The 72089-nt window shown below is 34.9% G+C and overlaps 1 protein-coding gene across 3 annotated transcripts; it reads right to left on the bottom strand.

Annotated features, from left to right (window-relative positions):
* Positions 1 to 13578: 13578 nt before the first annotated feature.
* On the bottom strand, positions 13579 to 66202 carry LOC117722690 (uncharacterized). Of its 3 annotated transcripts, XM_076914653.1 has the most exons (6): positions 66018 to 66180; positions 58662 to 58842; positions 55082 to 55256; positions 27871 to 27953; positions 23897 to 24005; positions 13581 to 17652 (listed from the first exon to the last, which is right to left on the bottom strand). In XM_076914653.1, the coding sequence occupies exon 6, from the start codon at positions 17545 to 17547 to the stop codon at positions 13759 to 13761; it is 3789 nt and encodes a 1262-aa protein (XP_076770768.1). In that variant the 5' UTR covers positions 17548 to 17652; positions 23897 to 24005; positions 27871 to 27953; positions 55082 to 55256; positions 58662 to 58842; positions 66018 to 66180; the 3' UTR covers positions 13581 to 13758. The 3 variants fall into 3 exon arrangements, with proteins under 3 accessions (XP_076770769.1, XP_034377843.1, XP_076770768.1); XM_076914654.1 differs by lacking the exon at positions 58662 to 58842 and having other exon boundaries at positions 13579 to 17652; positions 66018 to 66202; XM_034521952.2 differs by lacking the exons at positions 23897 to 24005; positions 27871 to 27953; positions 55082 to 55256; positions 58662 to 58842; positions 66018 to 66180 and adding an exon at positions 18817 to 19028 and having other exon boundaries at positions 13579 to 17652.
* Positions 66203 to 72089: the final 5887 nt, after the last annotated feature.

Here is a 72089-nt window from a genome sequence, read left to right as displayed (position 1 = left end):
GTATTATTCAAAAGTTCCTGACCTTGGTTTCTGGACAAATATTCTAGCTCTCATTAAAAAACTTTCAGGCAATTTCTTAGAGATCTTTTAGAATAAGTTGTGTTACTGGTACAATAAAAATATAATATTAATATTTATCTGAATACTTTTCATTGTTGTTGCTATATTTGGTTTAGAATATAAAGATTCTGAAGCCCAGTTTATTATATCACAAATAATATATTCATTCACTATAAACAGACTGGGAGTTATTAGTTACATTTGATCATAAGGTTGATACTTTGGGTGTCTATGTATGTGCAAGTTGTATAAATTTATGTGTTCATGTTTAATCATGTTTGTTTCAAGACCATATGTTGATGTAAGGTGTCTGCCTTCATTGGTGGCCACCTTGTGTGTATAGTAATTGTTCCTGTTTATGTATATATGCACATGTATACATGTGCACCTGTTTGTGTGTGTGTGTGTTGGTTGACTCTGATTGTCCTTTCATTGGCTTTCTACTTTAATTTTTAAGGTAGATCATTTTATTGTGAATATATTTGCAAGACGCTCTCAAAAACATGTTTGTTTCTACTGTGCACAGCCACTTATCCTGCACTGAGTTACAGGCTCATGCTAGAGTTACACATATGCCCTACATCATTAAGGAACTTGGAAATATGAACGCAAATGCTCAAGTTTGTCTCATAGGCATCATAATGAGTAATATTATTTATAATTAATGTTAAAATGGATCAAATTGTATGTTTAAATGATATTTTCATAGTAGTCTAATTTTGTTATTTGTTTACGTTATTATGATTTTTTATTTTTGTAAATAAAAACAAAACACTTAAATTATGGGAAATGTTAATTTCAAATTTTCTTACATTTAAAATTATTTTAAAAGTATACCAAATTATATTATAAGATACCTGTATGTTCTATATAAATTAATAATTGAAGCGTAAAATTATAAAATATACATTTATTGATTTATTTCCAAGTATTGAGAAAAGAACATTCTATGTAGAATAGAATAACATTAAATTTGTGTTCTTCCATCCTCTGCAATTTAAATACTAGAATTATAGGTACTTATCAAAAGGCTGGGCTAAAAACCATTAAACTTTCTCATTTATCTTAAAATATTTTACATAATAAAGTAATAAAATTAAAAACTAATATATATGAAAGATTATATGAAAACTTTCTATATGATCAGAATATAGAATTCTATATGTTGTATGATTTTTTGAAAGGAATAATGAGTAATCTATAAGTTTCAACTTATAAGTGTCGACTTTCACTTCAATACCTGTTCAAAGTGGGACTGGTCAGGAACTCAAAGGGCACAGAAACAGTGGAGCAGCTGGGGACAAGATTCTTCCAGTCTATCATTTGTACCCTGGAGTTAAGGCTGTCCCACAGCCCTCCACACCCATATCCCTCCAGCAGAGAGGTGGTCTACTGGGAGTGCTCTCACTCCTAAACCCAGTGGTGAGATCACCGCTTTCACTTCAATAACTATTCTTAAAAATAAGAGAACTTCTGAGGAAATCACCATCCTTGACCTTAAGCTGTGCTACAGAGCAATAGTGATAAAAACTGAATGGTGTTGGTACAGAGACAGACAGGTAGATTAATGGTACTAGAATTGAAGACCCAGAAATAAACCCACACACCTATGGTAACCTGATCTTTGACAAAGAAGCCAAAAATATACAATGGAAAAAGAAAGCATCTTCAATAAATGCTGCTGGTCTAATTGGCTGCCTTTATGTAGAAAAAAGGATATTTGACCAATATTTGTTATCTTGTACAAAGCTCGAGTCCAAGTGGATCTAGGACTTACATAAAACCAGTTATACTCAATCTAATAGAAGAGAAAGTGGAGAAGAGCCTCAAACACATGGGCATAGGGGAAAATTTCCTGAACAGAATACCAAAGGCTTATGCTCTAGTATCAACAATCAACAAATGGGACCTCATAAAATTGTAAACAACAGATTGGGAAAAGATCTTTACCAACCCTATATCCATTAGAGGGCTAATATCCAATATATACAAAAACTAAAAAAGTTAGACTCCTGAGAATCAAAAAATCCTATTAAAACCCTATTACAAATGGGGTAGAGTGTTAAACAAAGAATTCTCAACTGAGGTATACTAAGTGGCTGAGAAGCACCTAAAGAAATGTTCAACACCCTTAATCATCAGGAAAATGTAAATCAAAACAATTCTGAGATTACACTTCATACCAGTTAGAATGGCTAAGATCAAAAACTCAGGTGACAGCAGATGCTGGCGAAGATGTGGAGAAAGAAGAACACTCCTTCATTGTTGATGTGATTGCAAGCTGGTACAACCACTCTGAAAATCAGTCCAGCGGTTCCTTAGAACATTGTACATAGTACTACCTGAAGACGCAGGTATACCACTCCTGGGCATATACCCAAAAGATGTTCCAACATATAACAAGAATACATGCTCTACTATGTTCATCACAACCTTATTTATAATAATTTCCAGCCAGAAGCGTGAAAGAACCCAGATGTCCTTCAACAGAGAAATGGATACAGAAAATATGGTACATTTACACAATGGAGTATTACTCAGTTATTAAAAACAATGAATTCATGAAACTCTTAGGCAAATGGATGGAATTAGAAAGTACCATCCTGAGTCACATCCAGTCACAAAAGAACACACATGGTATGCACTCAAAGATAAGTGGATATTAGACCAAAAGCTCAGAATATACAAGATACAATATACAAGAAGATGGAAGACCAAAGTGTGGGTGCTTCAGTCCTTATAAGGGGTACAAAATACTGAATGGAGGAAATATGGAGACAAAGAGTGAAACATATATTGAAGGAAGACTGTCCCACTTGGGGATCCATCCCATATATAGACACCAATCCAAGACACTATTGCAGATTCTAAGAGTGCTTGCTGACAGAAGCCTGATATAGCTATCTCCCGAGAGGCTCTGACAGATTCTGAAAATACAGAGCCAGATGCTCACAACCAACTATTGGACTCCTCCCAATGTAGGAGTTAAAGAAAGGACTGAAGGAGCTGAATGGGTTTGCTACACATAGGAAGAACAACAATACCAACCAACCAGACTCGCCAGACTCTCATAGACTAAACCACCAACCAAAGAGCATAAGTGGAGAGACCCATGGCTGCAGCCACACGTGTAGCAGAGGATGGCCTTGTAGGATATTAATGGGAGGAGAGAGCCTTGATCCTGGAAAAGTTCAATGCCCTAGTGTAGAGGAATTCCAGGGTAGTGAGACAGAACTTGCTGGGTGGGTGTATGAGCACACTCATAGAATCAAGGGGAAGGAGGATAGGATAGAGAGTTTCTGGAGAGGTAACTGGGAAAAAGATAACATTTGAAATGTTAATAAATAAAATATCCAATAAAAAATAAATAATAAAAAACAACTTGTTATCTCTTATTGGCCTGCTGTTTTGTGAAGAGATAAAGGGTTGGGGGTTGGGTGGATGTAAAGGAGGGAGGAGAAAGCTACCTGGGTATTGGGTTGTATTACATAAGAGAAGAATCTATTTTCTTCTGGTTTTTTTCTTTTTATTTATTCTTCTCTCATATAATATAGTATGACGGAATTCTCCATTTCCCCAGCTCTGTTGCACACTCTGTCTTTTCCCTAGATCTACAGCTTCTCCACTTTTCAGAAAAGAGCAGGCCTCCTTATGATACCAACCTCCATGGCATAAAAAGATGCAATAAAATTAAAAATAAATCCATATATCATGTCTGGATGAGGCAACCCTACAAGAGGAAAAAGGTCAAAGAGCAGGCAAAGAAATCAGATATACCCCAATGTCATTGTTAAGAGTGCACAAAAACTATGCAAGAACAAGGGGATATATACACAGGACTTAGTGTAGTTCTATATATATTCCATTTCTGTGAGACCCTATAAGCCCTGTTATGTTTGATTTTGTGAGATATTTTGTCCTGGTATACTCAACCCCTTGGCTCCTACAATTTTTCCTCCCCGTCTTCTGCAAGGTTTCCTGAGCTCTGCCTATTGCTTAGGTGTTGGTATCTGTATCTGACCCATTGACTTCTTGAGTAAGCCTCTTTGATTACAGCTGAAGTAGACACTAATCTATAAGTATAGCAGACTATAATCAGAAATAATTTTGTTGTTTTTATTATTTTTTCAGTTGTTCTTGACTTGACCTTTTGTTTCTGGAACATCAAGCTTCAGGTTTTTAATCATCCAGGAAGTGTCAAGCCTCACCTCCCTTTTAAGGTATGGCCTTCTAATTAGACCAGTTATCAGTTTCCCAGTCTTATAAGCTCTGCATCATTATAACATCATTGCCCCAATCTATATTCAATAAAAACAAAAATATAAGTCTCTCTCTCTCTCTCTCTCTCTCTCTCTCTCTCTCTCTCTCTCTCTCTCTCTCTCCCTCTCCCTCTCCCTCTCCCTCTCCCTCTCCCTCTCCCTCTCTCTCTCTCTCTCTGTCTTCTCTCTCAGGCACACAAACACACACACACACACACACACACACACACACACACTCACACATATCCTTGCACATATACTCAACATATACTTTTTTTTTTTTTTTGGTTTTTTTGAGACAGGATTTTTCTGTATAGCCCTGGCTGTCCTGGAACTCACTCTTTAGACCAGATTGGCCTTGAACTCAGAAATCCACCTGCCTCTGCCTCCCAAGTGCTGGGATTAAAGGTGTGTGCCACCATCGCCCGGCTTCAACATATACTCTTATTCATATATACACACTCATATACACACACACATACACAGAGACACATACAAATGAAGACACGTTGAATTTTAAATTTGGTATGCATGGAAGTCCATGTAATCATAATAAATGTGGAAAAGTTCTGATAACTAAGATGTACAACCAGTGAATTAAATAGTATCAACATGAATGAGAAATTGATGAAAGTTATTGAGGAGAAAAAATATTCATAATATATCAGATATGTGTGTGAAATTGTTTAAGAATAAAACTGATCAATAAATGTATATCTTTAGCCTCTTTGCTGTAGAATTGTAATGATGAACAATCTTTAATAATTAAAGTGGTAAAGGTACAAATACAGTGCTCAGAGTATATTATTTTATTACTAATAGCTGCTTCTTGATGTTCCGTCAACTTTTTAAAAACTCCCTTTTATAAGCTAATGTGTGTCTCCCATCAAGGTGACCTTTACAGTAAATTTTCATAATAGATTTTTTTGTAATGTACATACGATCATCAAGAATTAGGTGACCCACAAGGGTAAGAGCTGGTATTCCAATTGTACAGGTAGTTTCTTACAGACAGATCTGACATTAATCATCTGTCAATTTTCCTTACTAATCTCACAAGAATTCACTATAAACCACATAATTAAATGTTTTCAAGTGCACGAAGGAAACACACAGTACTGCAGTTTTTTTTTTTTTTTTTCTGGGATAAGCTTTTTTTCAATCAAGTTTAAAAATAGATGGAAAAAACAACAATCATTTCCTCCTTATGAATTATCACTGGATGATTATATGTTCGACCTTCAGAATTTAAAGGCAACTAATCAAAATGGAGGGAAAGCTTGGCTTGTGATGTAATGAAATTAAGCCCTGAATCTGACAGCAAGTGTGTATCAATGGAGACGCGAAGTCTCCCTGTCATTTCATCTATCCTAGTCACAACCTTCCAGTGTGCTCAGTGCATAATAAACTGGACCCTAGATGAAGCTCATAAGGAAAGGAAACACATTGCAGAAACTGCTGATCGAGGAGGTATGTGGCATTTCACAATGGCTACAGTAGCACTGTAGAGTTATAGCTAGAAAAGTTAACATGTATAACATAAAGCCCTACAATGAACCACATGAGGAATTACAGTAATAAGTGTTTCCTATCACAACATGTGACAGGGTGTAGTATAGGTCACTACATGTCCAAAGGGTCATAGTATTTTATCAATATGGCTGAATAATTTCTATTTCCCTGGCAAAAGTATCATTATACATAAAGAATGGTTGCTTCTTAAAAATGATAAAGAGTAACATTTGTCTCCTGTATAGAGGCAGGTGATTCACATTCACATGTTTGAATTCTTCTGCTCCTTTAAATAGAAAAAAAAACATGTGCATACTAACAATGAGTGTGTAGATTAAAAAGGGTACTTGTCACAATAGAGTAAATATCTATGTAAAATTTGTAAAGAAAGCCTCTAATAACCAACTGAAAATATTTCATAGTCCAATGCAATGAACATATTTAAAAGACAAACAAAATTCAATACAAATTTTGTGCCAGGAGTATGTAAAATTTTTCTCCCAATTGCAAACCCATAGGAGAGAAAACTAATGATAAGGATCTCCATTTACCTAGATATTTTAAGAATCATTACATGTATTAGAATTAAAAGTCATGACATTGCAAGATGAGGAAGCAATCTTTCTGAGTCTTTCCCCACATTTCTCAAGTGAATGTATTGTTTTCATGAGTTTCTATGAACCAACTGTATCCACTTATTTGGTCCTCTAAAACACGTGCCATTCTGCAAGTGTATCTGGAAGCTAACATTTATGTTTTTATATGCATCATCTTCAAGGAGCACTATGTCACATTCTCAGAAGAATATATTTTTCCAATAAATTTTACAAGTTCTTTGTTTTATTAATATTTTTCAGACAAAATATTAAAGATAGATTATTTCACAATAAATATATAATTGTCTTCTCTACAACATTCAGAATGCACTTTCTTCTTAAAAATCCCAAAGTCCAAGCTCATGAATCAATATATAATGTATTTATCTATACAATCAAGTAAAGAAAAGAACTTCCTTCCCCTTGTGCATCATAACTTTAATATACTATCCATGGATTAAATTAACTTTCAAAATTAATATTGCAATTCAATTTTTCTCTTCTGCTTGTCAGCATAAATTGTGGCACTTCATATGAGGTAGAAAATGATTATAATTTATTGTTTTTAGCTTGAATTCTTATTTACTTGATCTCATGCCAAATTTTGTTGTTGTATATTGCTTTCTGGAATAGAATAATATAATAATTTAGATGCCTTTACTGGCTCAATAGAAGTTGACATTTTACATAATTTTGATCATTTCATAGTTTTTACCTTGTTGTAATTTCTAAAAGTAGGCTTTTAATAATTTTGCTATTTATTTTTTATTCTGAATATGTTTATTTTGACTAAATATAATTTATTTAACTGAATATATAAATTTAAATGTACATGAAGGCAAATTCATGAATATGCATTTTCATACATAATCATGTGCATGTATCCTCTATTTCTGAAAAAATTATTTAACAAATCAACTCATATTATCTACCATACTAAGTACTGGATATTTCAAACAACAAAGTCTTCCGGTTGTGAGCCTAGTCTTTAGTAGCTGAGCCATGTCTGTGATCTAAGTTCAAACTTGCATAACCCCTATAGAAATCAATATGATGATTCCTCAGAAACCTTGGTATTTGTCTACCTCAAGACTCAGCCATACTACTCTTGGGCATATGCCCAAAAGACATTTCATTTCTATCCGAAAGACTCTTACACAGCTATGTTCTTAGAAGCTTTACACAGAGAATCATAAAGAGAAGTTATAATGACTATTTTTTTTCTTAAATGTGACCAGTTATTCAGACTCAATCATGTACTTGTCTAGAAATCAATCTAATATTGGAAACAACAGTCTTCATTTGGAAGGCTGAATCTGGACATTTTCAAAGACATATTTGGAAGTTAGCTGCAGTTCTCTATGATGTTATGTTAACAAGAGTTAAAGTTGTGACAGAATCTGGATTTCAAACAATGTTAGTACATGTGTTAAGGCTCTTTTAATTGTCAAGTTAAAATTACATTTGTTTCTTCTACAGTATTTATTGTAAGTTGCATAGATTATTCACTTTCTAGTTGTGTTAGTGTGTTGAAATCTGGCATGTCTGTTACTGGGGTGTATCAACCAGCTTTTGTCTTATTGCCCTGAGTATTACAGAACCTTGGTTTTCTGAAAAAAGCTTGCAAGTTCTGAAAGAAGTGAGTTAGGCTTTAAGCAGAAATAAAAGGAGTGGTGAGCATGATTATTGCTGGTATAACAGCTCTAATTACATTAATTGCTAGCACCACTGCTTCTCCAATTGTTTTGACACTAAAAGTTAAGACAGCTACTTTTATTAATCATTTAGAAAAAAAATGTTACTAATGTGTTGAGTATACAAGCATATTTAGATAGGCATTTGGAAGAATGGATTGATGCTCTTTATCCTATTCAGTTTATTGGAAGGAGGTTTAGAATTTAAGAGTAAGGAGCTATCTTGAATGTCATGCCAAATACCAATGGAGTTGTGCTACTTCTAAAATTTACAATGATAGTCGTTATAATTAGGAAAAACATTAAAGACACTTGTAGGGTATTTGGCATAATTATAACACCTCTCTGGATCTTTTAACTTTGTATTGTGAGATTATAAATTAAAGAATACTGCTCTGCTGAACTTTGATGCTTCAGATAGTGCTGATAAAATTATCCATGGCTTGAGTTATTTCCATTTTGGTCAAGCATCAACAATGGCATAAATACCTTGATCACACTAGCCTTTTTTATTCTGGGAATAATTTTATTCCTGCTCATCATGTGAAACATTGTCTTTAACAACATCAACATGTTGGTGGCCAAAGTACATGGCTTGAAACTGAAAATGGACCCCCAGACAGAGTAATTAATTTAACAGGCTGGTAAGCCAAGGAAGTGTAAGATTCTGCACAGAGCTTTTTCAACCTAAGACCGAAGTGCATTGCTTTGAATAATGCATATTCCAAGATGGTTAAGAAAGGCATTTTTGGCAGAATGACCTAAAACAGGATGTTTATGAAATAAAAAGGGGGAGATCTGGAGTGCTTTTGAGGCTTCTTGGCAGAAATCTGACAATAATCTAGAACAAAGAAGTGACTTCAAGCAGGAATCTAAATCTTAGGCTAGAACAACAAAGTAGGGTTCCGGTATGAAAATGACTTTAGGCTAGGACAGGAAAGTAGGCTCAGATACTTTGGTCTTCCTAATAAGAGTTTAGAAATAAGAGTGATCACTGAACTTTTTATTGCCTTATTGTTATTTGACTATTTGTGTTTATTGTCTTGCTTGTTCCTTTACTATTTGCATCTATTGTATTGCTAGTTCCTTCACCTAGAACTGACCTTAATACTTGCATGTAATTAAATTAGTATAAAAGCAAAAAGATGGAGAGACAGGATAGGGAGTTTATGGAGGGGAAATGGGGAAAGGGGATAACATCTGAAATGTAAATAAATAAAATATCCAATTAAAAAAAAAAAAGAAACTGGAAACAACCTAAATCTCCCTCAACCAAAAAATAGATAAAGAAAATTTGGCTCACCCTACAGCTTTTCCTACATTCCAGGATGCATGCTCTAACTGGGAACATAGGTCTGCTTCCCTCCTGAGAGACATATTACAACCCAGCAAAAAACAAGAACAACCAACACCAGATAAAAACCAGATGGTGAAAAGTAAGTGAAAGAACATAATCAACAGAAATGTATACAACATGATAACATTTAAACCCAGCTCTACTTCTACCACAAGACCTAGTTATCCTAACACACATGAAGAGCAAGACTATGACTTTAAATCCCACCTCATGAAGAAGACAGAGGCCTTTAAAGAGGATATAACTAATTTCCTTAAAGAAATACATAAAAACATAAAGAGCTGAACAAAATAAGTAAAACATTCTAAGACCTAAAAGTGGAAATAGAAGCAACAAAGAAAACACAAATGGAGGCAATACTTGAGATAGAAAACCTAGCAAAGAGAACAGGCAATTATAGATACAAGCATCACCAACACAATACAAGAGATGGAAGAGAGAATCTTAGGTGTAGAAGATAGCATAGAAGAAATTGAAACAACAGTCAATGAAAATGCCAAATGTAATCAGTTTCTAACTGGACATATTCATGAAATTTGGGACACTATGAAAAGACCAAAACTAAGATTAATGGGAAGAGAAGACAGTAAAGATTCTGAATTTAAATGGCTGGAAAACATCTCAACAATATCATAGAAGAAAACTTCTCCAACATAAAAAAAAGAGGTGTGTATAATCATACAAAAGCTTGCAGAATATGAAATAGATTGGACCACAAAAGTAAATCCTCATGCCAAATCAAAACACTAAATGTATAGGACATCGAAAAATATTAAAAGCTTCAAGGGAAAAAGGCCAAGACACATATAAAGGCCAACCTATCAGAATTATACCTGATTTCTCAACAGAGAATCTAAAAGCCAGAAATATTGGACAGATGTCATCCAGACCCTAATAGACCACTAATGCCAGCCCAAAATATTATACCCAGCAAAAGTCTCAATCACCATAGATAAAAAAAAAAGCAAGATATTCCATGACAAAACCAAACCTGAACAGAATCATTCTACTAATCCAGCCCTACAGATGATACTAGAAGGAAAACACAAAGATAAGGAAAGTAGTTACACCCAAGAACACACAAGAAATTAATTTTGCAACAAATTTCAAAGAAGAAATTCACATACATACTAACATTTCCAACATCAAAATACCAGAAACTACATATAATTGGTCATTAATATCTCTCGAGTCAATGGACTCAATTCACCAATAAAGAGACACAGGCTAACAGACTGGTTAGGTAAATAGGATCCATCATTTTGTTGCATACAAGAAACATACTTCAACAACAAATAAAAACACTACTACAAGTAAAGGGCTGGAAGATTTTCCATGCAAATGAACTTATGTACAAAACTGGAGTAGTCATTTTAATATCTAATAAAATAGACTTTCTACCAATCATTATCAAAGAGATTGGGGAGAACACTTCTTATTCACTAAATGAAAAATCCACCAACATGACATCTCAATTCTGAGCCTGAATGACACAAATGCAAGGGTGAACAAATCTGTAAAAGAAACATTACTAAAGCTCAAACCCCACACAATAATAGTGGGAGACTTCAGCACCCCACTGTCACCAATGGACATTAAAATAAAAACTAAACAAAGAAACAATGATACTTACAGACATTATTGACCAATTTAATGGACATCTACAGAATATTTGAATATGTATGCATGTATATACATACAGATACATATGCAAACATATACCTATACTTGTGTATGTACACACCCCACACACGCACACACATATACACACACACATATATACACACACACTTATACACACACACATATACACACACACATACACACACACATATATACACACACACATACACACACATATATACACACACACATACACATACACACACATACACACACACACACACACACACACACACACCATTTAATCAGGCACAAAACCAAGCCTCAACAAATACCAGAAGATTGAAATAACTGTATTCTATAAAATCACTGTGGATTAAGGATGGACTTCAACACAACAGAAACAACAGAAAGCCCATACACTCATAGAAATTGAACAGTTCTCTACTCAATGACAAATTGGTAAGAGAAGGAAGAAAGAAAAAAGTTGAATGACTTCCTAGAATTCAATGAAAAGAAAGGCACAACATACCCATTGTGTCATGGGACACAATGAAAGCAGTGTTAAGAGAAAAATTCATAGCACTAACTGCCCTCATAAATTTGAGAGATCTTATACTAGTAATTTACTAGCACACCTGAAAGCTCTAGAACAAAAAGAGGCAAACATACCCAAGAGGAATAGAAGGGAAATAGACTCAGGGCTTTCAAAAAGTCAAACTAGAGCATTAGCCAAACTAAAAGCACAAAGACAGTATCCAAATTAACAAAATCAGAAATGGAAAGGGAGCTCTAATAATAGAAACTGAGGAAATACAAAAAATCATTAGGTCTTACTACAGAAGCCCATACTCCAAAGTAAATGGAAAATCTAAATGAAAGAAAGGACATTCTAGGCAGTTGCCATGTATCAAATCAAGATCAAGTAACTATCGAAACAGCCTCATAACCCCTAAGAAAATAGAAGCTGTCATTAAAAGTTTTCCAACCAAAATTAGTCCAGGGCCAGATGGTTTCCAAGCAGAGTTCTACCAGACTTTTAAAGAAGACCTACCAGCAAGAATCTTCAATTTATTACACAAAATAGAAACAGAAAGAACACTACCTAATTATTTCTGTGAAGCTACAGTTACTCTGATAAAAATAAAATCACACAAATACCCAACAAAGAAAGAGAAATTCAGACCAATTTCACATCTGTGGAAAAATTCAATAAAATCATCACAAACTGAATGCAAGAACACATCAAAAACATCATTCACCAGCATCAAGTAGGCTTTGTCCTAGGGATGCAGATATGGTTCAATATGTGAAAATTCATCAACTTAATCTACTACATAAACAAACTGATACAAAAAGAAAACACACATGATCATCTCCTTACATGCAGAAAAACCATTTGACAAAATACAATACCACTTCATGCTAAAAGACTTAGAGAGATCAGGGATTCAAGGCACATACCTGAACAGAATAAAAGCAATATACACAAAGCCAACAGACATCAGATTAGATGGAGATAAACGGAAAGCAATCCCACTAAAATCAGGGACAAGACGAGGCTGCCTACTTTCCCTGTATCTTCAATATAGTACTCAGAGTTCCAGCTAGAGTGATAAGACAATGAAAGGAGAACAAGGGGATACAAATTGGAAAGGAAGAAATCAAGGTAACACTATTTGCAGATGATATGATAGTATACATAAATGACCCCCAAAATTCTACCAGAGAACTTTTTACACCTGCCAACTTCAACAGAGTGGCTGGATATAAAAGTAATTCCAACAAATCAGCAGCCTTCCTCTATACAAAGTCAACGAAATTAGGGAAACACCACCCTTTAAAATAGTCACAAATAATATAAAATATCTTGGTGTAACTCTAACCAAGCAAATGAAAGACCTTGTGTCTTTATGACAGTGTTATTTCTTCATGCATGTCATCCACTTTATGTTCTTTTTGCCCTCTTTACTTTCCCCATTCATCTCTCTTTTCCTCTACCTATCATTCTTTAGACCTCTTCCTACTCTATATAGTTTTTTCTGCTTTTATGTTCTATATTATATAGTATATATTGTAGAATATATATTCTATTATCAAATATGTAGAAAATGTGAAATTTGTCTTTCTGAATCTGGCTTATTTCTTATAACATAGTTACCCATGTGTGTGTGTGTACCCATGTATATCAATGTGTGTGTATCAATGTGTGTGTGTATGACATTTTCTTTATCTCATCATCTGTGGACGTACATCAAAGATGATTCCTTTTATTGGACATTACAAATAGAGCAGATATAAGCATGAATATGCAAGATTCTCTGGTGGGCTGACTTAGAATCCTTTGATTCTATACCTAGGAGTGGCACAGCTCTATTGTCCAACAGTTTTGCATGTAGTTTTCTAAGACCTCCTTATATTGTTTTCCAAAATTACTACAAGTACCTTCCCACCAGAGTGAATAAGGGTTCCATTTTGTCTGCATTCTTGTCAGTATTTATTGTAATTTATTTTTAGGAAAAATGCCAACATTTATTGCCAAGAAACCAAAAGGGAAAACAAAGGCTAGGCAGATGGGACATCTTCTGGAAGGCTTTTTGTTGTGGGAAGGCAAAGATGTTCTGAGGTGCCTGCTCTTTGGCCTTTGCTTGTAAGATCTACCTCAGGTCAAAGGCTCCCTGGGCAGCAACACCTGAATGGTCCTGGCCTCCAATTCTTTTGTCCTTGACAGAATAGTTCTCTTCAGGACTCATAGGTTGACCACGGCCTATTCCTTCTTTTGTACATTGATGTGGGTCACAGGCTCTATGGACAATGAGTGGCTCCTGTTTGTTTTCAGTTACTCCATATCTGAATAAAAAGTTGTACCCCTCAGGAAATTTAAATGTATAGGTCCCCATTCCATCCTTTTTTTTAATTTGACTGGGGTCACAGGCTCTCTGGTCAGTAAGATTTGACTGTTGCTTATTTCCAGTTACTTTGTAACTGTGTGGATGGCTTTTCCCCTTGCGAGTGGGGAGTTGCTCAAAGCCTTTTCTCTTCACACTGCTTGGACGTTGGTCACAGATTCTCTGGGAGTTACCACAGGGCAGCACTTTTTCTCCAATATCTCTGTTTCTGAATGAAACGTTTTGCCCCTTGGGGCTTCTTTGTAAACAGGAGCCCATTCCACTCTTAATTTGTCCTCTATCCCAGTCTCTCTGTTCAACATGACCCGAAGGCTGCCTGTCTCTAATTATCCGGTGCCAAAGTGGATGGTTCTTTTCCTTAGGAGTGAGGGGATTGCCAAAGCCCATTCTTATCTTCAGGCTGTTTGGATGTTTGTCATAGGCTCTCTGGGCATTAACACTGGACTGTTGCTTGTCTCTAGTTTCGCAGTATCTGAGTAAATGATTATGCTCCTGAGGGCTTCTATGTGGAGAACACTCCCTTTCACTCTTTGTTTTAATTTCATCTGGGTCAGAGGTTCCCTGGGCAGCAATAGATGACTGCTCCTGGTCTCCAATTCCCCTGTGCTTGACTGGATGGTTCTCTTTGGGACTCATAGGTTGAACATGGCCCATTCCTTTCTTTACATTTTGATATGGGTCTAAGGCTTTATGGTCAATATCTGGTTCCTGTTTGTCTCTAATTTCTGTGATTCTGAATGAATGGTTGTGACCATTGGGGATTCCATATTGAAAACCTCCAATTTTAATCTCTGTTCCAATTTGACCTGGGTCACCAGCTCCCTTGACAACAAGACCCAACTCCTGCTTGTCTCCAACTCCCATGAAACCACATGGATGGTCATTTCCCATGGGAGTGGAGAGCTGGTCAAAACCAATTTCTATCTTTGATTTGTTTGGATCTTCATCACAGGCTTTCTGTGAATCAACAGCTGATTGCAGTTTGTCTTCAGTTCTGCCAAATGTGAAAGAATGGCTGTGCTCCTTGGAGCTGGTGTGGCTACCGCTCATTCTTCTTGCTGGTTTGCTATGGTTTGGGTCATGGAGGCCCTTATAAGCGTGAGAAGAGTCACCCAGCTGGAATGTCAATGATTCCTCTTTATAGTCTGATACCTGGGTTATAGGCTCTTTAGTCAGCTTTGATGGGTCACCTACATCATTATCAAAGTTCTGGACCAGAGAATTCATGAGGGATTGTAGTTCAGCTGCTGTACTGTAGATAAGGTTAACTCTTTCTACTACCTCCTGTGTCTGCTCAGTAGCTGGTGGGGGGCTTTCATTTTTTAAAGAATCCCCCTGCCCCATGTATTTTGTGCATATGTTTTCATATTGTGCATAGTTTCTGGTAATGTTCTTCATGTTGTTTTTAGAAGGAGCCTCACTTTTTTCTGCTATATTAAGAGAGGACTGATTATTCTGAGTCTTAGCTGTATACTTGTGCTGGGTAGAGCTCAGGGAGGAAGACCTTCCTCTCCCAAGCCTTTCTCCCTGGTTTACGACTCCAGATTTCAAAATGCTCTCTTTATGGGGATGAAATACACCGTCATTCTTTGCTTCAATCTTATTCTTGTAGACTCTGTACTTCTGAGTCTCAACTGTCTGATAACTACTCATGATGAGATCACCTAAGCCCTGTGAAGTCTTGGTATATTTGGATACATTCTGGAAACTGGGCAGTGAGTCCTGTGAAGGCAAGCTCATCTTGGCAGGATATACTATATTTGGGCCACCTGGATGATGGTTCACAGACCAAGCCTGTGACTGCTTGTTTGCTCTCATGTCAATCTTATTATTCTTTGTTTTAAAATCCAAGTCCCCTAAGTTTGGTGGGGTAGGTGTTTGGAAATTGCCTAGGCTTCTTTTGGCCTCTATAGATCCAAAGTCCTTGAGACTGAAGTTCATGGCTTGCCCATTGGGAATCTTACCTGATCCCAGAATCACTCTCGATGAATGAGGTGGCTCTTGTTTTACCTTCAATGTGTTCATTTCGTTGACCACTGTTGTTGCACTCCAGCTGGGATGTCCTGAGGCCACATCCTCAGACATCTTCCAAGGTGTATGCATGGACATTTCTAGGCTCTTATTTGGTTTCAGGATGCCTTTCCCAGTTCCTCGGATAGTGTTGCTCTGCTGGGAGATAGTATGAGGCTGAAAATTCTGGTTTCTCTCCTGTTGACCTGGATGAGATCTTGAGGGCCCATGACTGGTAGCGGGTGGAGGGGCTCTTTGGGTCTCCTTAACCTCTGGAGGTGAGTGTTGAAACATAGGATTTCGCAGTCTGGCTAATGATACAGTTTCTACCCTTTTCCCCCCAGGATCTTGGTGATGCAATTTTTCCAGGATCATGGCAGCCTTGGAATAGTACTCAGCCTTGGAAACAGAGGGAAGCTGCATATTTGAGTCCAGCTTCATTTGAGTCTTGGGATCAAGGCAGGAAATGTCCTCAGTTGTGTTCAAAAAGGACAGCTTGTCTGTCCTCAGTGGAGTGTTCTTTGGTTCCAGACCCTTCCCAGGAGTGCTGCTTGAAGTGCAAGGCAGGTCTTTGAACTTAACACTAAGGTCCTTCTTGATGGTGTTAGGTATGCCATACTTTGATATGGCCTTCTTTAAGAGTATTCCTATGGGTATGGACCCAACCATCTGGCTGCACTTGTAGCTTTCTGAGTTGAGGTTGGAGGGCTTGGCAGGCTGGTTGAGTTCAGGCAGGTTCTTGCAGTAACCATCACTGTTTGGTTGGAAATCTCCGTGAAGCTCTGTCAGTTCCCTAGATGGGGGTAATCTGACATGGGTTCCTTGTTGTTCTCCAACATTAATTTCCCTCTCTTCATGCTGTGGCTCCTCATGATGGTGGACCATTTGATAATGCTCAGGAAGGATGGAGGCTGACCTGATAACTTTAGTGGGCAGGGTGCCCCTGGACAAATTGTCAGTTGACTGGCTAATGTCTGTTTGACATTTTTGGACATTACAGCCTGTAATGTCTTTCCAATTTAGTTCCTGTTGACAGGGCTCATTTAAAGTTGGAAGGGATACCTGTATCCCTATCTCAGTGGAGGGACATGTTCTATGGGACCTACTCTGGAATGAAGGTGTTTGGTTTGGTGTGGCGTTTGGGAGGTTTTCTATATTTTGGCCCCCAGTTACATCTACCAGGCTTGGTGTCACAAGTTGGTTGGGCACTGACTGGTCCTGGCAAAGCTGTGGAGGTCCTTTAGCTAGAGACAGAGCTTGGGCAGGACCACGTGTGTCACGAAACCTCACGGTTTTACCTTCTCCGGGGGAGGATTTTCTGGAGACCCAGGCAGTAGCCACAACTGACTCAGAGAGCACAGAGGATATGCCCCATAAAAGTTGGTTAAATTTATGTTGTATAAGATCCTCTAAGACCTTGAGATAAGAAAACAGCTGAGGTAGGGAAAGCTGATTCAGTTTCTCCTTAGAGTTCCAAAAGGAGTGGGAGGAGGAGTGCTTTAAAGGATGTGCAGTGGGGCTTTCCATAGGCTGTGATGCATTCTGGATATCCCGCGCATTCCTTTGACTGTTTGTGAAAGGTTTTACGGTAGCAGTTTTTTTCCCGTCTGTGCTCTGCTCCCTCTTCAACACCTGCCAGTTAGAAACAACACAAATGAGCTGGGGTTCCTTTTTCTCTCTTGTAGACAAGATGTCTCCTCTCTGTGCTCATGGACAACATGAAATCCACATTCCCCACTTTCATCTATGACTCATTCATACTGTTCATAAACACATTTCCCTTTGGCCTTGTTGGGAAAACAGCAGAAAGGGATGTCTATGCCACATTTACCAAGGATGTGCTCAGTCACTCAGTCGGTGTTCCTCAGACAGGGTCCTCACCAAGACTGCGCTCTGCAGCTGCTTCTGGATTCTCAGGTGATACCTACTTCCTTAGAGCAAAAGGGACTCAATTCTCAGCTCAACACAAACAAAATCAAATTCCTGAGCAGAGGGCAGATAACCTTTATCAGAGCTTGTCCTGTGTCCCCACCAACTCAGAAATGCAGTCTGTCCATAGAGCCATGGTCATCCTTAGTGGCCTCTCTGCCACCCCATACATACGGTCTGAGAGCTTCATGCAGACATCTCAGGCCACTATCACCTCTGTCCTGCCTGCAGACTGATGTGCTGCTACTCCTAGAGATTTTTGCCTCCCTGTCTGTAGCTAGACTTTAGGTCCTTCTTTCTTCCATCCTTCTCCACCCATTTTCTTCCACCCTTTTGTTCCCCTAACACTAGATAGGAGAGAAAAAAGGAAAGAGGAAGATATTATCGTTAGACATTTTCTGCTGATTATGGAGGCTAAGTTCCTTTGGGGCACATTTAATCTTTACCATCAGGATATCTAATTTCTTCTTCCTTCTTCGCACATGTCTACTTAACAAACCACAAACAGCAACAACCGATAATAAACAGCCAACAACTCAACACAAGTCTCACAGCTCTAGCATTTAAATACCCCATGAAAAGTCCCCAGAATTCCAATCATCACACAAATTGGGAAACTATCAACTGCTGGCAGAAACACACCCCTGCTAGAACATAAGACAAATCAATGTCAGCTACTCTTGACAATCTGAAACAACCCATATCCCACACTAGAAATTAAAACAAAACATATTCTTATATTTCTGTTTTTTTTTAAAAAACGCCAATTTTTTTTTTCACGAAATCTGCCTGTCTAGGAAATGTGAAAGTAAAAATCAAGAACAAAAGTCTGCCTCTCCATTGTGTGTCAACCAAGGCTTTCCTCACCTTTTGGATGTTCTTTTCGCTCTCAGGCGGTGGTGACTCTAGATACTCATTCAGGAATGGGATTAGTAGGTAAAAGAGACCCACTCCACACAGAAAGGCAAAGCTCATGTCCACTACCATGGACATAGAGCTGGGAATCGTCCACAAATCATTGACGCTATTCATCAGAAGGAGAAAGTTCTCCATCTTCTGAAACCCAGTACATCTCTTAGGCCACTGAGTCCTGGAGTACAGCATCTGACTTGACAGGAGGGCTCAGGCTGCATCACACAGCTGAGGCCTCCTCATCACAAAGGGCTACTGGCAGGAGGGAGAGTACCATGGCCCCTCCCCAGCCTCCACCCCAGGAGCCCCACCCACATCCTGGCTTTCCCTACTCTCTCTTTCCAAATCATGCTGCTGTAGTTGTCAAAGATCGATCTCTTTCCATGTTTTGTTTCTCCTCCCTGAGACCCAGAATTATTCTACCTCCTGGAAGATATCTGTTTGAGTCTAGCATGTCTTAGTTTTTGACGAAGTGGACTTCTCTGTGAAACTTGAGTTGTTTTATAGGAACTGTTGTTTTCAGGATGTCTTCTGACTACACATACACAAACACATCTCTTCAATCTGAGATCATAGCTTATCATTTTCCCAGTAAATTATTATTCTTTTATGGTTAAACAGCTTTATGAACATAGTCAAGCAGTGATTAACATTTGTATCAATGATGTCACATCAAGCAAATGTAAAGACAAAATTACTACTGGATAATATATATTCTCTTCATGATCCAAAATATTTGTCTCAAAAAAACTCTTTAAAATTCAGCAGCTTATCAAAAATTAAAACTGTATTCTATTTAAAATGAAGCTCTGTTATCACACAGTTAGACTTTAAGAACTATCAATTTAGAACAGTTTGAGAAGTTGCAGGATTTGGTTAAAGGACACATTCTAAAGTAGTGTGGTAGGTACAGAACATAGCAGATTTAAAGCTTTTAAGTGTACAACCTAAGTTGTCATAGGAAGATCCAGGTATTTATAACTAAGAAAGTATGATTAAGTTACTGCACCCAGTGTTAACATGAATACTAATTATTTACATTTCAAATGTTTTCTCCCTTCCTGGTACCCCCTACAAATAACTTCCACCCCCTTCCCCTTCCTCTTTGCCTCTAAGACTGTGCTCTCTCATCTACCCACACACCAAGCCACTTCTACTCCTATCTCACCCCTCTAGCATCCCCCTTTTCTGGGGCATCAAGCCTCCACAGGATCAAGTGCATCCCCTTCAACTGAGGCCAGATAAGGCAGTCCTCTGCCATATACGAAGTAGAACAACATCAGAAAGACCCACATATGATATTTAATTGGTGGATGAAGCATTGAGAGATCTGAGTGGTTATATTAGTTGGTATTGTTCTTCCTATGGGGGTTTCAATTCCCTTCAGCTCCTTTAGTCCTTCCCATAACTCTTTCATTGGGGTCCACAGGTTCAGTCTTATGGTTGGCTGTGAACATCTGCAATTCAGTCTTAGTCAGGTGCTAGCAGAGCCTCTCAGAGGACAGATATACTAGGCTCCTGTCTGCATGCACATCTTGGCCTCAACAATGATGTTCAGCTTTTGTGTCTGTGCATGGGATGGATCCCAAGGTGGAGCAGTCTCTGAATGGCCATTCCTTCAGTCTCTGCTTCATTTTTTGTATCTGCATTTCCTTTAAACAGGAACAATTCTGGGTTAAATATTTTGAGGTGCATTGATAGCCCCATCCCTCAACTGGGGGCCATGTCGTTTTACAGGATGTGGTCTGTTCAAGTTCTATCTCCTCATAGCTGGACATTTTTGCTAATGCCATTCGCGTTTGGTCCTGGGACCCTCTCATATTCCTAGTGTTCAGGACTCTATTCATTCTCCTGTTCCTCACCCCACATTGACGTATATTTCTATTCATTCTTCTGGTCCTCTGGGCTTCTCCCTTCCTCTCCTTCATACATGATAGTACCCACATTTTCCCTCCCTCTCCCCTTTCCTACCCATGTCCTTCCATCTGCCTCTCACAATTATATTGTCCCCCTTCTAAGTGGGATTGAAGAATCTACTTTTTGGCCTTCCTTCTTGGTAAGCTTCCTATGGTCTGTGAGTTGTATTATTGGTATTCTGAGCTTTGGGGCTAAGATCCACTTATAAATAAGTACATACCATGTATGTCCTTTTCAGTCTGAGTTACCTCACTCAGGATGATATATATTCTAGTTCCATCCATTTGCCTGCAAAATACATGAAGTCCTCATTTTTAATAGCTGAAAAACTATTTTGCAAATGTACCACATTCCCTGTATACATTCTTCTGCTGAGGGACATTTGGGTAGTTTCCAGCTTCTGGCTACTTTAAATAAGGCTTCTATGAACATAGTGAAGCACGTTTTCTTGAGATATGATAGACCACCTTCTGGGTATATGCCCAAGAGTGGTACAGCTGGGTATTCAGATAAAACTATTTCCAGTTTTCTGATGAACCGCCAGATTGATTTCCAAAGTGGAAATCAACTTGCAATATCACCAGCATGGAGAAATCAACATTCTCTCCATCATCTGCTGCCCCTAAGTTTCTGATCTTAGCCATTTTGACTGGTGTAAAGAAGAATCTCAGTGTCATTTTGATATGCATTTCCCTGTTGACTAAGGGATGATGATGTTAATATCATTTAAACATTTCTTTTCTTTTCTTTTTATTGGATATTTTCTTTATTTACATTTCAAATGTTATTCCCTATCCTGGTTCACCCACCCTGGAAGCCTTATGCCATTCCCTCTCCCCCTGCTTCTATGAGGGTGGTCCCCCATACATCCACCTACTCCTGGCTCCCCACCCTCACATTATGCTGAACTGGGTCATCTAGCCTTTACAGCATCATGGGCCTCTCCTCCCATTGATGTCCAACAAGGCCATCTACTGCTACTTATGCAGCTGGAGCCATCAGTCCCTCCATGTGTCCTTTTTTATTGTTGGTTTAGTCCATGGAAGCTCTGGGGTTCTGGTTGATTGATATTGTTGTTCTTCCTATGGCATTCCAAACCCCTTCAGCTCCTACAGTCCTTTCTCTAATTCCTCCATTGGGGACCCCATGGTCAGTCCAATAGTTGGCTGTGAACATCTGCCTCTGTATTGTTCAGGCTCTGGCAGAGCCTCTCAGGAGACAGCTATATCAGGCTTCTCTCAGCATGTATTTCTTTGCATTCCCAGTAGTGTCTGGGTTTCCCCAGGTGGGACACCCTCTAGATCGCCTTTCCTTCAGTCTCTTTTCCACAATATTTCTCCATATTTGCTCCATGAATATTTTGTTTCCTTTTCTAAGAAGGACTTATGCATCCACAGTTTGGTCTTCCTGCTTTATGAGCTTCATGTGGTTCTGTGAATTGTATATTGGGTATTCCGAGCTTTTGGACTAACATCCAGTTATCAGTGAGTGCATACCATGTGTGTGCTTTTTGTGATTAGGTTATCTCACTCAGGATGATATTTTTAGTTCCATCCATTTGCCTAAGAATTTAATGAAGTCATTGTTTTTAATAGTTGAGTAGTACTCCATTGTGTAAATGTACCACATTTTCTGTATCCATTCCTCTGTTGAAGGACATCTGGGTTGTTTACAGCTTCTGTCTATTATAAATAAGATTGCTATGAACATAATGGAGTATGTGTCCTTGTTATATGTTGGAGCATCTTTTGGTTTTATGGCCAGGAGGGATATAGCTGGGTCCTCAGGTAGTACTTTGTACAATTTTCTGAGGAACCACCAGACTGATTTCCAAAGTGAATGTACCAGCTTACAATCTCACCAGCAATGGAGGAGTGTTCCTCTATTTTCACATCCTTGCCACCATCTGCTGTCACCTGCTGTGAGGTGGAATCTCAGGGTTGTTTGGATTTGCATTTCCCTGATGACTAAGGATGTTCAACAGTTCTTTAGGTGCTTCTAGGCCATTTGCTGTTCCTCAGTTGAAAATTCTTTGTTAAGCTTCTTGCCCCATTTTTTAATAGGGTTATTTGGGTTTCTGGAGTCTAACATTTTTAGTTCTTTGTTTACTGGATAGTAGCCCCCCTATTGGATGTAGGTAATGATCTTTTCTCAAGTCGTTGGTTGCTCTTTTGTCCTAATGACAGTATTTTTTGCCTTACAGAATCTTTGTAATTTTATGAGGTCCCATTTGTCAATTGTTGATCTCAGAACATAAGCCATAGGTGTTATGGTCAGGAAATTTTTACCTGTGCCCATGTGGTCAAGGCTCTTCCCCAGTTTTTCTTGTATTAGTTTCAGTGTATCTGGTTTTATGTGGAGGTCCTTAATCCACTTGGTCTTGAGCTTTGTACAAGGAAATAATGGATCTATGTGCACTTTTCTACATGCTGACCTCCAGTTGAACAGCACTACTTGTCAAAAATGATGTCTTTTTTCTACTGCATGGTTTTAGCTCCTTTGTCAAAGATCAAGTGACCATAGGTGTGTGGGTTCATTCCTGAGTCTTCAATTCTATTTTATTGATCTTCCTGCCTGTCTCTGTACCAATACCATGCCGGGTGTTTGTTTGTTTGTTTGTTGTTGTTGTTTTGTTTTGTTTTGTTTTTCTCAAGAGTACCTCTCTGGTCAGGCTTGGAACTTAATGCAAGCTAAATCCATGTTATATCTTAGTTGACTTTTAAAATATATTTTTTATGCCAGTAATGAATAAAAAGTCCTTAATAATAAAATAGTAGCACTATTTATTTCATCTTTTGGCTTAATGTCCAGTGTTTTACATTCACAATGTTAGCATGTGTGAGATGGTAATACATCTTATATTTCTCCCGTGTTACAATCTGGCTGTCATCACTCAGACACTGATGTTTTCTGTTTTGTTTTATCCCCATTTTCTATCTCACTCCACATTGCCTTCCTCTCCTAGGAAGCTATTTGTAATGCAGATGACACATTTTCTTAAGTAAAGACATATTCTTACAAAATGTGTTGTGCGTTTTGTCTATTTTCAACTTCACAGTGGGGTTTTTAGTCTTACCTGTGTCCTAGGTTACATCTACCCTTGTTTATGCCCCTTTACCTTGGTAGAAACTCTTGTAGGGTGATTTATTAAACATTCTTTGTCTGTTCCTCTAGAGATGATAAAGCAGGCAGTATTCAATGCTCAGTTAGTTGCCTTGTACATAGCCCTGAAAGAATCATAATGGGTATGCATATAGAAGTTATGTAAATGCCTGTACTTTATAAATATATGTTGATGAGAAAGTACTGGTTGTTGTCTTCTACTATGGTTATAAACATTTAAAATAGCTTCCTGCTATGCAGGTCATCATATTGAGGCAATATTCTATATAGGAGAACACAGTAAACTGGATGTCTGTTCTATGCAGTGACAAAATAAGTTTTATAGAGATAGATATCCAAATATTTAGGTATAAATCATATTAATCCAAAGAGGGAAATGATGAGAAGTGAAAAAGGGGGGAAGACTATATTTCTAGCATCCTTGCTAATGTCTCCCTTCAGTTCTGCACAGTTTGTTGATCCACCCTTTCCACATAATTGATTTAGAACCCAGTGACATTTCCTTTTTGTTTTAAACAAAAAATAACAGGACAAGAACTTTCCCTACATTAAGACTGTTAGCCTGCCTTTTTTTTTTTTTTCAAATATCATGGTTGTTCCTCCCAATTTTAGGCTGTTGTAAGGCTACAGGCAACTTCTTACAGATGCAAATTACTTTAATGATTCTCGAATTTGTCCTAATTATGCTTTGTCTGAAAAGTTCTCTCTGACATACATGTGCCTGTTCTCATTAATAAAATCTCAGATGCTACCTCTAACAAGATTTTTCTAGCCACCTCCTTTAAAATGTTCACCCTGGCTATAACCTTCTAATTTGTACTTCTTCATATAAGCCTTCTGTATTGATTCTATTTGTGATTATTTGATATTAAGTTATTTTCTGCCTCCAAAAGAAGCTTAATATAAATAGAAAATTATAATATTTAAGCAAAAGATCTAGAAGGTAATTAAAAATGATCTGAAAAAGTATTGTAAGAAAAAAACAAAAACAAAATAAAAACCTTGAAAAATTATATTAAGTTGATTTTGTATTTGATATCTACTGCTGGTCATGGAGTCTGCCCTTAAATGTAGTTTGTATACCCAGCCAGACAACCTTGGAGAAATGTAGTTTTTCATTGTAAGCAATTATCAATTGGAATATTATTTTGGGTTAAGAATGGATGCTATATATTCTTCTTTTCCTATCTCTGTGACTGCTTCTTGCTTAGACCTGTCCAGGTATTGTGAATGCTGCCACAGTCTTTGGGAGTTCACATGTGTATCAATCCAGTCATGCTTAGAGCCCTGTTTCTTTACTTTTTCCATCCCAAATCCCTGATTCTTTATATTATTTAAGAATGAGTATTCTAAGATTGTTTTTGTTTTTTGAAACAATCTCTTATGATGCAGCCTGGACTAGCCTGAAATTTTCTATGTAGACTAGGATTGCCCTGAAGTCTCCCAAGTGCTGAAATAAAAGATGTGTGTCAATATGCCTGGCCTATAGAGTTTGATAAATATATATCTAAATGTGTTTTATATATTCTTTGACATAATCATTTACTTTATGTAACATATCATAAGTAAATAGAAAAGAATAAACATGTATGTTTACATTTGCAATGTTTTACTGATATTATTACCCTGAATATCTGTCAGAATTATCAAATGTTTCTGTATTGGAGTAGGGAGAAGCTTGATGAAAATTTGAAGAGGAGATTAAAATGACCAGTGATGGTCACATATGGACATTGAACACACAAAAAAAGCAATCTCTTGCAATTAATAAAAATTTTCTTTTAATTTTAAGCCTTAGCAAATATTGCTATCCAAGGTACATAGAGACTTTTTTACAAATGGAAAAGCTCTGTTTTTTATAATCTCTACTATAAAGAGAATCTGAAATATTTAAATTAAAGACACCTACCACATAATGTGTTATCCAGACAACTCAAATTCTCAGAAAACTGTCTCAGCTTATAGTCAGAACATATTATATTGATTTTATCTGATAACTCTTGATATGTTCAGCAAGGAATATGTGTGTATGGATAAATGAACCATTGGAAACACTCTGTTACTTGGCGTGAGTTGTCCTTAAAATCGAAACTTTCTTTGACATGTAAGAGCCCTTCCCATCTGCATGAGCAATGGCATGCCTAGGCATTACTGAAAGTTATTTTGATAAACATATTCATTTGAACATTGTAAACAATATTTCTTAAAGTCTTTCCTTTTCATGTGTGTAGGTATGATTGTACTTGGTTGGTACTGACAGAATGAACACCAAACTGAACTTTCTATTTGCAGGTATAACATTATTTAGCAAGAACATCATTTACCTTCAATTTAGATACTCTTTTAATTATTCTTTAAAAACTTAAAGTAGCATAATGTACTGATTTCAACTTTGTTTTACCTACCTATTTACTTATTACTGAAAAAGAAAATTTGTTAACAGGGACTAATTTTAAAAAATTAGTACAAACAAAGTAAAGCTTGCTTTCTAATGTAATCAGTGGTCAAAGACTACTAAGAGAATCAGGGAGAAATTTGTATATTATATGAAAATCAATCATATAGTTCTGTCTTAGTAAAACTAGTAGAAAAAAATTAGATTGAATTGTATTCACCCTCTAACAAGTACTTCATGTTATGAAGTAGGAATAAAGTTTTTTTTCTGAGAGGGAGCTGATGCTACACATTTTCAGCATTCTTGATGACAGAACCTCTATTAGAATTTTTCTGTGTATTATGAAAGCAATCATGTGAATCAGTTGCAGATGTTGGAAAGGACGTGACTCACTGAACTTTTGATTTACAAGGCAGAATTTACAGAAATAAGGGATGTAAAATGGGACCCTGCCAAGGTATTGTGATGGAACAAAGAAAGTGGAGAATATCAGAGTGCATGGGATTGGATTGGGAAAAAAATTAAAAGTGAGGAGGTAAATTAATAAAAGGGAAGGAGGGAATGTGTTAAATGATGTAAGAGTATGTTTAAAAATCCTAAGGAAATATATGATTAACTATTTATGAATAAACAGCAAGTAAAATACATAAATCTCTGTATAAATCTAGAAATATAGGTTTAACATAATTTTCTTTTGGGGGCTGAAACTGTTCCACACGAGTAAGAAACAGCTCATCTAGCAAAAATCCCATTACCAGCCATGAAAGACGTTATTATAATTTGTTGGTCAAAGTTATCAAGAAGACTCCTAAAACATTACAGATGTTGCTTTTTCTCTTGGGTATCCCCCAGAGGTGGAAGGTACATTTGTTTTGTGAGACACAATCCAATGTCAGACACAGGGTTCAGAGGCTTCTGAACCGGAAGTGAGTTGAACCTTCTTTCTGAAGATTAGCTTTTGTGGTACTAAAAGGTATCACATACTTTCAAAACAGTAAAGCAACCTGACCAACTGTGACATCTATGAACTATAATAATAACCAGCCCAGCAAAAAATAATAAGTGTGTAGTAGTATCATGTTTAACTTATTGATAACATACTATTCTCTAAATAACTTCAGACATTCACAATGGGAAAGAAATCTTGTCTAGTATTGGAAACCGAGCCAAGTGCCCTGCACTAGTGAAGTAATGGGTCTTGGAAGAGAACATACAAGTGCCACTTTCCAAGCCAGCATAACCTCTAGGTACACGCTAATCATTTTTCTTTATAGCCATAGATATCTTGATCCCTCATCAAGAAAACTTTTCTTTTTAGCAGAAGCAAAACATTACAGAAAACTACAGTGCAGAGTAGATATATCTAGAAAACAATTGCTATACCTAAGGCCCAGGAGCTGTTTTGGGAAAGATAGTAGAAATATAAAAATATTATAATAACCTGGAGATTCGGTAATTTGTTGTGAGACTGTCTCTCCTAGTAACGTTAGAGACTCTAAACGTAAATTCTTAATAATATGATTGTCTAAATATGTTCTAAAGAAGGATGACAATAAGACAAAAGTAAAGTGTACCATGAAAAACTCAGGAGGTCTCAGCAGCACACGAAGGACTACAGACAACTAAGCAATATTCAGAGTTGCAGAAATATTCTTCCCTGGTGAAGAACACAACAATAGGTATTTACTACCAAATGGCCAATCCTGAAAGCTTGCAAAGAATTAACATGATTGAGACTGAATATATAATATTTTAATGTATATGTACATACATATATGAATGTGAGGACAATTAATACAAAGAAAATTAGACAGAGAGCAAGGAATGCACTATGGGAGGGTTTGAAGGAGATAAGGCAAGGAAAAATATTATAATTAAAATAAAATCTTCAGACATGAAATAAATAATATGAATTACAATACCTGAATTAAATAAGGAGTTTTGAAAATAAAGCAAATTATTCTGTAGAGACACTCTACAGAATATATGTTCTGTACAATAAGAAATATGTTAACATCATAGAAAGATAGTTTGTAGATTAAAAGTGTTATAAAATGGCAACCGAACATGTCCAATTCTCACAAAGACTTCCCTGGTCAACTCTTGCAACATTTCATAAATCTGAAATTATCTAAAATAGAAATATGAAATAACTGCATTTTAAACCAATGCAAAGAAGATGAATTTACAGAGCATAATAATATTAAAAAATAAGAATGCTTAGAAATACAGTTAAAGACAGATTAAATCTCTTATAAAATGTGACAAAGTCAGTACTAAGAAATCAGTTTAGTTTGATGTGATCCACAGAGCCAGTTCCAACACAGTATAAATTCAAGTCAGCCAGGATTTATTTATAATACTCTAAGTTGATTTTTGATTTCTTTATAGGAAAATAAAAGATGTAGAAATTCAAATATTTAATGAAAAATAAAAGTGTAAAAATACAAATTCTATGATGTCATTTCAGGACTCTGAAGCCTTGGCAAAAAAAAAAAAAAAAAAACAGAACAATAAATAAAAGGAAAGGTCTAGAAAAGCTTCAAATCAACCTACACATACATACCAGTTTGGAACTATTTATTTCTCAATGCAAATTAACCCAGGGAAGTCGGTTTCTTTCTGTCTTTAAAGGGACAGAAGTTTTGCCTTTCATAAGGTGCATTTATTTAGTATCACTCTTTTTCCAATTGGTTTTTTTTTTTATTTAGCACATGAATTTAAGACTGATCTGTGTTCTTTAATGAGTAGTGTTTATAGCAGTAGCAATAATTCATAGAGCTTTGTCATAGGCCATTTATCTATTCAGCTCCTCATGAAAAACATACACACATACATACATACTTACATGTATTTGCATATATATATATATATATATATATATATATACATACATATATAGAGAGAGGTAGATTAGATGGAGATAGAGAAAGAGACAGTGATGCTAGATAGAGATTTATAGATAGATAGACAGATAGATATAGGTATAGATATAAATACAGGAATAGATGATATATATATAGATATAGATATACCACCAGCTTAATTGTGATTTTAAATGAAATAGCATATCTTCTTAGTGTTGTGTTCTAAGTCTTATAAATATCACTAGCCACCAATTGTCAGTGACAAAGAACTAAATCAACTCTCACAAAAATTACAGAGAACACTGCATGATTGATGTTGTAGTAGAAACTTGCATGCACTGATCTAACCCAACCCTAAAGACTATGGGAAACAAGAGAAACTGCAATGTCATCTGTGTATTTAATGATGTACATTAGTTAATATATGATGAATAAATGTCTTTTGTCACAAGTAATGGTTATTTTTTTAGATAAAATTCCCGTAATTTTGATATTTACATTTTTTAAAAATAGACCATTTTGATTCTAGAGATGTTTATGCTAGGTCACTTTTAAAGTTCTCATGAAAAACAAAGCAGAACCTCAACAACAATAATAACGATTAAAAACTAAATTAAAGAATTAAAAACAGCAGCTGGTAGGTTTTTAAGAAGTCCTCTTAAGAAATAGTATATTTTCTTTTCTGGGCTAGAAGTGCTTTCTCCAAGTACCAAAGGTTACTTAACAAAGACCCGAACAGAAGACATGAGCTGTCTCTTTTGAGTTGTTGACCAGTACTGAAAAAAAAAATGTAAAACTGGTTTCTATTGTGCTTGCTTTTCATCTAGAGGTGGAAGGTAAGTCTCTACTGCTGAAGACACCACACATGTGATGATAAGGCCCAAAGGCCACTAAGCTTAAACTGACTTGATGTCCTTTCCCTGAGGACTAGCTTTTATAATTTCATAGGGCACCATGAAAGCTTCCAAAGGAGCAGGGAAACCTGCAATCCTATCAGTTACTCCTATGATCCAAATTAATGACTAGCATGATACAGCTACCCTAAGGGTGAATCAGTAGAACACAGAGCTTGTCAGTAAACTTAAGACCTGTTCCACAAGAGGGATACCATACCTGGTGCTAGAAACCTATATATAGCTAACTACTCAGTGCTGGTAAAATCATGGTTAATGGGGATGAATTTACAATACCTAATTTACCAAACCAGAATATTCCATATATATATATATATGGAATATATATATATATATATATATATATATATATATATATATATATTCAACTTTTTATGGACTCAACAGGTTATATTTAAGAATATACATGTTTATACACACACACACACACACACACACACACACACACACACACACAATTAATGAAAATTAAGCCATGCATTAGAAGGAGATTGTGGACAGGATTATGGACGGTTTTGTAGGGAGGAAAACAAAGAGATAAATGTTGTAATTAAAATAAATATCTCAGAAATAAACAATTAAAAGAAGAACTAATGAGCTATTAAAATGTTACATATGTAATATGATGATATAGGTCATTTAAAGAAATCTTAGGGGAAATTCAGGAGTTTATTTTAATTAAAATATTTTATGGTTAAGATAATAAGCCCATTTAAATAAATGTTTTAATTCTATTTCAATATCTTTACAAATCATTGACTAAAATATAATTGATAAAATTGGTATTTTAATACATTAGCAAATTAAAAGATATTATGACATCGTAAACGTCATTTCTGGCAACTTAGAGAAAAGGATGGATAGACTATATATATTCTGAACACATTTTTAAACATGATGATGATCTATGTATGTTTTATACCATACTTTAAAGTGGGGTGCTAAAACATCAGTTCAAGCTCACAATTTTTCTTTTTTGTTTTCTTTTGTTTTTTCGAGACAGGGTTTCTCTACGTAGTCCTGGCTGTCCTTGAATTCAGTCTGTAGACCAGCCTCGCCTCAAACTCAGAAATCCACCTGCCTCTGCCTCCCAAGTGCTGGGATTAAAGGCGTGCGCCACCACTGCCTGGCTCAAGCTCACAATTTTTGAATTGTTATTGTATCAATATGACAATCAGTTAGAAGTCAATAACATATGAACTACTTTAAGTTGTGACTAATTTTCGCCAGTATAGTTTTTCATATTTCTGGTTTAGTTCCTGTTAAAACATTACCATCTGCATACAACTCATTTTCTATTTGGAAGAAATAAACACACCTTTTCTGTAATTCACATAATCCTTCTTCTTTAGGTTTGATATTTCATTTTTATTTTGGGTATATAGGGTTCTCACTGTACAGTTCTGGATATCCTGAACCTTATTGGGTATATCATTATGGTCTAGAACTTACAGACATCTCCCCACCTTTGCTCCTAAGGTCTGGAATTAAAGGCCTATTTTACTTAATTGATATTCTATTTAAACTGACCTTCGCTGTTACTATATTTGGGACCTATAGACTTTGGTGCTAGAAATACACCCTGTCAAAAGTCAACAGTATCCTGAGGCTCAGAACTTGCAAATAATTAGTAGATGCATGAATAATATGGCAGAGAGCAAGGATGTTAGAGAATCTGATTATGGAGTAATTAACAATGACTAAAGTGTGTATGACAAAATAATAGCTAGAACAACTTGAGTTTGTATTTGAAGAAGCTAAAAGAGAAACTGATGGTTGTTGAGTGAATATATGAATTGTAGGACTATGTCTGTGGCACTAAAGTCTAGATCCAGTATTTTGCAAGTATAGGAATGGCAAGTTGATAGCATCTATCTCTCAGTGAACATAAATCACTTTTGGGAACTGGAAAAAAGTAATTAATGGGCTCAGATGGACCAGAAATCAGGTGATCTGGTCTCAGCTCAAAGTTTTCTGACAAACATTTTGGAAAATATGGAGAAGAGCCTAGATTTGAGTTTAAACATAATGTATTATATGGTATTAATTTAAGCAAGAGATTGACTTTAGGTTATATTTTAATAGTCATGCTAAAGAGCTGTCATGTACAATGAACTATACAAAATGTGTCATGGTTGTGACACTTTCATTACCATGTCTATTTATTTATTGTGCTTCTGGGATAGACCCTTGTACAGGTTATACAAGTATTCTACCACTGAGCTATAGCCTCCATCCACTTTCTAATCATTGTTTTTTGATAAAACAAAATTAAATAAAATAACTCCTTTCTTAGTTACTGTTATATTGCTGTCAAGAGTCACCATAACCAATAACAAACACAGGTGAAAATAATTTGGGGCTGGCTTATGGTTTCAGAGGTTTAGTCCATTATCATCATGGCAGACAGCATGGAGGTACCCAGGAAGATCCTGCAGACATACCTCAGAACTATATCCTGATATGTAGGCTGAGAACATGAGACACTGGTGTTGTTGTGCACACTCTCAGTAATACACTTTCTCCAAAAGGCCACACCTCCTAATTCGCTCAAATAGTGTCACTCCTCATAACTAACCTTCAGCTGAAGAAATGCCTCCATGAAGTCCAGCTGTAAGGCATTATCTTAGTGATGAATGGGTCAGGTGGTGCAACCAATTTGGGGTAGTACCATCCCTGGGCTTGTAGCACTGGGTTCTATAAGAAAGCAGGCTGGGCAAGCCATGGAATGCAAGCCAGTAAGCATCCTTGTTCTCTGCATCAGCTCCTGCCTCCAGGTTCCAGCTTTATTTGAGTTCCTGTCCTGAGTTCCTCCAATGATGGATTATGATCAGGAAGTGGAAGCTGAATAAACTCTTTTCTTTACAACTTGCTTTGTGGTCATGCTGTTTTCATTGCAACAATAGAAACCCTAACTGAGACATTATTCAACTGCAAGGTGAGTTGAAATATTAAGAGCTCATTTTCTATTGAGTAAACAACAGCCATATGGCATCATATCATAGATTAAGCTGTCTGTAGGATGAAAACCCTTGGTAACTGAAGAGAGAAGACAGGAAATGCAAAAGTTTCCAACCTGAGTACTTTGCCTACCAAATTAGAATATGTCCTCTCTCCATATGTCCTCTCTCTGTGAACTCCCTAGGAAGTTCCAGGAACAAAATGACGATTCTTAAGGGACTTTTCTTTTTCCATCTAGTCAAGACAGCCTCATCCTTTACACTGCTCAGAGAATTACTGTGCTTTTTTTTCTGTTACTTTCATCTTCTTTCTTTAGCTATGGCTGCATTCTCTACTGCTACACAAGATATTAAATATATCCATAGGAAATACTCTGCTTAAATGTCACCTTAGTTCCCACTGCCCTTGTTTCTGGATTATGGTATTTTTCAACCACATGAGTCTTCTCACTTCTTTTTGTCATGCACAACACTCCACTATCCTCAGCTTCTGTTTACGTGGTGCTAATATTATTTGCATGTTGACGTTTCTCTTGTGGAAAGGCTTTGCTTTTCCATATAGAATTTGACTTACTTGCCAGTTTTCCTAGACCAACACATTTGACTTTCTTGTGTGTGTGTGTGTGTGTGTGTGTGTGTGTGTGTGTGTGTGTCTATGTGGCACATATCCATGTATGGATTCAACAGTACATCTGTACCCCTATACACTGACAGACATGCCAAATAGAGGAACGTATCTTCTTTAATTGCTCTCTAGCTTATTTGTGGTACAAATTTTCTTCCTAAAACTGGAGTTCCAGGATTGAGAAAGAATAGGTAGTCATCAATACCCAAAGGTTTTCCTCTTTACCGCCCTTAGTGCTTGGGTAACAGGCACACTCCAGATTTTTACATCAGTGCTGGGATTCAAAGTCTGTATGGTTGACTTGAACCATTTTTCCAGATCTTTTTAGAATCTCAGTAACAGAAATAGAGGGTCTTTAGCTTCCTCTCTTTACCATTGAAGTTCATGTCATAGAGAATAATTTATTCAAACAAATTATAGTGAAATGGAAAAAGAGTGGCTATCATTTCTATGTTGACAATAGTAATCAAATAATGAGAATAATTGATAAATGATGAAGTTTTACAAACATATTTGAATGCCATGTCATGTTCTCAATTAAGCATACATTTATAATTTCATATCATCAAAGTTTTATCTCTCTAAAGTAATTATAGCTAGTGACCCTCATTCTAAACATCATAGTAGAAGAACAAACAAACAAACAAACAAAAAACCAACCAGACGAAAACAGCATCAGAGGAACCAATAAAATTAAAGTGTTCTTGATTGATTCTGGCTTATAAAAACCCATTAACTTATTCTAAATAATACAGGGGTATAATGATTTAATATATGCCTGTCCAATCTAAAAGATCCTAACTACCTTAGTAATTGTGATCTTCTATCTCTGAGAAACATTTCTTGTATTTGTAAGACATGTTTTAGTTTGCTTGAACATAAAGGAGAAAGAGTCTCAGTATGAACCTAAAAAAACTGCCCAAGAACTTATAGCCCTTCTCCATCCAACTTATGAGTGCTGGAAGTTACTAGGATGAGATTCCTTATTTGTGTCAAATTCCTAATCTTTGATAAATAAGCAGGTTCTTATCTATTTTTTTATTTGACCTTGAAGGCTATGATAGGAAACTGTTCCTGGGGTAACCAACCCACAGAAGTTGGAAACTGAAGAACAGCTTGCATATTTTTGATAGACTACCAAGAGCTTATATATGCAATGGAAGTCTTGCATCACAGCCTGAATAATCTGATTAGCTAGAACATTACAAAGGGTATTTAATGAACTGGCTAGCTTCCAAAACAAAATAAATATTGTATAGTAATAAAATACTTTGTAACAAAACATTAAATATTAATTAATACATTAATATGATTAGTTCAAAGAAAAATGGTTGTTCAAAGCACTCTTGTGTACCCTGAGGAAAACACAAAACTTAGTAGCTGAGGCCACAATACAATATACGTTGGTCATATAAATTTAAGTGTACCATTTGTCACCATCTATCTGATCAGACACTTCTAAAATTCCATCAGGAGATGTACCTAGCCACAATGGTAAATTCAATATCTTAATGAAATTTTGATCAAATTTCAAGTTTATTCTTCTGTCACTGAGACTCCTTTGAGCAGACACGGGAGGAGGCAACATTTCACTTTTTAGCCTGCCATATGCTAGTATATTTTACTGTAACTTTCTGAAAATATATTTTATCTTCTTACCTTATAATATAAGCACATACTTATCCCTCAGGCCCTCATGTATCTCTGATATTTTAATCATATCATAATCTATTTTACTTTGATTGATTATATATATATATATATATATATGTTTTAAAGCTAACCATTTTGATATTACATTAAATATTATTGAACCCTTCCCTGGGAAAGAATGATTTTGCAGGCTCTTAACAGACTTAGTTGCCTGCAGTTCTTTCTCTTGGGTAGGGGACTCCTGAGTTTTCCGTGATGCACATTAGTACATCTATTTGTACCTCTTTGTTCAGGTAATGTTTAGGCAGTAGTAATCAGTCATACTCAGACTTCCTGAGTGCTGCTTCTCAAAATTCTAGGACACACAATCACATAGCAAACTCCCTGATGCTTTGGGTCTTACAGTATTTTCACTCCATCTACTCCATCTTCTGCAATGATTCTTGAGTGTTTGGTATACAAGCTGTGTTGTGGATAAATCAGTTGGGACTGACATCTACAAGTCTGCATTTTGAGTTATTTCTGTCTATTACGCAGCAAAGTTTCCTTGATGAGGAGTGAGAAGTACGATTATCTGAGGCCATAAGAACAAATATGTAGAGTGTCTCCTAGGATTTGTGGCGGTTCAATCAAGTTGTAGTAGGTATATTTCAAGACCTACAACTTAACCAGTCCTAGGGAGTTGGCTAGGTAGGAGTGTAAATATACAGATATTGTGTAGTTTGGTTTCAGAAAATATCTGAGACCAAATAATATTACTGTACCATAAAATTAAAAATTAAATATAAAAATTATCTATAGGACTTCCTCATTCTAAAGATAGATCTGAAGAAAGATTTTTATTTTATTCCCTAAGCTGATATGAAATCCATCTGTGAGAGCAGGTACCAGATACCTAAATAAACTGAAAATTGTAGCTTCTCAGTAGACATAGGTTTGGAAGGCATCTCTGGCTGTGCATTCATGAAAAAATCATAAAAGATTTTGTGGAATAGGATGATAACCCTTAGTTGGCCTTCTAGAAATGTGAGTAAATGCTTTTTAAAAAAAAAGTTAAGAACCATTTTTAGTTCCTTGGCAAGAGTTACCACAGTTTTCTGTTTTAGATTATTACTCAGTGTGCTACAAAGAACAATGTGTTTACAGTTAGATCTATGAGAGTAGGAGGCTGGGAGATGGAAATGCCTCAGATATGGGTAAAGAAAGCAGAGCAACCAATGAATTGGGTGATTCAAGGGTCATTATATACCTTGATTTACAATTAGCATTGGAGAGTGGGTGTTATCTGTGTCGACAAATACTATATTTTAAACATACTGAGATTGTTAAATGGATGAATTGTCAGAATATATTATATGGGGGAAGTTACATTTTCAGAGTTTAACTGGACTCTAAAATTGTACATTTACTAAAATTGAGCTTTCTGGCATTATTTATGCATGTCAGAAAGTGTCACATCACAAATCAATATTTGTTACAATTTATATTGTTAAGTAGTATAATAAAAATAAATTTTGTTTTACAGATTGACTAAAGGGTTAGAAGTTTGCCAGTGGTCTCTCAAGCACCATGTTTATATTTCCCTGCCCTATTTTTCCCTATCATAGTTGATGTACTTGTATCAACATACTCATTGACAAATGTGCCTCTGTTACTCCATAATTTTACATATTTCTTTTTTCTTTTCTACAGTTTCATTATTCATGCAGTCATACTCATGTCTCCTTATACTCCTCCAGGTTTAATAATCTCTTGGTTTTCAGATTTGGAAAAATTGGAAGCTTGAAGTACTAATTAGACATTTGAATGAAAATTCTTCAATATAGGATTCTCTAATAGTTTTCTCATGCCCACAGAGAATTACCTTCATTAGAATAATAAATTCAGGAGCAAAGTGATGTGCTTATCATGTTTCCACAAGGCCATTGTCTGTGAGCTGAGAACCAGCTTGGTAGTTGAACAGACGATAAGAGATAAATTACTAAAGATAACATTATGGGATTACTTCACTAAGGTATTATTTATTTTCTAAATTTGTTATTTTTTATATTTGCCATGATTGTATTTTTTTTTTTAAAAAACAAAGTCACTTTGTATATACCATAGGTGGCAAGAGCAGTGGGTGGCAATAATATTACTGTAGTTCTTGATGGATATCATTTGTATGTCATCTACAATTCAGTAGAAATTATTCCAGATGTTTCTAATTATAGGATTTTAATATGTTCCATTATAGCTTCTAAATTAGATTTAATTTTCATCATAGAAAAAAGTCAACAATATACTTTAGTAATAAAAAACCCATAGACAAAGTGTTAAAGAACTATCTCTGTAGTTAAGAACTCTTCTTGCACTTTCGGAGGACCCATGTCCAGTTTCCAGCACACATATCCACTTGGAATTTTTGCTTCAGAATAGACAATACCCTCCCCTGATCTCTTTGACTACCAGTCATACATGACATTCATGTGTACAAAAGAATAATATATTTTTAAAAAATATATACATTAACAGTAAGGTTTTCTGATTCAAATAGTAAGATCTTATTAAAAGTATTCTTGTTTTCAATTTACCTATGTTGGGTAAAAACACTTTGGCTTTTCTATATGTGTGGAGTGTTTCCTTGAGTTATCCTTTTTATAATTCTTTAAGGAACAAATATCCATTGTTTTATATGATGGCCTAGAAGATGCTATGATTCCCTGACTCCTCTTTATGCCTCTCAGTACTAAGTCATTCCTTGTGATGATGTCACTTCTGGCAGGTTATTCTCAGGAAGCGCTTTAATTTCTTTTCTCCTGTATTTCATGTCTTTCTGGTCAATTCAGAGAACAATAAATGTGAAAGCAGAACTCTGTGGCCTTTCAAATGGACACTTACCTGGTACAAAGATGCCATGGTAACCTTTTGACACAAAGTACTCACTGCTTAATGATTTTTAATGCTTTTGATAGAATTGTTGATAACTATCACTTTTGAAAAAAAGCTGAAATCTAACCTATGTTGGTAGGTCAAAAGTAAGGAGTCCAAAGGCCAAAAAAGAAAAATCACCCAGTATAAATAAGATAGTGGTCTATTTATGAAACCTCTGTGTTTTCTTTTTTTTTTTTCAAAGAATACTTTCTTCTCCAATAGCTTCATTTTTCTTTCAGAAAAATTCCACATATGAATTCTCATTCATTCTGAGGTTAATAGTACATCAGTCAATTCGAGGCCTCGCTCTGTGCTTGTTAAAGAGTAGGAAAATCAAACACATGCCTGTAGTGTGACAAAACTTTTCCTGGGTTGACGAACAGATGCTACTACCCCATATAAAGATCAACAACACAGCAATGTACAGATGACTTGAAAGCCCAACTTGGTGACTCACTGTGTTTTACTGGAGACACTTATAGGAGTATTGGTAAGAGGTTACTTATAGGAGCAAAAGGGACTCAAAGACAACTAGACTGCTTCGTTACCAAACTCACCAAGCATGGGTGGCAGCTCACAATATTGGAATTTGGTTCACACTGTGTAGTCTACAGGTAGCTCGCCAGGTTGGTGTCATTTCTAAGTGACTCAGCTGGTATAAACGTCTTCCAGACCACTGTATTAGTTTCTGCTTATTCCAGACAGCTTCTCTGGGCTAAGTGTCTTTGAAGTTTTGATTGTCTAAATGTCTAAATTTCTCTCCTTTTTCTGAAGAGGAATCTCAGCTTTTACTTGCTATTTTGTAAGGTAGTGGGGGAGGGGGCTAGTGAATCTGACCAGTTTCAGGGACTTCCTGAAGCTATTTTGATTTCTTTACCTTCCTGTTTAAATAGTTTTCTTAGGAGGGAATGTTTTAATATTCAATTGTTTTAATATTCTAATTTAATATTCTATTGCACACAATGCTATTATTTAACAGGTTAGTTCTGACTAAATGAGTTTCATGCTGTCTTCCATCGAGAGAGAAATTTTAAGAAAAAGAACTAATTGTCTAAATAAATAATTTAGAGGAAACAATTAAATAGCTGAGTTACTCTTAGTTTGGCAGCATGTTAAAGATAAAAATAGATATAAATTCATCTAATCTGAAGATTTTAAAAATTACATAAATTCACTTTTCTTGAATGTCAGAGATTACATATCCATGTTTTAAATCAAATGTGACCATGCTTGGGTTGTAATAATTTTCACCTCAATACTCAGGAAGAAAAAGAAAAAAATTCATTCACTAATTAATTAAACATTGACAGGGTGGAGAAATGCCTCAGCAGTTAGGAATGCTTGCTCATTTTTCTAGAGGATTTGAGTTTGATTCCAACCAGTCGCATCAGTAGCTCACAATTTCCCATAGATACAACTTCACAAATCTAACTTCCTCTTCTTGCATCTATGAAAATAAACACATGTGACAAATTCACACAGACACTGACACAAACACATACTTAATGAAATACACTTTTTAAATTTTTTATAAATGAGTGGGGAAGACAAAGACACATCTGTGATGGTGGAAGTTACCTTTGTAAGTTTTCTTAGTAGGCCTGACTGTGTTGAGAGCTCAAAGCTCAAACATACTCGTAATCAGCTATTCCCTAGAGAGCTAGTTAGAATGGCGAGTGTATGGGATACACTTTATACATTCACCACTCTTAATGGAAAAAACTCCAAATCTGATCCTACTTTCCTGTGTCTGATGCACTTCATCAGGAAAGAAAGGATGAATCACCAACACAGTTTACAACTGCATTGCTTTTCTGAAAGGAATGTTAGTAGTGATTGAACATGCTTTTTCTTTGTATTAGAACCTTTTCAAATGTTGTGGGTAATGTTGTAGTATGGGATCTTAAACAATTATATAGAATTAAGCGAGTTCCCCCAAGTAATAGCACTGATATTCTGAGGGTTTTTGAAACCAATTATATATATATAAATTATGAAAATTTACATGGTATCAGTTTATCTTTGTTGTTGATTTTTTTATTTAATCCAATTTCAATTTATTCAATGATATTTATTTATTTATTTATTTATTTATTTATTTTTGGACATAGCCTATGCCTACCCTTTGTGTGTTGGTTCTGTTTGTTGTGCTTCTCCTGCTTTGCTGAGTCAGACAATTGTTTAAAACTTGTTTTCCCAAACAGATCTGTCATCTTTTTCTAAGTAGGATGAAAGGATGAAAAGCATATATAGGCAACAGATGATGCTTCTCTCTGTGAAATGAGCCATGTCCAGCATCTATCTGGATGTTTCCCGTTCTGTGCTTCCTGTGTGACTTCATTTTTAATGAAATGCTTTTTCTTGTTGCTGTGGTTGTTCTATACATATTCTTAGGACAGTAGTTTCTGTCTGTTGATGCTAGACGCTTGCATGTGCTATTTTTTTTGTTTTCTCTCTCTTACATATTGATAATATATAATATTAATATTGATAGTGATAAGCTTATCCATCATCTACTTAATCATATCTGCATTAAAGTTCTTTGGTTGAATATACCTGAAGCAATTTCTAGTTTGCCTGTTAGTAAATAATGATTAAAATGTATTTATCATAAATTCAGTCTCATGATTTACCTAACTAGATTCATAGTAATATATAATACTGATATTCTATTTTAAGGATTCTATTTTTAAAATATATAAATAACAGACCCATGTTTTTTATTGTTGTTGTTCTTTATTGTTAGGCCAAATTAAACATTTTCTCCTGGATGTCTTTCAACTTCTGAAGTGCTCTTTCCAATGGCATATATGTAAATCTCAATTGTCTATTAAATAATTTAAGCCTATTAATTCTCTCAAAACTGAGAATGTGCTGTATTAACTATCTAGAAACATGAACCTAGTTTTTTTTTCTGTAATTTTGCATACATCCTACATTAGTCAAAAAGCAGTGCAAAATACCCCACTTATTTCTACCTCGTTCATATTTCCCAGGGATATTTTCATGTTCTTATTGTCATTGAATCTGTCCCTCCTTGTCCTCCACATTAAGTGTAATTTTCTCCAGCTTTCTCAACAAGTATCTGATTCTTTCCCTTTATCTTTCCAAAAAATTAATTTTAAGAGCCAACTAAAAAATAATTACTTCTGTAGCCACAGTCCAGTATTCAAAGAGCAAACAAAATTTCATTTCCTAGGATTTCACACGCTAGGACTGTTGTTTGCACAAAGCACTTTCCTTTCATTTCACATGAATCAGATTTTTCCATTGCATTCTTATTTTCTTTCCCGAAGCTATCCTAGCTTCTTTTGCGTTTAAGCCTCTCATCTTTTAGAGTTCTTTAACTTACTTCTGCTTTCATTTTTTTCTGCCTTCTATCCTTTATTTCCTTTGCTCCTCACTTTCTTTTCTCTCTTTAGTACTCTCTCCATTTCACTATCTCCCCTAATTAAGAGATATTTCGTTTACATTGTCGTTGTTGAATAACAAATTGTTTAAATTCATCAGTTCAGTGGGTAACTTACTGTACATGATAGTTTCTGTAACTCAGACATCTAAAATCCAAATTATCTAGCCTTCTCACCTAAGAATCTTTTACAAAATTCAATCATTTCAAAGCTCAGATGGGCAAAGCTCTGACACAGACTCTCTGGATTCATAACCTCATATATTTCCAGACTCCGGCCTTGGCTTCTCATCTAATTCCTTTGCAGATGGTTTCTGCCAAGTACATCTGACAGCACAGTAGCTTTCTTGTCCAGAGGGATAAACATGATGGGGAACAAATGCCAACACAGTGAAATTCAGTGTATTCTCCCTTTAAATTGGCATCCTACCATTTGTGCTGCACCCTTTCGAAATAGAACTACATGCAGCAGACAGCTGAAAGGAAGAGTCATTCTGAGGAGGTGGGAATCAACAGGTCCCTTCTAAACGTTGTCTGCTCCAGAGCTTTGCAATTCAACAGAAACTGCAAAATTACTAAGTTTTCATTAGGGAAGTTGTTAGATAAGCCAGGTACAGCTGGCTTTCTACCTGGATTTGGGAAAATGGCTAAGCGATGTTGTACAGTAAACATTTCAGTCCAGATTTGACAAAGGCTTTTGGGTGTGTAGGGTCATGCATGTAAACATATTTAAGCAGTATTTCATGGAAACAAGGAGATACAGGTCATGATATAAAAACTATTTTGTTCTTGTTGTTCTTATTAAAGAAATGCTTTTTTGATTTGGAAAAAAAGTGTTTGGTTTCAACCAAAGAAATGGCTAAATTACCAAGGTAATGTATTAATGTGGAAACTAGCTGCCAGGTTTTTCCAGCATTCCTTAACCCCTACCTGTTACAGGGTCCTCCGGGCTTTTGCACCTGCTTGCTACTCTGACATCTGAAATTCAGGGGTCTAGGCTACTCTTCCTTATATAATACGACCATTTTGTTTACCTGCCCTCCTTAAACCTGTGGGCCTTCTGGCTATCACACCTGTTTCCCTTGTTCTGCAGGACCCTGCTCACTCCCTCTGCCTACTCTGGACTTTCCCAAATGTCGTTGTCTCTGGTTTTTCTCTCCCAGATGTCTACAATAGATTTTCTCTTCTACCATGTTAGGAGTGGTGGTGTCCTGTTTCCTTTCTATTTAGTTTTTTTTTCTTCCCTGTTCATTTAACCACTAATATATTTACTGTGAAAGCATTAAAAATTGTGTTTGGAGAGACTGAACAGCAAACCAGAAAGCATGAATGGTACAGACCTAGGCCCTCTGCACATAAGTAACAATTGTGTAGCTTGGTGTGCCTATAGGATTCCTACCAGCAGGAGCAAGGGGTGTCTCTGTCTGTTACCTGTCTTTGGATCTCTCTCCTCTAATTGGAGTACATTGTGCAGACTCAATAGAAGAAGATGCACCTAATCTAACTGCAACCTGAATTTCCTAAAGTGTTAATCTGTTTATAATTTAAAATATCTTCTTAAAAAGGTTAAAGATTTTGTAAAGAAATAAATTGGTACTTTAACAAAGAAGAGATAAAGTAGAAGTATTTCAGAATATAGAAACTTTATATTCATAATGAAATGTATAGATAAGGCAAAGAAGAATGTTAAATGCATTTCACCAAGGCAGGTGAACATCCATGGGAGGCCTCCTCTTTTCTGAATAGAAAGAAAGAAAGGGTGGAGGAGGGAAGATGGAGGGAGGGAGGGATTGGGAGTAGAGAAGGAATAGGCAGCTATAGGAACAATAGAAATAGATTCAGCTGTAAAACTAGACAGTAAACCCAATAATGAGACATATAAGAACACAAGATTGTGGTTTGTATCTTCTAGTGGTTGCTGAAAATTTTATTTATTTCTAAAGCAATGATGCTAGTTTAGAAATGGAATGGGAAATGTTGCAAAATGTTTTTGAAAATATAAATAAATTTTCATATATACAGAAACACTGCAATGTGAACACGATCTATAAAGGATATTGATCAACTCCAATATTTCTTACATGCTTACGCTTACTCTTTTTGGTAGTAAGATCAACTTTAAAAGTCACATTTTAGTCCTGTGCTGTTTCTGTGCTTGGTGTTATTATTTTCAGATGTAAAGATTTAAATGTTCCCTTTAGTAAGACTATTCTAGACTGTTCTCTAGAAGATGATTACAATTTTCAGGTTCCAACTTGCTCAGAGTAACTCTCTCCAATATAGTTCGTAAGTTATAATTGCTCTTTTTATATTACTTCTAAATTCTCAAAAGATTTTTGCTATTATGTATTTTAACAGACATATAGATATATAGTTTTTATATAAAGAGACATTTTTATTTAAATTCATTAGGATCCCTGTTACCATGCTGTCCAGTTTTTTAATTTTCAAAACTTAATCCTGGTCCCTTAGAGCCCAACTCTATGAAGCAATTAATGTGACAAAATCATCCCTGCTGAGGTGTTAATGAATGGTAATGAAGTCAGTGACACACCCCATTTGCATACTTTATTTGCATTTTTAAAGAACCTTTCTTAGACTATCATTATTAAAAGAAATAAAATAAAATAAAATAAAATAAAATAAAATAAAATAAAAACAACAACTAAAGCTGGTTGATCACCAAACTGGAGACCTAAAATGGGCTCTACAGAGGCAAAACTGTTCTGCATTCTACTGAGGGTGAGGTAAACACTCGCTGAGCTGAGTCTACTGCTCGGAAGAAAACATTCTCACAAACTGCCTTGTAACTTTGGACTTCTATGAGAATTCGCTCAAAACGCAAGAACAGACAGATAAATATTGTTTCCTCATGTTTGCATTTCAAAGTCAGTGGTCAAAAAGAGGATCACGTTTATCATAACAAAACTTGAGACTCAAACCACACAAAGCCTTCTGAAATAATCCCTGAGCTGCGCCTACTCCACTGAGGTTCAGACAGTATCTTTCAGGTCTAAGATCACAGTGAAGTGAAATACCTCTCTAGGTAGCTTGCATCACGCAGACTAGACTGCTATGCTAATAGTATATATTTTTCCAAATTTATATTTCAGTTAAGCTCAGGGTCTGAGTATCTTTTTAAGAATGTCCAATAAATTCTTAAATAACAGAAACATCATTTTTGTACTGAGTAGAAAGCACAGCTTCTGGGATTCCATCTTTCCTTTAAAAATGTTTTAAAGATTATGTGTCTCTGTATTACATTGTGTGTAATATCAATTTAAGTTGTTCCTCTTTATTTTATTAATATTCATGCAGGGAAAGTTATATAGGCAAAGTGAATGTACGCACCTTGTTATTCTTTCACTTCAAAAACTGGCATTGGGCAAAAAAATAATATTTGAATAAAACCGTGAAAAACAAAACTCCATTTTCTCAAATAAATTCATTTCCAAATATCTTAATTATTTTGAGTTAGTTTTGTACACGTCAGTATTTTAATCTTTTGCTTTTATTCTGGTGTTTTAATCAGAATTTATTTCCTATACTTTCCGTATTTCTGTGATAGTTGTATGATATTATATAAGTTGCTATATCTAAGTGTTATTTCCAAGTCGCCCTTGTCTTATTATTCTGTATGTTGAAAATGATGTGATTTAACTGTAATATTTACTGCATCAAGACTACTTACAACTACACATTAGAACACCCATTCCTTTCTCTTTAATTATTAAACCCACACAGGCAAAAAGCTCAATAGTTGTTTTTAGGAAAAAGGCCAAGATACATCAATACTCTATTCAGAACAAAATTACCAGGGATGAAGTTAATTTACAAATACTATCATTTCATGAATCAGACCGTTCTTGCCAAGGAAAAATCCTTAAATCTGATGTAAAATCAATTTTTATTTATAATTTGAATAGATATTGGATGATAATGATATACTGGATAAAGGGCAATCAAGAAGGTTCACAATATTCCTACTAACAAGCCTCTTTTTGTGTTAGTCATTGTAAGGCATGAAGGTTCACCACAGTGCATGTGTATGTTGCAAATGTCACTTTTATTTCCTCAGATGAAGTGATGAGATTAGAAGGAATACAAAGCTTGAGGTGAGTCCAGAGCAGTTCCTTCTCTGGTCTAACTATTCTGAGGCCTAGTCCTGGAAGCTTTGAGCCTCATTACAATCTAATCTTCCAGTTGGATGGATTCATCTTGGCTTTTTTCAGCTTCTCACTGAATTGCTCTGCTTGACCTCAAACTCTGGCAGTGTGTTCTATTTTTCTGGCTTTTTCTAACTTCATCTGCAACCTGACTTTGTAAAATTTCTCTCTCCCTCCCTCTCTCTCTCTCTCTCTCTCTCTCTCTCTCTCTCTCTCTCTCTCTCTCTCTCTCTCTCTCTCTCTCTCTCTCTCTCTCTCCTGCTCACTTAAATCTCTGCTCTTCCCTGTGCTGTTATACTAAGTATTAAGTGTATTCTATCTCTGACCTATTTTGCGAAATCTTTCTCTGATTAACCACTTTGCCTCTCTAGAAGTCACTTTCAAAGATGGCTGCTTCTTTTTACAAACTAACTTTATCTTCATTGTTTGGGATTAAAGATTATTTACTAAGAAATGTGACTGTATTCCAACAAGAGAGAATAAATGTGTATGCTTCCAGCCAGATCATGCAGACAACCTGACTTCATCCCCAGACTCCACACAGTGGAAAAAGAAAACTAACATCCACAAGTTGTCCCTCTTACCTCTAGACATACGCCATGGGAGGAGCAAGCCCACCCCCTCCATATGTACAAATAAATAAAGTTTTAAATAAAAAGGAATTGATGATGGGAAAGTTTGTACAGTGTTCCTACTTCTGCATCTGAGGTGAGCCTTGGGTCACTCAGCAACAGGGACAACAATTCTACAAGAGGTGACAACTTTGATTAAGAGTGATAAAACTTTGGAATTAACTTCTCTGTTTCTCTGCTATGGTTATTACAAAGTATAACCATAGCAATAAAGCAGAGACAGTGGCTATTGATTCTTTTCTACCTATTATAGATACTTTTGGTGAATGACTACTAACAGTGAGAAACACACAGAGAGCTATAATTGATACATGTGTTGAAATTATTTCGAGCTACACCAAATTTAAGTAGTAGACAAATACCATTAGCAAGACAAATTTCAAAAAATCTTTGATGACAAAAATTAAGACATGTAGGAGCAATGAACAAATTCAACCAAAGGAATAAAATTAAATTTTTTATAAGGATCTTTACCTTTTATAAGGATCTGGGGTATATCAAATATATAATAAAAATTACTAAAAATGGCCCATGGGAAAATGCTAAATTGAAATATTTGTCACCATAAAAAAACATTTTTCCAAGATGCCAAATAGCACAAAAACCTGCAATCAAAGGATAAGTAAATTCCTCAGTAAATTTTCTAGCCTCTGAAAATATTCCTTTAATTAAGGTTAATAGAGTGAATTTCTGATATAAGAGTAGCTGATCTTATTTTTTAATGGAAACTTCAGTTCTATATTTATTTAATGACATTATTAAACATTTTATAATGTGAGAGGGAATTACTATTTACCTTTAATGCCGCTAATAAAAATTAAACCTAGCATATAACATTGAAGTGCCTCACTGTGTTAAAGATCTAACATGAGACTACTAGTTTATTTCAGAAACCTCATTATATCTTTTTGAAAATACGGCATATTTTTAAGTTTATATTTTAAATAAAATGAAATAGAAATTAGGTCTTCTTTAAGCAACAGCAGACCCTTTCTTAAGCACATTCATGGTGTTGTTTCTAAATGTTTATGAAACAATCATATTAGATTTGTTTTTCTGAAAATTTCTTAAAGATGAAAAAGACCCAAAGGGATTTAAAGTTTTCCTGATCATTCAAATATAAGGTAATTATACATCTTTGGTTATTTATCTCATGACAATACAGACAAAAAATTATAGAGCTGTCACTAAAGACAGGATACTGGCTACTTTTTTAGCAAGCATTACAACCTTCCAAAAGAAGGATTAATAGTATGGGGGTGGGAATGGGAGAAAATGAAGAAACAACACCACCAAAACTGTTAGCAACATCTTTTGCTAACCTACTGTTGTTTTCCAGTGTTTTCAGTCTTGAGGACTAAGCAGGCTCTGTGTTTTTCATGACCATGGATCCATTCTTTCCATAAAGACCTGGCTTGCTAGCTCAGGACTTTTCACATTTCATTAGCATCTTGCTTGAAGCATCCTAGGTGTCTTCTGTGCTTCTTCTATTGGTTATCACCTCTTAACTCACTTCAGATTCCTTTAAAAATGTGTTAAAATGCTTCATTCTGTGCTGTCACAACTCTAAGTTTTCACCTTAGTTGGACAACTTTGCTGTAACAACTAGGATATTAGGAGGAAGGAAAGCATATGTGATCAAAACTTATTTTTATTCTTCTCTCACAATACATCTTAACTGCAATCCCCCCTTCCACTCCACCCAGCTCTTCCCCACATCCCCTCTCCCCCATATCCATTGCACTTCCATTTTCCTTCAGAAAAGGGACGGTTTCCAGTTGATATCACCCAAATATAGGATAACAAGATGGTCTAGGCACAAACCCTCCTATCAAAACTTTTTAATGGGCAGGACTTAAATAATGAATTATTTCTGTCTTTTATGAATTGCATTCCTTTTTCTGTCTCTCTCCCTCACCCATGTGTATGTATGTGGTGTGTGTGTGTGTGTGTGTGTGTGTTTCTATCCATATTCATGGTTTACATTGTAAGTCAGAAGACAACTTGTAGGAATTGTTTTCTACTTCCATCATACTGGTGGTCGAGACCAAATTCAGGTTGTCTGATTTGACAGGGAAAACCTTTAACCACTGAACTAATCACCTGACCTGCCTGCTTTTCTCCTCTCTCCCTTTCCCTCTCTTCCTTCCAACCCCTCTCTTACTCTCTCCCTCTCTCCCTTCCTTTCTCTATCCCTCCTTTCCTTGCTCCCAGCCTTCCTTTCCTTTCCTTCCTTCCTTCCTTCCTTCCTTCCTTCCTTCTCTCCTTCATTCCTTCTTTCTGCCCTTCCTTCCTTCCTTCTTTTTTGTTTGATCTAATGAGCAAAAAATTTCAAGTTGTTATGTGCCCTGGAAAGGGCAGAGAGCTTTGTTACATAACCCCCTGTGTTTCCAAACTGAAAAATCTACCTAAAACTTCCCATGATAAACTTTCCTTATTCTTCTACCTATTACTTTTTTTTAAAATTAAGAATAAATTTTCATCTAAATTGTGTTACAATTTCTTTTTCAGAATTACTCTACTGGGTTTCTGGCTGCGAGAGCATCATAATGAAGAGACTCTTTTGTGAATTCACAATTCCTAGTGACAGTCTTGGCAGTGGTTCTCATTAGTTGTGTGAATAACAGCAAATAATTTAAGCTTAATAACCTTAAGCTTATTCTTTTATCAGTGGGAATAGTACCTATTTACCTCACTAGCAGTGAGGATTAAGTGAGAAATGAATATTAAATGCCCTGCCAGGCATTTAGTCAGAAATCTAAGGACTGTATATGAATCATTCAGCCAAATCCCTTGGCTTTCTCTTACTTTAAGTCCAATTAAAGGAGATATATAGCAATTGAATAATGTAGAAATAAAAGTATATAATTATTTTGAATAAATAAATGCTAAAGGGAAATTAAAACAAATGCTAAAAAGTACGATGTCATAATATATGAAACATAATTTAACTCAAAAATTTATGAAAATATAAATAAAGTAGGAAAAAAGAATAAAGCATGCACTTGAGTATTGGTGGAAGGAACATGGATAGGTTTCAAGTTTATTCAGGGATAGTCAAGAAAGACTTCACTCAAACAATGGATGAGCAGAATCTAGAAGGTATAAGGACAGACACCAGGTGAATGAAGAAAAATGTAAAGAAAGAATGCAAGACATAGCTTCTGATGTGAGAAAGAGCACGGCATGTTGTCAAGAATTAGCCAGCACGCAAGTGTGTCTAGTGAATCATCAGTCAAGAGAGAATAAAGTGAGAAGCTCAGAGTGGTGGCTAGAAGGGTATATACTGAAGAGCTTTGTAAGCCAGGATCAAGCCTGTCACTTTTGCTTATGAAGAAGCACAAGTCCCTGGACATTCTCTACACTCTGCTCGCTTCTTTTTTTTTTTGAATATTCATTCTGGCTTAAGCACAGAGAACAGACTCTTTGAGACAAGGATAGGAACAGAGAAAAGAGGTAGGACATGAAGCAATATTACAGATCAAAATCTCACAGTGGCTTAGATCATGGATATCTGTGTCCTTGAGGAACTGTTGAGAGAGCTGGGATGTTGCACTTGTTTCCAAGGATAGAACTATGTTTAATATGGTATAATGGGAAGAGGGATGTGAGATGACTCCAACATTGTTGTCTTATGTGATTGGAAATAGTAACTCAGTATTAACTAGCATATGGAAAGTTTCAACAGGTTAAAATCAAGAGCTTTTGCATGTCAGGTCTTAGTTCCTGTGAAACTTCATTGTGACATTGTTGATTAATAGATTTTGTCATAATATGCATTGTGATATATTTAAGATTAATTATCTCATAAATAAAATATACATTCATAAGACTATGTAAACTTGCCAACAATATAGACGCAGCTAGAATGGCAAGATACTGAACTACAGTGAATTAGCAAATATTGTGTCTTGCTAGTTGTTAATTCAGCCATTATATTTGATTTCTGTACAAGAAATAAACAGCCTTACCAATATCATACTTAAAATCTCCTTTTTGACTTTTCCTGATGATATTTAAAAACATCTATTAAATTTAGATCAGACTCCCAAGGACACAACAAACACCTTTCCTATTTATGTAGCTTGGTAAAGTTATTAATTCAAGTATCATTACTTACAGAAGCATAGGTAACTTATTAGTAACTCAATAACTACAAAAATAAAAAAAATTTATGTGTCCCCAAGCAACTATTAGTTGTTTATATATCCCAGAGAATGTCAGGACCTTGCAAAATCCTCACTGCTACAAACCTTATCTATATGACCTCATTCATGACTATGACTTTGAGACATTTTCTTCCTAGCAACCATTATGTATAAATTATTATGGAGTGTTGGGGTCTCCTATGTTACTTACCTCCATGAGGAACATTAATGATCTCACTATTGTGCAGTTTTTGTGTGGCAATCACAGCTGCTGAGAGTTTAGAAGTACATCAACCTTGTCATGTCTAGAGAATGCTATTTCATTTCAAAGATATAAAAACTCTTCATAGATTCTCCCAAGGCCTGCAGGGGTTGTTCCATTTATTTATATGTATGTATATGTATGAGTATATGCATGCATATGAGTGTATATATATATATATATATATATATATGTGTGTGTGTGTGTGTGTGTGTGTGTGTGTGTGTGTGTGCGTGTGTGTGTATACATGTGTATGTATTGTATACATATGTATGTATACATACATATGTATGTATATGTGTGTATGTATGTGTACACATGTGTATACATATACTGCATATACATATACTTCATATGCATGTGTGTGTGTGTATGTGTGTGTGTGTGTGTGTAGTTTACTTTTTTGGCCAATATCATTTATACTAACATTTGTTACTTCATGTATGTAATATGAATATAGGAGGTCTAGGTGATATGCACAATACACTTATGAAAAAATTCTGAAGGAAATAAATAAAAGATAGGAATTCAAGCCAATTAAGGAGACTCATAAAAACAGGTAAACAAACAGAAACAACTCATTATAAGTCTCACCTAGAGATTTTTTAAAACTTCTTTAGAGTATTAGCTCAAGAAAGTCCTGGAGTTTATTTTTTATCTTTGAGTATTTCATAGTAAAAATAACTTTTTAATGTAAAAATGTCAAAAATGAATAAAATTTAAGATGACATAATTTTGTTCAACATATAATTCTGCTACTGTGTATTTATTGAAAAATCAATATAGACAGTATATAAAGAATCAGATGTAGCTGTGTTTCAATACACTTTCTGGTTTTTGTTTGTTTGTTTTTAAAGTTGTAGAGCATATTTTTCTTTTTCTGTGGATTTTGTTTTGATGATTCATGCTCTATAAAAGTGTAAAGAATGGAAATAGGGTATCTGGATGGCTTTGAAGGTCCCTATTTTTGTGCTGTGTGTTCCAATCATCTATGATTAAGATTGATGACCTTAGTATGTGCTAGTGGGAGAAATACTGAAACCCAGAAAATTTAGAATCAGGTTGAGCTTCAATATTCAATACAAGTCTAACCTTGGACAAGTCATTTAACCTTCTAGTGCCAAGCTTTCTTATCTATGAAACAGATAATCAAAACTGCCCCTGCCTTCTTCAGAGTAGTAGGAAAATTAAGTGAAATAATCAGAAATGGAATGAACATGTTTGGGAACTCTCTACTAGTCACAAGCATGCAGTATCCACAGGCTCTGTACAAGTCTCCTTCTGTCAAGGACACTGAGCTTTTCCAGTGCAGCCTTCTTTTTTTCATCTATTTTACAAATTAAATATAATATAGTGCAGGGAAGTGAACTGTCAGCTTGCTAGTCTAATCTTTCTGGGAGAACGGAGAAGAAAATAATGAATTCAAATGTCAGTCACTGCAAGTTCAGTTGGAGGCATGAATATGTGTATAATCATCTAGACTATATCAAACAGTATGCGAAGTTCAGACAAAACATATGACCCTAACAATGCTATCCTTGCATTACACTTCATGGAAAAGTAATGAACCCTAAGGTATATTTACAGGATTGTGTTGGCTTTTCTTTCACATATTGAAATGATACTTGGTGAGCATATGTAAAAACATAATTTTCTACCTAACTCAAAGATTTTCTGTTTTATTAACTATACCTCCATTATCCACCATCCTTACCTGCAATAGTTTCTCTCTCTCTAGCTTACTCCTTCTCTCACTCTCTCACTCTTTGTTGTTGTTGCTTGTCTGATATTTTTTTGTAAGCTCATCCTTTCTGATAGCACTACTCTAAAGATAAAGATTATCATACTTCTAAACATTTATAAAAATGTGTCCAACTTAACTTAGTACCACTATTTAATTGTTTTGGTGTTCTCATTTGTTTGTTTGTTTGCCATTCAAGTTATTTTTGAATAATCAATAAATGATCCTTAGAGACTTTGTTAAGACTTTCATCACTGTTCATTGAGCAGCTCTATTACAATTTAATGCAATAAATTGTACTTTTAGAGGGCCAACATTTCCTTTGAAATAACCAATATTTACAAAAATAAAACTTTAAATAGGAAAGAAGATAAAATATATAAATAGTTCTGAGGTTTCCTTTTGTTCTTATACATTATACATCAACTGCCATTTGTCTGAAGTTTATGTTTTGGTAAATCCATAAACATATAGAATAGCACTATGAATAACTAAGAACAATACTGATAGAGACATAGCCAATCTGTATTTATGACCACTTTTAAGTGTTATTATACTTGTTATTTTCTGTATTAGTCTCTCTCTTCATATATGCCTATATATATATATATACATATATATATATATGTATATATATATATATAATTTCATACTTTTTCCTGTCTATCTATTCATCTGGCTTGTTATGGTTATAGACAAGCATTCTTATATTTAAATGAGCTGAAATACAAACACATTAGGGGTTTCTTTAAGCATTGATTCAACTTCAGAGTAGATTAAGGTTTGTTTAAACTTTTACTCTCCCTATGTAGAATACCACTCTGATCTAAGGAATATACCTGAATTCCAAAAGTCATAAATCATCTAGATTTAAAATGATGTGAGATTAGGAAGTGTATTTAGAAATAGAAAATGAACAAAAGAGATCATGTTCTTATTATACATTGTAGTCAGGAATAGAGTTCTAGAAACAATGTTACCCAAAACTACTTAGTGTTTGTTTTGCTGACAGATGGTAGCAGAGTTTAACATAGTAGGAGAGATGGGACATCAAAGAGTGATTAGGAATGAACATTCATGCTTATGGCTTCCATGCCTTCTCTCTCTCTCTCTCTCTCTCTCTCTCTCTCTCTCTCTCTCTCTCTTAACCTACATTGTTTCTAGAAGCTATCTGATTTCCATTTTTGAGAACTGTACAATAGTTATGACTGAGATACTAATTTTAAAAACATACTCAAGAAGTTCAATGACTGTAAAGTCATTTTGCTTAGTAATAAGCATTCAATTTTCAAGTGATTGCTGCAGTATAGAATTCCATTAGTAATTTTAAATGGACTATTACCATTAGCACCTTTACCTCTAAGTACGTCCTCTATATGAGTAAGATAAATTTCCCTAGCTTGTACAATAATGTAAAAAAAAACCAATTCTGTAAGACCTTAGTTTATTCCAGAGGAAATCAACCTAGTGTAGATTCAACACCCTAAAGTAAATAAGCCCAAAAGATTAAATTAAATAAAGTATCTATTAGACACTCAACTCATTGTTCTTCATTCTACTTAAAAAAAAAAGACTTATTATATGGCTATTTTTTGACAGACTCTGCTAGTAGCAACAATATTTTACTAGGTACATGAAGCTATGAATTCATAATTATGACTACTGATTATTCAAAATTAAATTAAATTAATTAATTAAATTAATTCAAAATTAAATTAAACAAATTAAACATTATTTTTGAAATATAATAAAAACCTTTATAAACGTTGGTTTGAAAATTTTATATGTATATATAGTACATTTTGATCAAATCTACCTGTTTTTGCCTTTCCTACTAATCTTTTTTTATGAGCTCCATTACTTTTCCTTCACTTCATGTGTTGTTTATTTATTTACTTCTTAAACCCAATGACTGCACATAGCACTTGCTTATTATTGGTACATAGGTATATATGCTCTACTGGAGCATCTGTATCCTATCAAAAGACACACTCCTGAAGAAAACTGACTATCCCACAGCAGTCATAAATTGCAAATAGCTTCTTTCTAGAGGTTGTTCTTCTGAATGGCTTTCTGATCCATGTTGAGAATTTGTTTTGAGATTGTGAAGACCTTATGCAAAACCATCACAAACAATGTGAATTTATGTGTGCAATATCATGGGGATATCCAGTAAATATAATTTCATGATAAGTGCCTACTATTTCTGTTTCTTACTCTTTCTTCCTATTTTTCTGAAATGACTCCTGAATGCAAGGGGGGAGATTTATATAGCTGTCCCATATAGAACTAAAAACTTATTCTCTGAATGTAAACAGTAGAGTTCTCTGGACTACCTCCCTTACTACTATAAAATGAAACTTCTCTGTGTTTCACTGTGTATAAATTAATCTATGTGTATAAAGATAAGAAATCAGGGGACAACATTTTACTATGATGAATTAGCAGAACTATAGTATCAAGTTTTCTGCATAGGACTATGAGCTATTACCTACCCAGTCTTGTCTTGATATCTTGATATGCTTTTTCCAGTACCAGTCTTGAGTTCAGTCTTGTGATGTAGGGTTTAAATCAAGGCAGAAAGTGATTGGTTCCTCCCATATCCTTTCTATCACGATTGCTTTACTGAGCCTTATCATTCGGTGATGACATGGAACAAATATGACCAGCCTGTGTTGGGGGAAGAGATAAGAAATCATTTAGAATAAACTATACATCTCTAGCCTACCAATTTTCATCTTTTCCCCAATATCTAAGAGGAAGAAAATGCATTGATTATCTTGTGGAAGTCAAAGAAGACAGAGAGATTGGGCTCAGGGCTCCTTCCTCATTCTCATTCTTATTTTTTCTTAAGTTTTTAAAAGATGCTTTCATGTAAGGTAATCTGGTCTGTTGTCTGTTAACTCCACTCAACTATTTCTAAATAAAATATAGAAAACACCTTAACAATAAACTCCAAGCCATGAATTTGCTATAGTCCCTTAACTCACAGGCTAACCATCTAAAATTAGTTGAAAAAGTTAAAGAAGGACTGGGTCTAGGCCTTGTATTCCTAAATGTGTTATATAGGCACAATGCCTATGATAGAATCAATATTCATCTCACTTTTATGTCAATAAGAAGCTCATACCAAAGAAAACCTTAAATTTGAAATCAAATTTTATACCATTTAAGAAATTATAACTTCATCTTGATAATAATTATACAGATTTCTACCAATAGGTTATAGCTATGCAATAAATCCTAGGTAATCCTCCCTATTCCCACAAATCTACTACTTTTCCCTAGAAAGACAGCTCAATATTAACTACTTTAGTCCCCAAGCCCAAAGAATAGGGGCACTGACTCTTCTTGAACTTCTTCAAGCTGATTACAGGTGTTGAGATATTAGAAGACGGGTGAGGGGAAGAGTAAATTGATAAGCCTCTGATGCTGTGTCTTCACTGCATCCAGTTGGAATTCCAGGACCTCAGAGGTTTGAGCAGGTCTGCTCAGCTTGATTGATGAGTAGATACACCAAGGCTGTGTATTCTGCAATATACAATTCTATATGGATAGTTGTTTTTCAAAATGTCAGAAGTCCACAGAATTGACACTACAATCATTTCTGTATTAACGTTCATTTTTATTAGAGGCCTGACTGCTCCTGACAGCTTCCTGTCTTGGATTCTAAGAAGAAATTGAGCATCTTTTGAGTTACTCCAGTTGTGGTGAGACAGCCACTAGGCAAGAATTGCCTCTTGCCATCTACAAACAAATTACTGTTCAGAAAAGGACACACTTGCAGAATAGTCGACTGATTTTATCTGCCTAGACAGAGTAATCAGCCCTTAATAATTCTGCATCACTAAGGTCTGTCAGATGATCCTGGGCCAGAAGGCTGAAGAACAGATGCTCCAATGGTTTGTAGTATAGGGACTGTCCAGGTGTTCAGTAGTCTCTATAAATTGGCTAAGTTTTAGAAGCTATGCTTTGTGCTTCCCATAATTTTACTTAACTCAGTCATCCGGGATTTCTGACAGGGTTGAAAACTTATAGTCTCATAGCCAGTCCTGGCTATTTACTTTGAGAGAAAAGATTTGAGTGAATGCTTTTCAGTTGACATTCATTCTAAAGCCAAGAAAAAAGCCATGTTCAGAACTAAGTGTTTTAGTTAGGAGAGATGACAGAGGTTCTGGTTAGTCAACAAATGATGGACTGGGTATTAGGTCTATCTTGTACATTACTGACACAGATTGGTATAGTTATGCTCTAATTGTATTTTGAGAGAAAACTGTTATTTTAACAAGAAGGGTGATATGTACAAGGAGCTAAGGTGGGAGGGGTACCAAGAGGAAGAGAGGGAACAACGAGAGGAGGAGAAGTAGAGGAGAAGCTAGGTGATGAGAGAGAGAAAGAGAGAGAAAGAGTGAGGGGATATGGAGGCAGTTGTTCGGGTGTCCCCACCAGTCAAAGATAGTTGATATATCTAGGCTGGGTATTGGGTTACACTTCTGATTGAACATTACCAAACTTATAAAGCCTTTGATTAACATTTTTTAAAAGTGTATACAAGCAAAAAGGAAAAGGGTGCATGGGATAGGGGTTTTCTGGGGTGGTGGGGAATGGGGAAAGGGGATGGCATCTGAAATGTAAATAAAATATCCAATAAAAAAGATGCTTTCATTTATTTTTTAAATATGTACATTACAGAAAATAAAACACAAGGAGGTAAGAACAAAGTCACCCAGTCAAGGTCATCTCAGCTTGATGTGTCGTTCTAGATCCTAAAAGTGTGCATACACTAAGATAATTGAGATTATATAGTATGTATTGTATTAAGCTTTCTCCACATTGTGAATGTTCACCAACTAAAAATCCCATGTTCCACGAGGATTTCAATAATGAGGAATACACCATGCCATCTCAGTCTATCAGACAAAATTGTAATCCTGACTTCCTCGGCAACAGAAATTTTATAGAAGACAAAAATGGCAGCAGGCCCCTTAATAGACCTACTGGAAATTTTACAATTTTTGATTCCACTTAGATTTCCTTCTATTGCTGATGTGACTGATAGAAGTTTATAACATTATTTACCCTTCATGACAGGATACTTAAGAACTACTTACTTTTTATATTCTTTCTGTAATCTGCATTGGTGGGGCAGCATAAATTTTAGTTAACTTCACAGCTTTATAAATAACTAACAAAGGGTTCAGTCACTTAATTATCTATATTAGATGGTTTATAATAATCTAATATAGTAGACATACTGGAAAACATATTAGGTTTAGAATTGTAAATAATTGCCTATTACTTTTTATAGGTCTAATTAATTTATAAAATTTTCATTTTGATTACTACTAATCATGTACCAGTCCATATGCAGTGGGATGTTTCGAACAAAAAAGAAATAATTTTACTTTTATCTTTATTCCTGGAAGTGTCATTTAGCCAATTTTAAAAAAAATCTGTATAAAGAACAGATTTCTTTTTAAGTCCTGATGTTACAGTAAGGTGAATGTTGTTACATTTTATGCTTGTCAACATTTCTATGTCATGTGCAGCTTTGTCCTTGCTGTTAAACGAATACCTGTAAGTTCAAGCTATTAATGCACCTATCCTGAAGTTAAAAGTACACAAAAAAAATCTTTACATAAAAAGCCCATATATTAGTGTGAGAACTCTTTTCTTACTACCACATATGGTGCTTAGCTTGGTTTGCTTTACGTATACATAATACTATATATATAATACGTAAAGAGAATAGGGGAACAATAACATTATTTTTATTTATTTTTATGTGTGAATATAATGTGTGTATATGACCTGTGTATAAACATGGTGCATGTGTATCTATTTGGGTGCATGTATGTCTGTTTGCGTGTGTTTTATTTTGGGCATGGAAGTTTCATAACTATCATGAAGGTCAGAGGACGACCCAGAACACTACAGATGACAGGTCTCCTTTGTCATTAATGTTCATGGCCTCCTTCCAATATATCTTCTGCAAACTCTTGGAGACTCTTCTGTCTCTTTCCTCTACTACCCATAAAAGTACCAGAATTGTAAGTACAATGCTTCTTTGCTTACATTGTTTTCTCGGATTTGGGCTCAAGTCCTAACATTTTTACAGCCAATGATTATCCACCAAATCATGTTCTCAGCCCAAGAATAAGATCTTTAGAATCTTATCTGAAGCTGGTCTGAAGGTCCACACCTGTACCAGTAGCACCCAGGAGCAGACTAGTAGCCTTGTAGTGAGACTTTGCCTCTAAAACAATAAGGAAAACAATATATATATATATTATATATTATATATATATATAAATTAATAATATTATAATTAATTATATAATATTAATTAATAATATATATATTAATTACACACAGTGTTAGTTTCCAATTGAATTTAAAACAGTAGACTAAGATAAGCATGTCTCTTTTCTTCAATTTTCCAGGAAAATGAAAGGCTATTTCTTAAAACACAAGTAAAAATTAAATCCAAATGAAAACTGGTTCTTAGTAAAATTGATTTTAAAACTGGACTAGCTTGTATGTTCATTACTGGAAGCAAACGGAGTTGATTTGAACATCAATTGTCTTAAATAGTAAGCTGATCATTTGTAAGAATAACTAATTTCTTGAGAGTGAACAAATATCAGAGGTAAGTAAAACAAAAATCAAAGCACAGGGAGATTAGAAAAGAAGTCCATGAAATAGAAACATTTTATATGACATTTTTAATACATAAAAAATATATCAACAAACTCAAGAAATAAAACTTGGCCTTTTCAATTAAATGTCAATCTTCCATTATACTAAGATAAAATTTGATAGAATCAAATATTTAAAACTAAAAAGACAATAAATATAAATCATCAAGACATAATATTGTTGTGTTTATACAATCTCAGATTTTAGCCCTTGAAATAATTGTATAGCAAGACGTTTATGTGAAATGAGTATGTGTCCATTCTATTTGGGAATATTTTTGTCTAAGAATCTGAGAAGTACCTATAGAATTGACTTGGAGTAAATATTATCATGTTAATATCATATAGATATTAACAGTTTTAAAGGAATGAAAACATCTTAGACAAAAGTCTGTGGACAGAGTGGCAGACTGTAAATGCTTTTCAGCTTTATGTCTGCAGACCATGTATAAAATTGCTCAGAAAATTAGTTTTGAAAGGACTAAGGGGCATAGGGGTAGGAACATTCTTATAGATATGTGGATAGAGCAGAGATGGGGTTTTGAACATTCAGAGGATGGACTGGCAGGGGGATAAAATCTGGATTGTAAAAATAGATTAAAATTTTAAAAAGAAAGGGCTAAAATATATCATTTCCTAAGCATGTATTTAATAAGATCTAAAACTTGGTACATATTTCTAATCTCAGTGTACAGAACGAGGCAGGAAGAGAGACAAATAAAAGCCAATAAAGATTGAAAATTGAGACATATCACAAACATGAAAACACAAACTTGCATATATACACACACACTGAAAAAGGGAGAGGGAGATAAAGAGACAGAGACAAAGAGACAGAGTGAGCAAAAACAAAGGAACAACAAAAGTAAACAACAAATAAAATAAAAAGTGAACAAATGATAAATAATGTGTCTTCATTCATTTTTATTTTTTAAAAGTAATCGACTACTCAGGACTTGATAGTTGTGGTCAGTGAATGAAGATAACGAAAGAGCCCAGAATTAGTTCAAACAACCAATGATAAATAATGTCACAGTAACCTTAAATGAATAGAAAATAAGACTCCCATGACATCTTTTATAGTTAAATTTAATAAGATAGACATGGCAAGATAATGTGTATATAAAGTCTATATAAAGTCTCACCAACATGACTGACTAAATATGAAATGAACAATGAGGAGAGCAATGCATATCACAATGATGGGCATGGAAGAGAGGTGGTAGAAGAAGGGAGGTCCCTTAGAATATTCTAACACTTTTTAATCTTACATTTATGATATTAATTTACTAGATAAATTAGCATTTATGAACGTAATCATATAATCCATTGTCCTTCTGTGTCTGGCAAATTTCACATAACCTACACAACTATCCATGATGCCAAGAATGACAGTATTTAGTATTTCTTTATCTCCTTCGATAATATTCTTATAACATTTCTTTTCATTCCCACCAACTCATCAGACTGCATGTGTTCAACATTCTTCTTAGATTACTTTTAAAGTAATATTTTGTATATATAAATGTATATATATGTATATATATATATACTTTATATGCCTACATAAACAATTATTATACACAGAGTTTACATCAGTATACATTTCTGCACATGGTTACATTGTATTATCTTACTACTCCATTAGTAGTTTAAAATATTAGAGGAATATACCCAAATAATTTCATAATTTAATGAAATTAATTATGAGTGTCATTCTTAAAAATTAGTCATACTGTTGAAATAAGAAACTACATTGGAATCTTTATTGAAGTTCACATACATTCTAGCATGAGAAATCTGTACCGTTTAAAGGGAATGTAAAGTTTGTCCTTTGTATTGCAAATTATTTTTGCAAATGCCAAATTTATTAATTTATTTATTTTAAAAATTATGGTATTTATTTACATCTCAAATGTTGATGCCCTTCTGATCCCTCTCCCTGAGCTCATCACCACATACCCCCTATTCTTTCTCTCTGAGAGGATGCTTCTCCCTCTTTCCCCCACATCCACCTTCTCTGGAGCATCAAGTATCTGTAGGTGCATCCTCTCCCACTGAGGACAGACTAGGAAGCCCTCTGCTACTTATGTGTCGAGTGCTTTAGGATAGCCTATATATAATATACTCTTTGGTTGGTGGCTTAGTCTCTAGGAGCTCTTTGGGGTTAGTTTAGATTAGTTAGTCCAGATTAGTTGACACTGTTGGTCTTCCAATGGGCTTGATATTTCCTTCAACTCCTTCAATCTTTCCCCCAAACTACCATAGGGGTCCCTGACCTCAGTTGAATGTCTAGCTGTATCTGTATCAGTCTCAGTCAGCTAATGGTAGAACCTCTCAGAGGACAGCCATGCTAAGGTATTGTCTGCAAGCAGAGCATCCGTAATAGTGTCAAGGTTTGGAACCAGCATATGAGACCAATCCCAAGTTGGGCCATTCACTGGATGTCCTTTCCTTCAGGCTCTGCTCCATTTTTATCCCTGCATTTTCTTTATATAGGAACAATTCTTGGTCAAAAATTTTGAAGGTAGGTTGTTGTCCCTATCCCTCCACTGGGGACCCTAATTACTGAATGTGGTCTCATCAGGGTCCATCTTTTTACTCTTGGGCATATTAGTTAAGGTCCCACCCCATTGAGTCCCAGGAGCAATGTTCTACAGCTATCAATGTAACATGTTTTAGAATCTGGGCTCTATATTAGAAACCTTTGTGGAACACTGGACTACCCAGATTACCCAGTAACATTAATTCAGAATTGGTGTGTTTGAAGAAAATGCCAAGTTTTCAAAGCTCAAATTTTCTCTATGTATCCAATATGAGAAATGGTAAATGGGTATGCAATGCATTAGAAGGCAATTTGCAAATTCTTACTACCATGACTTAAAGAGCATCAAATTGAATTTACTTGAATTTCATAAATTACTATACAATGTTCTGATTAATCTACAAAGCTTGTTGTTTTTTTAAAGATTTCTATCTTACCTTAACACAGGAAAGTAATCATACAGATAACAGGTGTATAGAATTAGAATTCTGTTTATTTTCATAATAATTAAAGAAAATATGTACAGAGAAAGAAGTGTCAGAATAATTTAAAAAATAAAGCTTTCTAATTTGCTGTCACTATTCCAATTATACCCATAAGACTGTTTGTTCAAAATAGAGCAGAGAAAACTTTTTAATGAAAGTGTGCATTATTCCTTGCACATTAATATATTAAATTATCAGGTCAGGGAGTTACAGTGCCCTTTGGGTCAATAGGCCACTTAAGCATCTAGTTAAATTTATATGAGTACATTGCTTGAAAGATAATTGTAATCATATAAAATGCCTCAGTTCAATGATTCCAATGTGGCTTAAAGATAATGAATCTTTTGTATCATTCATCTTGGGAATATTAACATTATCGAGCCTTACGACTGCTAATGAGCTTTTTGCGAGGAAAAAGCATAAATTACAGGCACAGATATTTTGATTGTTATAAGGGTGATGCTTTAAAAAGCAATTAGTATGCCTGTGAGTAAACAGCAGATCTGAAATTGACTTTGATCACAAGGAAACTGAATACTTCAAGCATCATAACCATTTTATGAAAATTAATCCCTTAATAAAACTAGAAACATTGCCCAAGTTTTAAATAAAGTACAGCTAAGAAGTTTGAAATGTGTCAGTAGCAAAAAAGTTATGGACAGATAAAGGGTAGGATCAATTTGTATATGGATGTAACTGGACAGTAAGAAGGAGAAGGTCTACCACGCAGAATTCCTGAAACCTTATAAGAAAATATGAACATGAAATGTATTGAAGTGATTGAATTGTATAAGGTAAGTCTGTGTGTGTGTGTGTGTGTGTTTGTGTGTAAGTTTGTGTATGTTTGTGTATGTTTGCATGTGTGTGTATGTGTGTTTGTGTATGTGTGTGTGTGTGTGTGAGAGAGAGAGAGAGAGAGAGAGAGAGAGAGAGAGAGAGAGAGAGAGAGCTCTCCTTCTCTGTACCATCCCTTGATGGATTAATACTTTAGTAGTGAATAACTAATAAAGGAAAACAATCTCTGCTCTTTGGGGATTCAAAAACTAAGTCATTTCTATGGAAGAGTGCAAAAGCAGGATGTACTAGAATAATTTAATGGATGGTGTGTTACTTCAAATTTCAAAAGGTGTCTATTTTACTGATGCTAAGACTGAGGGTGTATCATAGACTATGGCATAGATCCACTACTTAGTCTCACAATTTATGAATTAGGATTTCTGTGAACTGCCAGCCACATTTGTATATGTAACAAGTTTTAGGCAGTGAGATTGTGTTTCAAACATACAAACAAAAATAGCATGATATTTTATCTAAGGTAGTAACAGTAAACATAAAATATGCCATGGATCAGATAAAATTTATTAAATGTGGACCAAAAGTTTTACTTATGGAAAGGACTAAGTATGTGGACTGTAGATATGAAATTGGACATAATTTGTAATTTCTTCCTTCCATATCTTGCTTTCAATGTTTCTTTTGATCATTCTCATTTAACTAGATGTATCCAGCCTCATCACAAGTGGGATTTATGTCCAGTCAAATGACAGAATGCAGAAATACCAACGGGACTCTCAATCTTCTTGGTGAAGCAAGTACCCCTTATCTCCAGCACCCAGAAAATATGTTTGGCTTGGCATTGAGATTTCATTTCATTCATGTGGTTTTAAGAAAGTCCTTGTTGTTTCAGAGGATAGCTAAAGATCTCAGTTACCATAAAGGCTATAAAATAGATTTGTGGCAAAATTAAATCAGGGTATTTGTAGGAAACTGCTGAAGTACTGAGATAAAAATATCTATCATGTATAAACCTAAAAGCCAATCCCTAGTACTGTGAGATGAGATTAATACCTCAATGTTTTAAAAATTGAAGTCTGGAGCAGAGGGCATGGTGCAAATGAGAAGGCACAGCATTATGTAATCACATCAAGCAGGAGGACTTAGTTGTAAATCCCAGGGTGAGTCACACAAAAAGACAGGGTCTCAAAAACAAAAACAAAAGCAGAGAATATAGCGCAGGATTATAGCTCTTACCTAACTTGGAAACTTTTCTTTCCTTTATTCATTTATTTATTTATTTATTGTTGATTGATTGATTGATTGATTGATCGACATTACAACCCAATCACAGATTATCACTCTCTTTATTTGTTCCCAGTCCTGCCCTGACAAATAACTGCCCACCAAATAGAAAAAGAAGAAACAGTGCAAAACTCATATGGCCACAGTCACCCTGATGCCTAAATCACAAACAGACTCAACTAGATGGAGAGATTTTCAAAGCAAGTTCCCTTTTGGACATTGAGGAAAAACTATTAAATAAAACACTTGCAAACCAATTCCACGAACAAATCAAAAACATCATCTATCATGATCAAGTAGGCTTCAACTCAGAGATGCAGGGATGGTTCACTATATAAAAAATCTATCAAAGTAATCTATAATATAAAAAAAACTGAAAAAAGTTACATGATCATCTTACTGGATGCTGAAACACCTTTAACAAAATCCAACATCCCTTAATGTTAAGTCTTGGAGACAGGAGTTCTATAAGGTACATACCTATTATAATATAAGCAGTGTACAACAAGCCAATAGACAACGATAAATTAAATGGAGAGCAATTTAAATCAATCCCACTAAAATTAGGGATAAGTCAATAAAGCAAACCAAAAAATTGTGCCAGAGAACTTCTACACTTGATAAATACTTTCATTAAAGTGGGTGAATACAAAATCAACTCAAAAAAATTAGTAGCCCTCCTTTATACAAGTGATATATGGCCTGAGGAAAAAAAATAGAGAAATAACACATTTTATAATAACCACAGATAATATAAAATATTTTGGTCTAACTCTAGCTAAGCAAGTGTAAAACCTATATGACAAGAACTTTAAGTGTCTAAAGAAGTTGAGGAAATCATTAGAATATGAAAAGATCTCCCCTGCCCATTGATCAGAAGAATTAACAGAAAAAAAAAAAATGATCATTTTCTCTACAGCAATCTACAGATTGAATGCCATTCCCATCAAAATTCCAGGGCAATTCTTTGCAGACATTGAAAGATCAAATCTCAACACTATATGGAAAAACAAAAAACCAAGGATAGAGAAATAATCCTGTTCAATAAAAGAACTTTTTGGAGATATCACCATCCCTGGTTTCAAGCTATACTACAGAGCAAAAGTGATTTAAAACTGCATAGTTTTGACATTAAAAAAAAAAAAAAAAAAAAAAAAAAAGCCAGGTCAAATCTGAGTTCTAGCCCCAACACCAATAAATCAGAAAGAAAAGATAAAAGAAAAAGAAAAGAAGAGAATGTGAAGTAATATTTTGGCTACTTAGTGTCTCATTATATGAGGATGTAAACTGCTTTTACTTTACAAAATGGTTCTTTCTGTTGTTGTTTTATGACACCTTTTCCCTCCTAACAAAATAAAGAATAACATCAAAGTCATATAACAATGGCGAATGTTATGAGCAAGGGCAAACCAAAGTTACATTGTTTGCATAGCATTCTGTACATTTGCTACAAAATTTTATTCAACTACATATCTCAATAAAATATTTATTCTAAAAGAATTCACGGTATAAAAATTTAAAATCCTCATTCTTTAAATTTAATTTTTAAATTATTTCTTTAAATTACTTTTTGAGATTATATTACGATCACATGAATTTTACTTTTTCTTCTCTTTATACATACCTCAAACGCCTCCTGTCTCTCTGATTCAAATTCATACCCTCTTTCACGATTGTTTCTACACACACACACACACACACACGCACACACACACACACACACACACACACACACGAGCCATCATCTCCCACGCTGGTGTCTTGTGGGTGGAAGGGCCCGTGTTTCTGGCTGGCCGTTCTAGCTGTGACAGGCGCGTGGCCTCTGGCAGTTTCTAACTGCTGCGCGCCCATGGTGGCAGAGCTAAGCCGAGCCGCTGCTGCTTAGGTAGTCGGCCCAAGAAAACGCCAATTTAAATATCTCCCTCAACAGAAATGCATAAATACAGCATGCTTATTCTATATAGTAGTACTTGTATATATGTTTTCAAATCTAACTCTTTGTATTGGATAAGCAATTGTTCCTTTCCCTGAATAATATTATTTCTTTTTTCCCCAGTATTCTTTAATTACCGGTAAATCTTTGTGAAGGACCAAAGTCTTTTGGGCTTTCCCTCCACTCATATTAGTCTATAGTTGTCCTTTGATCAATCTTAATGGTGAGAATTTATGGGTATACCTTTTGGCATTCTTAGGAAGTGCAATCTTAGAGTGAAATCCTCTATCCCTTAGCTCTAAAAATGCCCCAACTCTCTTTTTTCACGTCCTACTTTTCCCAATAACAAACTCCTGCTTCTACAATGATCCCTGCAGTTGTATGCAGTAAGACTTAGCTCAACAACCCTAAGCATGTACTACTCTTGGGGTCCGGCGATTGCCCCACAAACTACACAAATACAGATCTCTGACAGACAGGGATGGTTTATTGAATGTTCACCGTAAGACTGATCAATTAGGGCCATAGCTCAAAATTCAGGGGCTGAGACTAAGACAACAAAACCACCACAAAAAAACTCAATGAGCACATATGCAGGTTCTGGAAGTGCTGCCTGGTGGTTGTCACTGAGTCATGCAATTTTAGACATCAGAGTTCATAGTGACCTTTAATTTCATGAGTCCTACATAAAGCTTTGTGGAATTTCTTAAGATTAACAAACTTTATAGAAAATATATACATATGTGGTCATCATGACCCCTCTCTGAGTCAAGTTATCTCTGAGTCAAGTTATTTTTCTGTGTTAGTGACTGGCAAGCATATTACAACAGCAGTATTGATGGCTGGTGGGCATGAAACAAAATGGATATATCTATGCTACAGACCTCAACAACTTGCATATATATACACTATATATATGTATATGTATATGTATATGTATATGTATATGTATATGTATATGTATATGTATATGTATATGTATATGTATATGTATATGTATATGTATATGTGTGTGTGTGTGTTTATACTGACTTTATAGCTTTGATTTCTTTCAATTGTGGCATTATCCTGATTAAAACAGAGAAAACAGTTAAATGAACGCATTGTGCCTTCTTATTAGTCATTGACTGAAGTAGCTCTTCATCTAGGCTATAGCTGTTTTAAATGTACAAAATTTAAATTATTGTAAAGCTGTTAATATTATTCATATTTCTAAATTTCATTGAATATCCTCTTCACGATGTTATAATCTTGGTCAGATTTTTTTATTCTATTTTGCATGCAATCTGTGATTAAAATAATGACATTGAAATGCACTGTACAAAAGAATATCCACTGATTTTCATAATTAATTGCTAATGTATTTCGAGGGCATAGACATTTAAAAATATATAATTTACTTGTGAAAATAATGTCTAGTTTGATTGTACAAGTTTATTTAAATGTTTTTAGGCTATACTTAGAAAAATCCATCTATTCAAGAGATTTTTAAAGACTGATTTCAAATGGAAAGAAGTATGAACTTCAATTGTACTCTAAAGTATCTCATACAAGTAGAACTTAAATATGGTATTATAACACACTGCTAGGTGGGCAATTCAAAACTTTGCAAGAGTGTGAAATAATGGGATATCTAAAAAGAATAGGCCATGTTGAGTATAAATGAATAGATGTTAGAATAAATGAAATTTTCCTGTTAAGGCAATGTGAAACTATCATTACAAGTTTTCATATTTCAAAAGAAACTCAACCAGCATAATAACAAAATGAGATGATTCGTATAATTTTAAAATAACCCAAGAATGGTTCATGTAATTTAAGATTAAATTTTTATACAGCTCTTAAATATTAATACTATTTTACTTTCTTTGTATACATTTCTGTCATCTATATTATCAAATGTGTTTACTTCTGACAAAGCAAGAGATTTTGAGACTACTGAGATTCATTCCATAGAAAAATATTAAACTCTGAATGTGAAAGTATAATTCCAAAATGATTGCTTCTTCCTTCTCTACTCATAGAAAGTTAATTTTTTTTTTATTTAGAGATTACAATGAAAGGTGAAATGTAGCTTTACAACTATATTTTTTGATTAAGTCATAAATATGGTGATTGTCTTTCTGTGTGTAAATATGAAATTATAAATTATACACAATATACTTTTGCTTTTATATAATACTATTTTTATTCTACTTACTTCTTGTCCCAAGATTATGTGTTAAAGGTGTAAATTATGTTTTATTATATTAAACAGATTATCTCAGAGAACTATATCAATTTTAGTTGCAGGAAAAGCACCTATATAGTAATAATAATTCACAATATATTTTGTTTCAATTGAATGATTTTTAGTTTAATCATTTTTTATTTTAAAAATATTCATATAAGAAATATTACAAAAAATTTTTATAATAGAATATGTTTTAATATGGAGAAAGTCATGAAGGTTATTTTGCAAAAAGTTGCATCAGTTGTTTAGGTAACTGATTTTGATAAGTTAGGATTTTTTACCGAGTTGTCAAGAGCATAAAGAATGCAAAACCAAGAAAGAATACATTTAGAAAGAAATAATTATACCTTCTCTTAATTATAACAGTGTTGTGAAAAGTGAATAGGAAAGAAAGTACCATAAAACAACTGCTTAGGTTTAACAAGTCTGCACATACTACCAGTGTGCATGAGAAACTGCACATCAAATTCTGGGTAGTCTCATTGTATTTGTCTAATGAGAAGTTTGAACAGAATTGATGGATTTATATAGAATTGCTTAATCTCAAATCACTCAGAAAAAATGCATTTTTCTCAAAATATTAATTTCAAATGTTACAGAAGGAACTCAATCATACATATATAATATATAAACCAAGTACATTTGTTAATACTATACTATTAAAAATTCACACTACATCTTCCCAATTCTCCTTATAAATAAATATAAATTGTTTTGACTAATAAATATAATTCATTATTCTCATTCCTTAATAAGGGCCCAGTTGTGATGTGATAAAATGTAGATAACCCTGATTATTTTCAGAAATTAGATAATACTCATTTAATAAGTAAATTGTTCATTTTCTTTGAATGTGTAGGCTTATAATTCTAGCTTTAATTTATAATGTAATGATGAAAGGGAATTACCAATTTTAGTTGACTAAACTTGTGATCATTATTTTAACCAGAAATTCTGTTGCATGTTTTCAATTATTAATTGAATACTTTCAACAACTTCATACATGCATATAGCACATTATTCTTTTACACACATGATTTCCTTTCCTCATTCTTCTTTTCTCTAGTCCCTTCTTCCTGACCTAGTTCTTACCCACATTTCACATTTGCTTTACATGTTTTCTTCTGTGATTTACCAAGTTGCTAAAACTATTCATTGAAGTATGATAGGTGGCAGTCACACACAATTGAGATGTTAGCTTTCCCTCTACTAGTCCACTGATGGCAAATGATTTAGCAATGAAGTGTATTATTTCAGGATCAACTAACTCTTAAATGATAGGGTCTTTCTTGTACAAAACTAGGGTAGGTAATCCCAGTTGCTATGTATGCATGATTTCCTTGGCTGTGTCTAGATGGGATCTCACTGTCCCTCTCCCCATCCTTTGGCTGTATTCCTTCTTTCTTCTCTTTTGCAAGTACCCTAGCCATTCCCTCTTGCTGGCTTCCTGCCTTTGTGAGTATTCCACCCGTAACTCTCATGTGAATATTCAAACCTAGCATCTTTATATGAAAGGAAGCATGTAGTATTTGTGTTTCTAGGTCTGTGTAATCTGACTCAAAATTATTTTCAATCCTAACAATTTACCTGATAATTTAATCATTTTAATTTTCTTTAAAGCCAAATAAAATTAAAATTTGTTAATTTACCACATTTTTCCATATCCACAATTTCAAAGACAAATAAACTGATTCTCTTTCCTTTTTTTTTTTTTTTTTTTTTTTTTTTTTTTGTGTGTGTGTGTGTGTGTGTGTGTGAATTGAACAGCAATGGGTGTGGACATACAACTTCTTTGTAATGTGTTATAAATTAATTGGATATATGCCTGGGAGTGGTACAGCTGAGTTATATGGTAGTATTATTTCTAGGTTTTTGACTACTCTCCTAATTTATTTTCTAAGTTCTCTATATTAGTTAAAACTTCTAAAAACAATGTAAAAGAGGATCCTACTACCCACAACCAGTCATTTGTCATTTGCATGCCTGATGAATGACATTCTGAGTAGTTTCAAAATATAACTGTTCCATCTACATAACACTACCTGTGTGTAGGTTTTAGGGGCTGACTATTTGGCACCAGGCAACTACTTTGATTTTTCATTTGGAAGGCAACCTATCCCAATCCCAGATGTCCTCAGCTGAGTATAGGTCTTTGTAGTATTGAAATCTCATGGGCTTTTCTCTGTCCAATTTGACATATTCACTAGTATCAGCCTTAGGTTGTTAATAGCATACCTCAGAGAAGTGGAAAAGAGGGCACTCCTTTGTGTGGGGGAGGGAAGTAAATACAGATGAAGATGGGAGAAAGGCAAAGGGGAATAGCAGAAAGCAAGTGATTTAATAAGGGCAATAGGAAATGGGGGCTTTTATGAAAAGATGGTAAATACACAGCAAAGAGGGAAGTGAATAAATATCAATAAGGATGTCTGAAAAGTCCACAGTGACTCATGTCACTGTAAAAACCACCGAAATACATATAATTGAGTGTAAAAATATACATATACAGAGTTAATTAACTCTGCTCATCTGGGCTGATAGACCCAAAGACCTTATAATAAACATGCCAATGCTACACACAAAAAGCCCTTTTTTGAGTTGTGCGCTAGGGCTGTCCAAGTAAATCCGAAGTCATACAGTTTATTGCTGTTGCTCTTGGTTAAGACACAGAGATAGAAAATAAGTTCCAATGCTGTGAACATAATGGAATTCAGAAGAAAAGACCAGGGATCCCTAATATGGAACTGGCCAGAATGACCGCTCCCTAAGAATGAGTTTTCATGGTAACAGAAGGTACCTTTCAAGGTTCCAAAAGAGGGAGGCAACTGACAATCCTATCAAGCAATAAGCCTATGAAATATATCAATTACCAGGATAGCATAATAACCTTTCAGGTGTAGTAGTGGCATACAGACCTTGGTGGTAGCCAATAGCTCTCAAACTGAACTTAAAACATATTCAGCGTTAGTGAAATCTGGTTATCAGTTGAGACCTCACAACCATAACTTATTAAACCAGTATAATTTCCAATGATCTACTGAAAGTTCAAGATATCAGGAGTTCAAGCAGGTCAGTTCAGCATGTCTGACAATGAGACTCACCAAGGCTGTATATTATGTAATATACAAATCTCAAAACAAATTTTTAGTATCATTAAGGTAACTTCTTTGTTTCATTCTCTGGAATCTAGTTCTCTAGTGGTCTTCCACTAGAGAATATGGATCCAGTATGATCCATATTACTCTGGAAAGTGTATTGACACTAATCACCTTTTCTAAAAACACAAAGACAAAGCCTTTCTCTTCAAATCAGCATATCCTTTAGCCGGTAACCAGAAAAATCTTTATATTGACCTGTCTTCCAGAGAAATGATATAATTACAAAACTCAAAATCACACCCATGTTGAAAATTAAAACAATCCAAAATACGTTATTTTTAAATATTTCCTGCAACAATCTACTATAATTTTTCCTTATTCCCACATATAAATGTAGTGATCATTTTACCATGCAACAGATAGGCACCACTACAA

Source organism: Arvicanthis niloticus, chromosome 17 (genome assembly GCF_011762505.2).
Source record: "Arvicanthis niloticus isolate mArvNil1 chromosome 17, mArvNil1.pat.X, whole genome shotgun sequence".
NCBI classification, from domain to species: domain Eukaryota; kingdom Metazoa; phylum Chordata; class Mammalia; order Rodentia; family Muridae; genus Arvicanthis; species Arvicanthis niloticus.
The sequence above is the reverse complement of the archived record's forward strand: the minus strand, read 5'-3'. Positions and strand labels throughout refer to the sequence as shown.

Bases quoted from the DNA above. Each gene is read 5' to 3' on its own strand.
- LOC117722690 (XM_034521952.2), bottom strand. From the start codon at position 19,002: ATGGAGAACTTTCTCCTTCTGATGAATAGCGTCAATGATTTGTGGACG. The intron at 17,653-18,816 runs GTGAGGAAAGCC...TCTAACTGGCAG, and splicing joins GCGAAAAGAACATCCAAAAG to GTGTTGAAGAGGGAGCAGAG.